This window comes from Oncorhynchus clarkii, chromosome 19 (genome assembly GCF_045791955.1).
Source record: "Oncorhynchus clarkii lewisi isolate Uvic-CL-2024 chromosome 19, UVic_Ocla_1.0, whole genome shotgun sequence".
NCBI classification, from domain to species: Eukaryota; Metazoa; Chordata; class Actinopteri; order Salmoniformes; family Salmonidae; genus Oncorhynchus; species Oncorhynchus clarkii.
Genome location: NC_092165.1, coordinates 55,797,173 through 55,869,261, shown reverse-complemented (window position 1 = coordinate 55,869,261; position 72,089 = coordinate 55,797,173). Strand labels below are relative to the sequence as shown.

General features: G+C 42.7%; 2 protein-coding genes and 3 long non-coding RNA genes across 9 annotated transcripts in view; 1 reads left to right on the top strand and 4 right to left on the bottom strand.

Annotated features, from left to right (window-relative positions):
- Nucleotides 1–16,719, bottom strand: part of LOC139375390 (arf-GAP with SH3 domain, ANK repeat and PH domain-containing protein 3-like) — a 76,735-nt gene extending 60,016 nt beyond the window's left edge. For 2 of the 5 annotated variants that reach the window (XR_011627789.1, XM_071117128.1), the window contains exons 1-3: nt 16,396–16,719; nt 7,952–8,024; nt 1,860–2,005 (exon numbers count right to left, since the gene is read on the bottom strand). Coding sequence is in view for 4 of the 5 variants with exons in the window: in XM_071117128.1 (XP_070973229.1) it covers nt 1,860–2,005; nt 7,952–8,024; nt 16,396–16,596 (420 nt within the window). In the remaining variant the exon portion in view is untranslated. The remainder of the gene's footprint in view (nt 1–1,859; nt 2,006–7,951; nt 8,025–16,395) is intronic. The other 3 variants (XM_071117127.1, XM_071117126.1, XM_071117129.1) reach the window with 2 other exon arrangements.
- An 11,944-nt stretch (nt 16,720–28,663) lies between these two features.
- On the bottom strand, nt 28,664–48,180 carry LOC139374357 (transcription factor E2F2-like). The gene is made up of 6 exons (XM_071115394.1): nt 47,914–48,180; nt 34,560–34,662; nt 33,140–33,359; nt 32,525–32,801; nt 31,621–31,840; nt 28,664–31,381 (listed from the first exon to the last, which is right to left on the bottom strand). Exons 1-6 carry the CDS (start codon nt 48,178–48,180, stop codon nt 31,104–31,106), a joined length of 1,365 nt encoding a protein of 454 aa, XP_070971495.1. The 3' UTR covers nt 28,664–31,103.
- Nucleotides 48,181–53,739: 5,559 nt separating this feature from the next.
- Nucleotides 53,740–55,667, bottom strand: LOC139374356 (uncharacterized). The gene is made up of 3 exons (XR_011627668.1): nt 55,593–55,667; nt 54,406–54,513; nt 53,740–53,821 (listed from the first exon to the last, which is right to left on the bottom strand). It is a non-coding gene; the product is annotated as an uncharacterized lncRNA (long non-coding RNA).
- On the top strand, nt 55,569–56,676 carry LOC139374355 (uncharacterized). The gene is made up of 3 exons (XR_011627667.1): nt 55,569–55,697; nt 56,071–56,361; nt 56,489–56,676. It is a non-coding gene; the product is annotated as an uncharacterized lncRNA (long non-coding RNA).
- Nucleotides 56,677–69,641: 12,965 nt separating this feature from the next.
- LOC139374354 (uncharacterized) overlaps nt 69,642–72,089 on the bottom strand; it is a 3,182-nt gene continuing 734 nt past the window's right edge. Inside the window, exons 2-5 of the long non-coding RNA XR_011627666.1 lie at nt 71,626–71,916; nt 71,247–71,498; nt 70,867–71,021; nt 69,642–70,767 (exon numbers count right to left, since the gene is read on the bottom strand). This is a non-coding gene — a long non-coding RNA (uncharacterized lncRNA). The remainder of the gene's footprint in view (nt 70,768–70,866; nt 71,022–71,246; nt 71,499–71,625; nt 71,917–72,089) is intronic.

The window sequence follows — 72,089 nt, the reverse complement described above, 5'->3', positions numbered from 1 at the left end:
CACTACAGTACATCAACACCATCACTACAGTACATCAACACCATCACTACAGTACATCAACACCATCACTGCAGTACATCAACACCATCTCTGCAGTACATCAACACCATCATCAGTCACTGCAGTACATCAACACCATCACTGCAGTACATCAACACCATCTCTGCAGTACATCAACACCATCATCAGTCACTGCAGTACATCAACACCATCACTACAGTACATCAACACCATCATCACAGTCACTACAGTACATCAACACCATCACTGCAGTACATCAACACCATCACTACAGTACATCAATACCATCACTACAGTACATCAACACCATCACTACAGTACATCAACACCATCATCACAGTCACTACAGTACATCAACACCATCATCAGTCACTGCAGTACATCAACACCATCATCAGTCACTGCAGTACATCAACACCATCATCACAGTCACTACAGTACATCAACACCATCACTACAGTACATCAACACCATCATCACAGTCACTACAGTACATCAACACCATCTCTGCAGTACATCAACACCATCATCAGTCACTGCAGTACATCAACACCATCACTGCAGTACATCAACACCATCACTACAGTACATCAACACCATCATCATAGTCACTACAGTACATCAACACCATCACTACAGTACATCAACACCATCATCACAGTCACTACAGTACATCAACACCATCATCATAGTCACTACAGTACATCAACACCATCACTACAGTACATCAACACCATCATCACAGTCACTACAGTGCATCAACACCATCACTGCAGTACATCAACACCATCACTACAGTACATCAACACCATCATCAGTCACTGCAGTACATCAACACCATCACTACAGTACATCAACACCATCACTACAGTACATCAACACCATCATCACAGTCACTACAGTACATCAACACCATCACTGCAGTACATCAACACCATCATCAGTCACTGCAGTACATCAACACCATCATCACAGTCACTACAGTACATCAACACCATCACTACAGTACATCAACACCATCATCACAGTACATCAACACCATCACTACAGTACATCAACACCATCACTGCAGTACATCAACACCATCATCACAGTCACTACAGTACATCAACACCATCACTACAGTACATCAACACCATCACTACAGTACATCAACACCGTCACTGCAGTACATCAACACCATCACTGCAGTACATCCACACCATCATCACAGTCACTACAGTACATAAACACCATCACTGCAGTACATCAACACCATCACTACAGTACATCAACACCATCACAGTCACTACAGTACATCAACACCATCACTACAGTACATCAACACCATCATCACAGTCACTACAGTACATCAACACCATCACTACAGTACATCAACACCATCACTGCAGTACATCAACACCATCACTACAGTACATCAACACCGTCACTGCAGTACATCAACACCATCACTGCAGTACATCAACACCATCACTGCAGTACATCAACACCATCATCAGTCACTGCAGTACATCAACACCATCACTACAGTACATCAACACCATCACTGCAGTACATCAACACCATCATCATAGTCACTGCAGTACATCAACACCATCACTGCAGTACATCAACACCATCATCAGTCACTGCAGTACATCAACTCCATCATCACAGTCACTGCAGTACATCAACATCATCACCTATGACATTGATGAAGATGAAGCCCAGATGAGTGAAATGCTTGTCCTGTAAAATTGAATACATTTTGTGCGGACCTTCCCTCTTCTCTCTATTAGCCCTCCTCTCTCTTCTTCACCCGACTCCCAACCTCCTCCAAAGTCTCCCCCTCCTCTCACCAGGTTCTTGAAGAGAGAGGTGACCTCCCTGGTGAAGACGGCCATGTTGAGGAATCCTGTGGACACCTCGTTGTTGTCCTGGGTCAGGTGACTGTTCCCCAGGTTCTCCAGCACCTCGATGTACTGCTCCTTGTTCTCCACATGACCTAGAACCATAAAACACACTTCATTGTTGTTTCTCCCTCTCTCTCACCCCCTCACTCTCTCCCTCTTTCTTCCCCTATCCCCCTCACTCTCTCTCCCCTCTCTCTTCCCCTCGCTCCCTCACCCTCTCTCTTCCCCTCGCTCCCTCCCTCTCTCTCACCCCCTCACTCTCTCCCTCTTTCTTCCCCTATCCCCCTCACTCTCTCTCCCCCCTCTCTCTTCCCCTCGCTCCCTCACCCTCTCTCCCAATGTAGTGTCTAACCCAGCGGTGCCACTGCTCTCTGACTACAGCCTGTCAACATAATAAGAGAGAAAGTGACCACATATGCCCTTTCATCACGACTGAGCAGAGCTGTACTAGATGTAATAGTTGCTGGAACCCAGATGGATCAGATCCAGCATACTGTCGTTTGCACAATAGTGTGAAATGGGGAATGTAAACAAGTCTTTTTGAGTACCCATCTCCAGTTTTCTAGCATGGGTGCCAGTATGTGGATCCCAATCGGTTTGTGCTTTAGCCAGGTCCTTTGTCAAAGGTCTGGCACGGCAACGACAGTGGGAGCAGTAACTGCCTGGCGTCTAGGCTACAGTTTTTCCAGTAACTATTACAAAATGCACATCTATGCTATCCCGATGGCTTACCCCAAATAAGTCTGCTTTTGTTCAAAATGGTCTCTTTCAGTCTTTAATGTTGTGTGTGTATGCTTGTTTGTGTGTCAGGGCCAAGGTATGCGGCTGCATGCTAACTGCGAGTTTGTTGACAACAAAAATCTGACGAGCAGCACAACATTGACTAACATATTTGAGGAAGATCATTAATGGCCCCCTGGGGTTGGGGGAGAGAGAGAAGAGAGAGAGGAGAGAGAGAGAGAGATGGTGAGTCAACCAAGCAACGCCATACTGTATCATTCATGGCTGATTGAGGGGTTCTGAATCAGCCAGCCACTAGAAACAAACAGGAAAAGAGCCCCCCCCCCCCCTTAGCCTTACTGGAATGGAACAGCCCCATATGATTCCAGTTAAGAGGGAGAAAGAAAGTGGGGGTTTAGAGGGGAGATGGTGGATGTGTGGATAGAAGTGGAGTTGGGGTATCTCTGTACTGACTGACCAAACATCATTTCCTAACTCTGTCTCTCTCTGACTTACATCTGACCGTTAAACCTCCCAAATAGGAAACAGACTATTTCACAGTTCAGTAAGAAGAAAAACTTATTTTTTTACGTGTTCATCCATGTTTTCTGTATGTTGTTATCATTGTGAATCTGGTGAGTAGTTGCTTCGTCACACCAGTATGAAATAGTGAAAAGTAGTCGTCAGGGTCGGGTAGGTTACTTTATAAATGTAATCCGTTACAATTACAAGTTACCCGTCCAAAATTGTACATCAGTAACGTAACTTTTGGATTACCCAAACTCAGTAACGTAATCTGATTACATTCAGTTACTTTTAGATGACTTTCCCCTTAAGCCGTATTAGAAGAGAATTGCAGGATAAATCAATGTTAAAGTTTACATAGCTGGTCATATATGGATGTTCAATGTTACTTTATAGGTTGGTTATGTAGGTTTCTTCTGACCCATGGCTTTCTACTACATAAGGCCGTCGTAAGATTACATTATATCTTTACATTAAAAACCAAAGTCTATCAGAATTCCAGTCATTACAATAAATTACAACTATTTGTTTTAACGGGAATAGTCTGAAATGGGGTTTTTTCAGCTCAGTTTTACTCGAGGCATTGAACGCAGCGTAGACATAACCTATAGGTCTACTGTTTTTATTTGATAGAATACATTAAAATATATATATCTTTCGGGTTCACAGTGCTGACGGAACCGAGGTCCCCATATTAATCTGAGAGTGGTTCCATTTGTCCAGGCCCATCCCTCAGTTTGTTTTTTACCCAAAACAAGGTGCCGTTTTGTTATTGTTTCATCTGTGGATTTGCCCTTTAAACAGCTGCATATTATCATAAATTCAGGCTATTCCCGCTAAAACAAATAGTTGTAAAACAAACAACTTATCAAAATTCAACTATTTAATTGGCACATTTCAAACTGTCATTTTGTGAGGCGCAGTTGGGAACTAGTTATGTACTATAAGAGAGTGGTGGGGTCGATAAACCAGGAAGATTCTACATCGTTTAAATCTCCAGTTTGGGAACATTTTGGCTTCCCAGTAGATTTACAACGGTGATGGACAGAGAGTACAGTGCCTTGCGAAAGTATTCGGCCCCCTTGAACTTTGCGACCTTTTGCCACATTTCAGGCTTCAAACATAAAGATATAAAACTGTATTTTTTTGTGAAGAATCAACAACAAGTGGGACACAATCATGAAGTGGAACGACATTTATTGGATATTTCAAACTTTTTTAACAAATCAAAAACTGAAAAATTGGGCGTGCAAAATTATTCAGCCCCCTTAAGTTAATACTTTGTAGCGCCACCTTTTGCTGCGATTACAGCTGTAAGTCGCTTGGGGTATGTCTCTATCAGTTTTGCACATCGAGAGACTGACATTTTTTCCCATTCCTCCTTGAAAAACAGCTCGAGCTCAGTGAGGTTGGATGGAGAGCATTTGTGAACAGCAGTTTTCAGTTCTTTCCACAGATTCTCGATTGGATTCAGGTCTGGACTTTGACTTGGCCATTCTAACACCTGGATATGTTTATTTTTGAACCATTCCATTGTAGATTTTGCTTTATGTTTTGGATCATTGTCTTGTTGGAAGACAAATCTCCGTCCCAGTCTCAGGTCTTTTGCAGACTCCATCAGGTTTTCTTCCAGAATGGTCCTGTATTTGGCTCCATCCATCTTCCCATCAATTTTAACCATCTTCCCTGTCTCTGCTGAAGAAAAGCAGGCCCAAACCATGATGCTGCCACCACCATGTTTGACAGTGGGGATGGTGTGTTCAGCTGTGTTGCTTTTACGCCAAACATAACGTTTTGCATTGTTGCCAAAAAGTTCAATTTTGGTTTCATCTGACCAGAGCACCTTCTTCCACATGTTTGGTGTGTCTCCCAGGTGGCTTGTGGCAAACTTTAATCAACACTTTTTATGGATATCTTTAAGAAATGGCTTTCTTCTTGCCACTCTTCCATAAAGGCCAGATTTGTGCAATATACGACTGATTGTTGTCCTATGGACAGAGTCTCCCACCTCAGCTGTAGATCTCTGCAGTTCATCCAGGGTGATCATGGGCCTCTTGGCTGCATCTCTGATCAGTCTTCTCCTTGTATGAGCTGAAAGTTTAGAGGGACGGCCAGGTCTTGGTAGATTTGCAGTGGTCTGATACTCCTTCCATTTCAATATTATCGCTTGCACAGTGCTCCTTGGGATGTTTAAAGCTTGGGAAATCTTTTTGTATCCAAATCCGGCTTTAAACTTCTTCACAACAGTATCTCGGACCTGCCTAGTGTGTTCCTTGTTCTTCATGATGCTCTCTGCGCTTTTAACGGACCTCTGAGACTATCACAGTGCAGGTGCATTTATACGGAGATTGATTACACACAGGTGGATTGTATTTATCATCATTAGTCATTTAGGTCAACATTGGATCATTCAGAGATCCTCACTGAACTTCGGGAGAGAGTTTGCTGCACTGAAAGTAAAGGGGCTGAATAATTTTGCACGCCCAATTTTTCAGTTTTTGATTTGTTAAAAAAGTTTGAAATATCCAATAAATGTCATTCCACTTCATGATTGTGTCCCACTTGTTGTTGATTCTTCACAAACAAATACAGTTTTATATCTTTATGTTTGAAGCCTGAAATGTGGCAAAAGGTCGCAAAGTTCAAGGGGGCCGAATACTTTCGCAAGGCACTGTATATGTCTCCACTGCTCAACCAGAATAGCCTATGCAGCTGCCAACACCTCAGACACGTTGACACATTTACGTCGAAATCAGCCCAGTATTCCCCAGGTTTCAGCACCTCGTGAAAGAGTTCCAGCCACGTTACCAACTTTGATCACAAGCGCCCATTTCAGCAAACAGGTAGTACGCGCCCTATATAAGCAAGCTAAATCAGCTGAAGTTGTCAGTGAATTGACCAGCGCTGTGTAGCGCTTACTACAGATGGATGGACCTCCAGGGTTACAGACAGCCCATCACATTACCCCGGAGCAGGAAATGAAAAGTACCGTGCTATAGACCCTTTAAGAGAGTCACACAAGTGCGCATATTATCTCTGTACGAAAACATTATAGCATAGACCTATACAATGTCTGAGCCATGTTTATATATTGACTTCACATGTATATTGCACTTTATTTTAGTGTTGTTCAAAAATCTAATCCAATTTATTGGTCACATACACATATTTAGCAGATGTTATTGCGGGTGTAGCGAAATGCTTGTGTTCCTAGCTCCAACAGTACAGTAGTATCAAACAATTCACAACAATACACACCAATCTAAAAGTAAAAGGATGGCTCCCAAGTGGCGCAGGGGTCTAGGGCACTGCATCTCAATGCTAGAGGTGTCACTACAGACACTGGTTCGATTATAGGCTGTATTACAACAGGCCGTGATTGGGAGTCTCATAGGGCTGCGCACAATTGGCCCAGTGTCGTCCGGGTTAGAGTTTGGCCGGGGTAGGCCGTCATTGGAAATAAACATTTGTTCTTAACTGGCTTGCCTAGTTAAATAAAGTTTCAAATAAAATTGAAATAAATATATAAATATTAGGACGATCAATGTCAGAGTGGCATTCACTAAAGTACAGTAGAATAGAATACAGTATAAACATATGAAATGAGTCAAGCAGTATGTAAACATTATTAAAGTGACTATTGTTCCATTATTAAAGTGACCAGTGATTCCATGTCTATGTATATAGGGCAGCAGCCTCTAAGGTGCAGGGTTGAGTAACCGGGTGGTAGCCGGCTAGTGATGGCTATTTAACAGTCTGATGGCCTTGAGATAGAAGCTGTTTTTCAGTCTCTCGGACCCAGCTCTGATGCGGGGTGAACAGGCTGTGTCCTTGATGACCTTTTTGGCCTTCCTGTGACATCGGGTGCTGTAGGTGTCCTGGAGGGCAGCCAATGTGTCCCTGGTGATGCGCATGGCAGACCGTACCACCCTTTGGAGAGCCCTGTGGTTTTGGGTGGTGCAGTTGCCGTACCAGGCAGTGATACAGCCCGACAGGATGCTCTCAATTGTGCATCTGTAAAATTTTCTGAGGATATTAGGGACCAAGCCAAATTTCTTCAGCCTCCTGAGGTTGAAGATGTGCTGTTGCGTTGTTGTTGAGTAATCGTGTTTTCATTTAAGAAAATTTAGAATACCAACACTTTGGATTTTCTTAAATACACTAAAATTAACTACAGTAACTGTTGGCAATACATTTTCCTACCGAAACGTGAACCCAAAACCGCAATACATACCGGAACGTGGGTTTGATGAACTGTTACACCCCTAAAGACAGACAGGGTGGCTTAGCCAACGCATCACATAGAACCCATACAACGACACCATCCACAAAACACATGTTATCCCTCATCCCACACCCTAATCACGTGACTAACAAAGAAGCCTAACAAACAACGCCCACAACAAGCCACTTTTGAAAATGCTGCTGATCAACACTTCTTTAATTTTTTAAATAATTTAACCTTTATTTAACTAAGCAAGTCAGTTAAGAACAAATTCGTATTTACAATGACGGCCTACCCCGGCCAAACCCTAATCTGGACAACGCTGGGCCAATTGTGCGCCGCCGTATGGGACTCCTAAACACAGCCTGGAATCGAACCAGGGTCTGTAGTGACGCCTCTAGCACTGAGATGCAGTGCCTTTGACCGTTGCGCCACTCGAAATCCCCACCTAAAGCCTATCAGTATAATGCTTTATAACTTGAACACATGTATGAGCCTTCATAATGCATTATAATAAGGCTTATAATGCCATGTATGTGTGCATGTGCGTGTGCGTGCGGGCGCTTACTTAGTCCAGAGCTGTGGATGGCCTTGATCATCTTCTTCATCCTCTGTAAGGTGCTCTGGTCCATCTCTAAGGACTGCAACACATAAAGAGAGGAGAAGAGATTTAAGGAAACATACATACTTGACATGTATTGAGCAGTATAAGGTTTCAGGAAGGCAGATCTTTCCCTGAGGTAAATCCTAACTTCAGATCGGTCTGTCCATGCAACTCTGATGTTGATGTAAATCATGTACTGATGATGTCAATGGGAGACTTGAACAACAACAAATACATGGAATATTACACCACAGATTCCAAGTTAGGATTTCACCCAGTAGTAATGAGAAACAGCAATGGTGAAAAACATGTAACCTGTCCAAGCTGTCTCTAGGGAAAACACACTTTCCTTGACTTTCTAGCAGCGGTCATGACGACTGTTTAGTTCCCACGCCATGACTAATGTTAAGTGAACGGGTGAATCGGCACTTAGTCCGTCTAACACCGTCACATTTGCAATCATTGGGCTGATGTCACTCATGCTCTAACCACCGACCTCGCCTGACGTTTTCTTTTCAGGTTCGCCGACTCTTTCAGGTTCATTTGACATGTTGAAACTTCCCTCTGCTCTGCTCTGTTTGCATCTGAACCAGCAGACCTCGTGGCTCTCTCTTCTACCGGATCGTTAATGGCACCCACCTGGTGTGCCAGCTCTAAATCAGTCCCTGATTACAGGGGAAAATGAGAAGAGAAAAAGGATCCTTAAGAGAAAAAAGGATCCTTATTGAGAAGAGAAAAAAGGATCCTTATTGAGAAGAGAAAAAGGATCCTTATTGAGAAGACAAAAAAGGATCCTTATTGAGAAGACAAAAAAGAATCCTTATTGAGAAGACAAAAAAGGATCCTTATTGAGAAGAGAAAAAGGATCCTTATTGAGAAGACAAAAAAGGATCCTTATTGAGAAGAGAAAAAGGATCCTTATTGAGAAGACAAAAAGGATCCTTATTGAGAAGAGAAAAAGGATCCTTATTGAGAAGAGAAAAAGGATCCTTATTGAGAAGAGAAAAAGGATCCTTATTGAGAAGAGAAAAAGGATCCTTATTGAGAAGACAAAAAAGGATCCTTATTGAGAAGACAAAAAAGGATCCTTATTGAGAAGACAAAAAGGATCCTTAAGAGAAAAAAGGATCCTTATTTTATAAGTATTATTAAAGTTACAGTAACTCAACCAGTAGTGGTTAGTGTTCATGTGACATAACAGCCCTTGGCATTGTGGGGGACTACCACATGTCTTATTTGTCAAATTCAAAAGAGCATGGGACGTTAAACTGTATAGAAATGTATGGAAAGACTCACTTCTGCTTTATTTTTCCACTTTCACAGTCAACTGCTGAGCAAGGCCACGTACAGTAAGAGTCAGGGCAAGACAGTGGTCAAAGTGAAAATATGTCTTGAAACTGTTACACTTCAATGTCATAAATGTGTTTACTTAAGTCTATGAGACAGTCAGGGTGAAGGTGATGTGTCCAATATGATGTTCCCTATGAACAAATGATGTAATGTCGCCATTTAACAAAGAGATACTCTTTTTTTAAACCTCTCCTCGTACACAGAATCCAAGTACAGGCCACACCACCATGGTGCAGTAGACGGTAGAACAGTTACAACACACCCTGTTACGGTAAATCAAAAATATATGTTAAACCCCCCCAGCATGCATTTAGCATAAAACCTAAGGTCCCGAGGACCAGACCTTGTGGTTCATCCCTGCTGTGTCCTGTCTGTAGCATCTGCTGATACTCTGTCTAACACACACAGAGCTGCTGTAATAATAGAGAGGGGTCCAAGGTTTGAAACAGACAGTAGAATAAAGGGAAGATTGTCTGTGGAGAATACACCCAGTCTGTCTCAATGGTAACACATGTATTTATGGGTGTAACTGTTTTACTCTTCTCTCAAGGGTATAGGGAATTTTGGTATGTGTGTGTTCCTGGTTGCATGTATGTGTGTGTGTGTGTGTGTGTGTGTGTGTGTATCAAAACCCCAGTGTGTGTCACTGTCAACCCATGGTCAGGCAGCGCAACAGGAATTCCTGGCTTCAGGGATATCTGATCCCATGAACCTGCTGTTGGCAAGAGGACAGATTTGTTGAATAACCACAAGAACGACGAGCCCTTAGAATCTGGCTTTCCCTTGCTCTCCATTCAAATAACCTTATCAGCACTCAACTACTATCAAGAGTAACAAGTGGCAGTAGGAGGCCACAACCAGCCAACACAACCACTATAGCCATAACACACAGCCTCCCCCTAAAACATCACGACCTAGTAATGGGATCACTCTGCCCTCTGATAACTCTGATACCCAGCCACCATTTGTAAATGGCCCTGATCACGTTGCATTAAAATGGATTCTCTCCATAGCTGCCCTGCATATTTGGGTTCAAATCCTAATATTAATTGGCTTTAGACTGCATAGAGTGGCAGGCACTTTTGGGACTTTCGTATTGGTTCCATTGCACCAGGCAATCTCAATCAAGCCCAGCTAAAGTATTTTAAATGATTTCAAATAGTATTTAAACCCAGGTCTGGGAATCAGATTCCAAAATGGCCTCTCCCCAGCGGAGCTATCCCAGCTATGTTTCCAGACTGTCGTAACTATAAATAGTTATATTAGTCATATAGAGAAATGGTTGGACTGGCACGTCAGGGTATCTCTGTTGGACTGGCACGTCAGGGTATCTCTGTTGGACTGGCACGTCAGGGTATCTCTGTTGGACTGGCACGTCAGGGTATCTCTGTTGGACTGGCACGTCAGGGTATCTCTGTTGGACTGGCACGTCAGGGTATCTCTGTTGGACTGGCACGTCAGGGTATCTCTGTTGGACTGGCACGTCAGGGTATCTCTGTTGGACTGGCACGTCAGGGTATCTCTGTTGGACTGGCACGTCAGGGTATCTCTGTTGGACTGGCACGTCAGGGTATCTCTGTTGGACTGGCACGTCAGGGTATCTCTGTTGGACTGGCACGTCAGGGTATCTCTGTTGGACTGGCACGTCAGGGTATCTCTGTTGGACTGGCACGTCAGGGTATCTCTGTTGGACTGGCACGTCAGGGTATCTCTGTTGGACTGGCACGTCAGGGTATCTCTGTTGGACTGGCACGTCAGGGTATCTCTGTTGGACTGGCACGTCAGGGTATCTCTGTTGGACTGGCACGTCAGGGTATCTCTGTTGGACTGGCACGTCAGGGTATCTCTGTTGGACTGGCACGTCAGGGTATCTCTGTTGGACTGGCACGTCAGGGTATCTCTGTTGGACTGGCACGTCAGGGTATCTCTGTTGGACTGGCACGTCAGGGTATCTCTGTTGGACTGGCACGTCAGGGTATCTCTGTTGGACTGGCACGTCAGGGTATCTCTGTTGGACTGGCACGTCAGGGTATCTCTGTTGGACTGGCACGTCAGGGTATCTCTGTTGGACTGGCACGTCAGGGTATCTCTGTTGGACTGGCACGTCAGGGTATCTCTGTTGGACTGGCACGTCAGGGTATCTCTGTTGGACTGGCACGTCAGGGTATCTCTGTTGGACTGGCACGTCAGGGTATCTCTGTTGGACTGGCACGTCAGGGTATCTCTGTTGGACTGGCACGTCAGGGTATCTCTGTTGGACTGGCACGTCAGGGTATCTCTGTTGGACTGGCACGTCAGGGTATCTCTGTTGGACTGGCACGTCAGGGTATCTCTGTTGGACTGGCACGTCAGGGTATCTCTGTTGGACTGGCACGTCAGGGTATCTCTGTTGGACTGGCACGTCAGGGTATCTCTGTTGGACTGGCACGTCAGGGTATCTCTGTTGGACTGGCACGTCAGGGTATCTCTGTTGGACTGGCATGTCAGGGTATCTCTGTTGGACTGGCACATCCAACCCCAGGGTATCTCTGTTGGACTGGCATGTCAGGGTATCTCTGTTGGACTGGCACATCCAACCCCAGGGTATCTCTGTTGGACTGGCATGTCAGGGTATCTCTGTTGGACTGGCATGTCAGGGTATCTCTGTTGGACTGGCATGTCAGGGTATCTCTGTTGGACTGGCATGTCAGGGTATCTCTGTTGGACTGGCACATCCAACCCCAGGGTATCTCTGTTGGACTGGCATGTCAGGGTATCTCTGTTGGACTGGCACGTCAGGGTATCTCTGTTGGACTGGCATGTCAGGGTATCTCTGTTGGACTGGCATGTCAGGGTATCTCTGTTGGACTGGCACATCCAACCCCAGGGTATCTCTGTTGGACTGGCACATCCAACCCCAGGGTATCTCTGTTGGACTGGCACATCCAACCCCAGGGTATCTCTGTTGGACTGGCACGTCCAACCCCAGGGTATCTCTGTTGGACTGGCACGTCCAACCCCAGGGTATCTCTGTTGGACTGGCACGTCCAACCCCAGGGTATCTCTGTTGGACTGGCACGTCCAACCCCAGGGTATCTCTGTTGGACTGGCACGTCCAACCCCAGGGTATCTCTGTTGGACTGGCACGTCCAACCCCAGGGTATCTCTGTTGCTTACATTTTCTTTTGGGATGGTTATCAGGAGAAATGACCTACACAGTGTGCGTGTGTGCCCATCCAACAGCCCTTCACCTAAACATACTGACAGAGATACACAAACAGACTCTAGCATCCAGTGATACGGTTCAGTTAGGAGAGCTGGCCAGGAACCCAGTGATGTATCATATCATCTTAAAGGAGCAATCTGTAGTTGTTACATCCATTGTTGGATTTATAAATGAGTAATATACCCATAGATTCTTGAATTGAACTTAATGCCTCATGTACACCATCAGAACCCAAAATATAAGATTGTTTTACTACAATGTTTGTAAACGATATAAACCTCAAAACATGGTTAAAACCATAATGTTGATATCATGGATGGTCAGTCCTGGTATCCATAGCTCTGACTATGAATTTGAGAGTGGTTACATTTCTCCAGGCCCTTCCCTAAGTTTTTATTTTTTAAATTGAAAAAGAGACAGGGTAACCTCATTGTTATAGTTTAAACTGCATATTGGTCATTTAAAATGTGTCATATCATTATTACACACCTGAAGTTTGTATAGGCTATATATATATAGTTGGGTAATGTGTTGTTTTTTTACCATATCTTCTTTCTTTGGACTTTCACTGGGGCATTTCAGACCACTGAGGTTTACTTGGATCATAGAGACATATATTCATGAATAAAGCTTAGTGTGTGTGTGTGATGTCACAGTCAGAAGCCAGCTTCTCTCTCTGATTCGTCTGCAATGTTGAGAAGCCTTGAAACCACAGTCTGAGGATAAATGGATTCAAACAAACATTAACACATACATAATCCTCAACAGGCCTTGAGGCTGGAGTTTCGCCCACCAACCCAACCCAACCCCAACACGCACTAATCCTTCCTAGCCGTCCACACTCCAAACGAGTGCCGTCTGGCTGGCCTGCTGTGTTTGTTTCCGGTGGTCCTGCTACAAGCTCAGCCAGGTCATCCCAGCCCAGAACCCCATAGAGCCCCAGTCACAGCCCTCAGGAACTGAGCTAATTAAAGAGGCTCTGCCATAATCCCTTCAGGAAGCTCTGCCAGAGATGTGCTGTGCATCCATGGGTTTCTAGTGGGGCTGATTGGCTCTTTTAGCCCTGCTGTGAGGAAACCAGACATGGGATTATGCTGAGTCAACATTTGAGGAAGGCTGTGGTAAGGTTGATTTGGGGTTGGGATTCAGTCTATGGAAAACATAATTCTCCTAGCCTTGCTGTGACAAAATCAAGGCATGGGAGTCAACGTTTGGAGAAGGTTACGAGAAAGTTGTGGTAATGTTGGGCTTTTGGATTCATTCAGTCTAGCAGGTCTGCCATGCCAAGTCTGAAGAGCATTAGTCAAATGTGTTCCAGCCAGGATTGCATTGTGCTTCTATTGCCAGGAGTTTTATCCAGGCTCAGCATTTTTTGTTGTGTAAAAAAAGGTAGGAAATACTTAAGTGTGTTGGTAGAACAAATGAAGGCCTCTGATTATGTAACTGATGAGGAACAGTCATTTCATGTCATTTCATGTGAATGGCTAAAAGCAGAAACAGACGTTTTATTTAATCCTCCCAGCCTTCAGTTCAGCCTCTCCAATTAGAGGCCATCGACTCTTCTCGCTGACAAGTTCCCGATAACAACAACAACAACGATGATAACAACAAATCAAGAGCTGCGTGATGCTCTGCGCTACAGCTTTCTCCAATAGCGAGTCAACACTGATGTTTACCTGTGTCAGTTTTTTACAGTTCCATGCATTGCTAGCTGATCTTCACCATCATAAATCACTCCCTTCTCTTATAAGAGCTAAGATCTCTCTAACAACTACCTTGAGGAGAATCTACTTACTCCTAATCTCACGTTGACATCGAAGTTCAGTAAAATGCGTTCATCTAGACCCGCCAATAGAGATCAAAGCTGTGGCCATTCGTAGCTCAAGATTTTGACGAAGGCTCGGATGATTATTGCCCATCTGGACATCTGTTCCACAATGGTCTCTCAAACAGTTCACGACAGAGACCATGAGAGACTATTCCTCAGTCGTCAATGTCTCAGTGGGTATGGTATTGTTTTTTTTATTAGGATCCCCACTCGCTGTTGCGAAAGCAGCAGCTACTCTTCCTGGGGTCCACACAAAACATGAAACATTACATAATACAGAACATCAATAGACAAGAACAGAACTACATCAATTTAAAAATGGCACACTTAGCCTACCTATCAATACATACACACAAACTATCTAGATCAAATAGGGGTGAGGTGTTGCTTTATCTGCTTTTTGAAACTAGGTTTGCAGTTCACTTCCGCTATATGAGATGGGAGTTCCATGCAATAACGGCTCTATTTAATATTGTACAATTTCTTGAATTTGTTCTGGATTTGGGGACTGTGAAAAGACCCCTGGTGGCATGTCTGGCGGGGTAAGTGTGTGTGTCAGAGCTGTGTGTAAGTTGACGATGCAAACCATTTAGAATTATCAACACATGAATGTTTCTTATGAAAATAAGTGGTGCAGTCAGTCTCTCCTCAACTCTTAGCCAAGAGAGACTGGCATGCAATGTATTTATATCAGCCCTCTGGTTACAATGAAGAGCAAAACGTGCCGTACTGGGTCAGCTGCAGCTTAACTAGGTCTATCTTAGCAGCACTTGACCTATGATGACCTCTGACCGGACAATGATCAAGATAAGATAAAACTAGAGCCTCCAGGACTTGCGTTGTGGAGTGTGGTGTCAAAAAAAGCAGAGCATCTCTTTATTACGGACAGACCTCTTCCCATCTTTACATCCATTGAATCCATACATTTTGAACATGACAGTTTACAATCTAAGGTAACACCAAGTCATTTTGTCTCCTCAACTTGTTCAACAGCCACACCATTCATGACCAGATTTAGCTGAGGTCTAGAGCTTAGGGAATGATTTGTACCAAATACAATGCTCTTAGTTTTAGAACTGTTCAGGACCAGTTCATTACTGGCCACCCATTCCAAAACGGACTGCATGCTCCTTGTTAAGGGTTTCAGTCACTTCATTAGCTGTGGTTGCTGATACGTATATGGTTGAATCATCAGCATACATGGACATACAGGCTTTGTTTAATGCCAGTGGCAGGTCATTGGTAAAAATAGAAAGAGTAGAGGACCTAGAGAACTGCCTTGCTGCACACCACACATTGACATAAGAGAAGTTTCCATTAAAAAATACCCCTTGAGTTAAATTAGATAGATAGCTCTGAAACCACGATATGGCAGAGGTTGAAAAGCCATAACACATAAGTGTTCTCAACATCAGGTTATGGTCAATAATATCAAAGGCTGCACTGAAATATAACAGTACAGCTCCCACAGTCTTCTTACTGTCAATTTCTTTGAACCAATCACCAGTCATGTGTGTCAGTGCAGTTCATGTTGAGTGAACCCATGGGCACTTTCTCTGTTATGGGAGGAATGGTATTCAGGTGAAACTAGGCTATAGCCTGTCACTGCAAGACAAAGGTCATAACTGTACTGTAGCTAAGGTTTATCCTGGAAAGTATTCAGTGTCACAGTCATTTAGCTTAACCCTCATACAGGAAAATGGCATATTTGGACATGCTTATTTGTAAATCTTATTTAAACACCTCACCTATCTATCAACTGCCCCAACCCTGTGCATTGCACTATCCACTGTCCCACGACGACATAAAACACTTGTGAAATATCATGGAAATATTTATAAATAGCCTACGTTTATAAATTACATCAAAATGAACTTGGCCAACTTGTTTTAGGGGTTTTACCTATCGGTTCACCTCCCACAAATGTCAATAACAAGTTAGGCTACCTAACGCAGACTGGTATACAGTATTAGTACGCACTGCGCGTTCCCCACTCTCTGGTTGCGCTGCACTAGCCTGACTTACCTCTTCGACTGCCGAAACGGTGTTCCGACATTCACTCATTTTGGACTGAAAACTCGAGGTAGCCGGTGAAGCCAAGTCCTCGTTTGTCAGAGCAACAAACTCTGAAATGTTGATACGCTCCGGCATATTTCTCTCAAGGTAAAGGGGTCCAACTGAAGATTTACAAAAGTTAGTAAAAGTGTCAAAAACGCATGTTTCCATGGAAAATGCACATGTTCTCCGTTGTGGAAAAGGCTATAGCAAAAGGTAAAATGTCTCACTGCGGTGCGGTACATGAGTGAGCACCACTGCGAGCGCTACAGATCCAATGCTGGCTCTGTGCGTGCGGTTAGGGAGGGAGTAATTCCATCATCACGTGGAATGTTTCTGCTTTCTGGCATACTGAATTGGGCGCGTGAAGAATGGACCCGCAGTCTTTTGCCGTCTCATTTCCCCTCCATGCAAACCCTAGCCTGTAGTGAAAACAGTGGACTACTACACAGATGAATAGGGTGTCACACACCATAGAATCCCTTTAGAATGCAATGAAAAGGTTCAGGGCGCTATGAGGAAATGGAGCAAGGTCCACCATGTGAAAGCACTGCAATATTCTACATTTTAATCAAGGCTAAACAAAAACATTCAACTTTCAATGCCTTCCATTGGCTTATTTCACCAGTTTAGCCAAAGTATATAGCTGTCATTCTATGGCAAACCTCACCTCTACACTTGAAAAACCTTTATCTCGGCCTCTAATTCCCTGCTGGGTATAGATAGTATGACTGTTGGGCCCCAGTGCAGGTAACAGACTTGTAGCAAACCTCTATATTACCTACCCTTGACATTACGGTTTCACCTTACAGGTGTACCCGACTACTCATTCCTGCTACTATACAATCTGCCAACACATGAAAGGAAGGATATCAAAGTACTTTGCCTGAGGGAAGTTAAGTTTTAGACTTGAAAAGCTTTGGGTGCAATGCAGTCCAGGGTTGACTGTGTTTTCCAAGCCCACTGCAACCATATTGAGTATGGGGGGGGGGGGGGGGCTACTTGATATGACCACAAAACCACATATTTACCTGCTGAAAGGAAATAACCAATTAACCCTTCACTAAGCCCCGTCACAGAACATGGTGCAACCTATCGCAGTGTTCCAATGCATAACAACTGTTGTCAAGTCTGACACACTGAGGTGTTGTAATAAGAACTGGAGACTGCATCCAAGATGTCCGCCAGTTGTTCTCAAGGTAACCTCCTCACGTTCACATACTCCGATATATCTGGGTTGCCGTCCAGTTTATGTTGATCAACATCATATGCGCACTAGCACTCAGAGCGCACCGGGTGTAGCGACAACGCCATCACATCATCCAAAAATATGGGAGACATTAGATAAATATAAAATATTCATAGCTTTGGTTGTGAGTAATGGAAAACAAATCGGCTTCAGAAACAATTATTTGAATAATAAATGTTTTGTGCACGAAGGTGATGACTAAAGTGTCTTATTAGGAATTTTTGAATCTGACTTCTCTGGGTGGCCGTATATGGGAATTGTCTTTCTGGGCCGAGCATCAGTTAAACTGCCGTACCGAAGCAAAATTGGAGGAGCAGTTGAAACCTGGCCTCATTCGTCCGACACCTTGGACAAGTTCACGTATTAAACGCATGGAAGGCATTGAGCTTTCATCCAAAAACACCTTTTTCAATGCCTAAATAATTGTACAGTGCACCAGGGGCACTTGTTACTATAATTCCTCAGATGCAAAGCCTGTTGATGGCGTATTTTTTTAGAATCTAAAATTATACTTTTGTTATCATAGGTTTCTAGCTCAGCTGGTTAGCTGGATCTCAGTCTTATTGACCACCCAACGGTGCTAACGCTAGTTAGCCAGATAATATAAATGTTCGTTTTTTTTCTTCAAAATGTTAGCAAGCTAAGTTAGCCATGTTATGAATACAACTACCATCTGCTGTCGACATAAGGATACGATTTGAGAGCACTAGTCAGCTCCAAAAAATGGTTAGTAACTATGGCTGCATGACAGAACATTCAGAGCCATCGTGGCTAGTCACACTACAGCCTTCATTTTACCAGGAACCCGTGAAGCAATTGTAATGACAGTCCACCACAACATACCGGAGGTTCTCCTGATTAGCAAAGGGGTAGTCTGTGTTCAATTTCATTGTGTATTAAAAAACACAGTTTGAGGTCATTTTGAGGGGATTTTGCCAGTGGTGTATATATAAGGAAATGGGTTTTGCATGATTTTTTTTTCTTCAGAAGTTGCAACAGTAACCAAGGGGGGCGGGACTTAGCGAAGGGTCAACCTGGGAAACTTTTACATGCGTCATTGTGACAGTAAACTCAAACAAACTCAAGGTTATTTCCTGAACAGTCCTGAAGGAATAGCACAGTCAATACCAGACTTTTTGCAGTAGTAGTGCTGTGTTATTGTAATAGCAGCCTTGATTTCTAACTCCAACCCTTACTTTATTTTTGTAAAAACAAATATTTAACATTTATTTAACTAGGCAAGTCAGTGAAGAACAAATTTTTATTTACAATGACGGCCTACCCCGGCCAAACCGTAACCCGTACGACACTGGGCCAATTGTGCGCCGCCCAATGGGACTCCCAATCACGGCCGGTTGTGATACAGCCCAGAAACGAACCAGGGTCTGCAGTGACGCCTCTAGCATGAGCTGCAGTGCCTTCGACTGCTGCGCCACTCGGGAGCCTATCACGCGATAACTCTTTCATGTAGGGTGAATTCAGAAAAAGTGTGACATCACATAAACTGGGACAGCTTAATCCTGACCTTGTTTATTTCTTGGTCTGACAATTGAAAATCAAAACTATTGTTGCTAATCCCTTGCAGAGAAACCACATGATCAAAATCACGTCACTTCATTGGTGTGATGTCATAGAAGGGGTTTCTAACAGGAAGCTCGCCGTACAATCAGTGACATAGATTTTTTTTCTGTTTTGATATAAAGGTTATAAAACGGTCATACATATTGATGAACTGTGCAAAATGTTGATGTTAATGTGCATAATATGTACTAGTACATTTTGTAATTCAGTCATTTTTTCTTGTTGTCCCGCATTACCACCCATAGCTAGTTAAAGTAAGACAGCATGGAGTAGCTAAAGTGGGACAGTCTTATAGTCTTTTCCAATGTAGGAAAGAGATCCAGTTTACATTAGGGACCCTGTAATTAGATTAGACAGGGCTCTGGTTCTTGTAGTACTGATATCTTGCACAAAGCAGAACTATAGTAGGGGGAATTCAGAAAAAGTGAGAGACTTTTTACATTCCCATCTTCTGTAACCTCTTTCAGTATCGATCCAACATATTAGCCCAACACATTCCCATCTTCTGTAACCTCTTTCAGTATCGATCCAACATATTAGCCCAACACATGATTATCTTCTGTAACCTCTTTCAGTATCGATCCAACATATTAGCCCAACACATGATTATCTTCTGTAACCTCTTTCAGTATCGATCCAACATATTAGCCCAACACATTCCCATCTTCTGTAACCTCTTTCAGTATCGATCCAACATATTAGCCCAACACATGATTATCTTCTGTAACCTCTTTCAGTATCGATCCAACATATTAGCCCAACACATTCCCATCTTCTGTAACCTCTTTCAGTATCGATCCAACATATTAGCCCAACACATTCCCATCTTCTGTAACCTCTTTCAGTATCGATCCAACATATTAGCCCAACACATGATTATCTTCTGTAACCTCTTTCAGTATCGATCCAACATATTAGCCCAACACATGATTATCTTCTGTAACCTCTTTCAGTATCGATCCAACATATTAGCCCAACACATTCCCATCTTCTGTAACCTCTTTCAGTATCGATCCAACATATTAGCCCAACACATGATTATCTTCTGTAACCTCTTTCAGTATCGATCCAACATATTAGCCCAACACATTACCATCTTCTGTAACCTCTTTCAGTATCGATCCAACATATTAGCCCAACACATTCCCATCTTCTGTAACCTCTTTCAGTATCGATCCAACATATTAGCCCAACACATTACCATCTTCTGTAACCTCTTTCAGTATCGATCCAACATATTAGCCCAACACATGATCATTTTCTGAAATTCTCTAAATGTTTTCTAAATGCAAAAAAATATAATTGAATTGTCATTGGGGTACAATCAGGACTGTACCAGTTTATCTAACCTGCTGTCCCTGTTGAACAAATGCAAACTGAAAATATGGTTTTGGCTCTGCGTACATACATCGGTTTGTCATGCCTCCTGTGAATAGGATATCAACATATTTCCATTTTGTGTGATTAGAAAACATTTTGACGATTTTAGAATTGTTTCATGTGTTGGAGATGTGTTGGATAGATGTGTTGGAAAGATGTGTTGGAAAGATGTGTTGGAGATGTGTTGGATAGATGTGTTGGAGATGTGTTGGAGATGTGTTGGATAGATGTGTTGGATAGATGTGTTGGATAGATGTGTTGGAAAGATGTGTTGGATAGATGTGTTGGATAGATGTGTTGGATAGATGTGTTGGATAGATGTGTTGGAGATGTGTTGGAGATGTGTTGGAGATGTGTTGGAGATGTGTTGGAGATGTGTTGGATAGATGTGTTGGATAGATGTGTTGGATAGATGTGTTGGATAGATGTGTTGGATAGATGTGTTGGATAGATGTGTTGGAAAGATGTGTTGGATAGATGTGTTGGAGAGATGTGTTGGAAAGATGTGTTGGATAGATGTGTTGGAGATGTGTTGGAGATGTGTTGGAAAGATGTGTTGGATAGATGTGTTGGATAGATGTGTTGGATAGATGTGTTGGATAGATGTGTTGGAGATGTGTTGGAAAGATGTGTTGGAGATGTGTTGGAGATGTGTTGGAGATGTGTTGGAAAGATGTGTTGGATAGATGTGTTGGATAGATGTGTTGGAAAGATGTGTTGGAGATGTGTTGGAGATGTGTTGGATAGATGTGGAAAGAGGCTACTCACAAATGCAGACAGACACACACACACACAGACACACACACAGACAGACAGACACACACACACACACACACACACACACACATACTCCACCTAGGTCACTACTACAGTGGAAGAGCATGGGAGTGGTTAAAAAACATGCCTAGTTAAATAAATAAAACATGTAAAAAATGTTTTATTGTCCCTTTGCGAGGTGACACTGAAAAATGTGCTCTCAATCGAGACTGCAGTGAAGAAAAGGATCTTGCCGACCAAGGCATTGAAGTACTACTCTTTTTTTTCACAATGCATGTCATGGCAAGAGCTCATTGCTTGTATGTTGAAAAGTTCAGACAGTCTTTTTATCATCAAACAAAGTGCGTCTCTTTGGGGAAAATGCTGGCTTGAAGTTATAAATTCTTGGGTGTACAGTAGAGTATGATCGGATTCCACGAGCTGTTAGAGACATGCTCCATGTACTGTTGAGCTTAACAAATTGCTTCAGTGACCCAATTTGCTACAATGTCCTTTTCCCTCATGGTTTTCTGTGGCCTGTGTTGGCTGTGTATGTTAGGGTTGATGGAATACAGACATTGCAGAGACTCGCTGCCTGACTATAAACATACACTCCTTCTGTTACCATGCAGGGAGAGGGGATGAAGCACCCTGCTTCAGTTACCATGCAGGGAGAGAAGATTAAGCATCCTGCTTCAGTTACCATGCAGGGAGAGGGGATGAAGCACCCTGCTTCAGTTACCATGCAGGGAGAGAAGATGAAGCATCATGCTTCAGTTACCATGCAGGGAGAGGGGATGAAGCACCCTGCTTCAGTTACCATGCAGGGAGAGGGGATGAAGAATCCTGCTTCAGTTACCATGCAGGGAGAGGGGATGAAGCATCTTGCTTCAGTTACCATGCAGGGAGAGAAGGTGAAGAATCCTGCTTCAGTTACCATGCAGGGAGAGGGGATGAAGCACCCTGCTTCAGTTACCATGCAGGGAGAGGGGATGAAGCATCCTGCTTCAGTTACCATGCAGGGAGAGAAGGTGAAGCATCCTGCTTCAGTTACCATACAGGGAGAGGGGATGAAGCACCATGCTTCAGTTACCATGCAGGGAGAGGGGATGAAGCACCCTACTTCAGTTACCATGCAGAGAGAGGGGATGAAGCATCCTGCTTCAGTTATCATGCAGGGAGAGGGGATGAACCATCCTGCTTCAGTTACCATGCAGGGAGAGGGGATGAAGCACCCTACTTCAGTTACCATGCAGAGAGAGGGGATGAAGCATCCTGCTTCAGTTACCATGCAGGGAGAGGGGATGAACCATCCTGCTTCAGTTACCATGCAGGGAGAGGAGATGAAGCACCCTGCTTCAGTTACCAAGCAGGGAGAGGGGATGAAGCATCCTGCTTCAGTTACCATGCAGGGAGAGGGGATGAAGCATCCTGCTTCAGTTACCATGCAGGGAGAGGGGATGAAGCAGGGCCTTTCTGTGGCTGCTGCGTTCTCTGGGTTCCTATTGTGAGACTGAGACGGAGCAAACCGGTCTGTTCAGCCACACACACTGACACACACACGTGTATACGTACACACACACACAGACACACACACACAGACACACACACAGACACACACACAGACACACACACACACACACGCAGACACACAAAGATTAAGAACAGTGCTCATAAGACGATGGTTTGAAACAGGCAGAATTATTCCAATCTTAACTAGAGAAGAATTACGTTATTGATATCAAAACCTTGATGTAACTTTTATTCATTTGATATTAGGAATATAAGAGAGAACAGAGAGAGAGGGGGGAGGATAGGGTGAGAGAGAGAGAGAGAGAGGGGGGGGGATAGGGAGAGAGAGAGAGAGAAAGGGAAAGAGGGGGGAGGATAGGGTGAGAGAGAGAGAGAGAGAGGGGGAGGATAGGGTGAGAGAGAGAGGGGGGGGGGGGATAGGGTGAGAGGGGGGATAGGGTGAGAGGGGGGGATAGGGTGAGAGAGAGGGGGGAGGATAGGGTGTGAGAGAGGGGGGAGGATAGGGTGTGAGAGAGAGAGAGGGGGGGGGGGGATAGGGTGAGAGAGAGAGGGGGGGGATAGGGTGAGAGAGAGAGGGGGGGGGATAGGGTGAGAGAGAGAGGGGGGAGGATAGGGTGAGAGAGAGAGAGACAATTGTGTGTGTGTCAGAGAGAGAGAGAAAGGAGGGAGAAAGAGGAGGGAGAAAAGAGGAGGGAGAAAGTAGGCCTTTTAGAAAACTTTTACAGAAGTTCATTGTCTTTTTGTGTTTATATCCACACTTGCAGTGACTCACTCACTCCCTCCCTCTCTCTATCTACCCTTTCCTTTTCTACCTCCCTCCCTCTCTTCCTTATTATCCTCCACACACTCTTTCAATCTCCTGCACCATTACACTCTGCCTCTCACAATCTCTCTCTTCTCTTTCTGTCCTTTTTTCTCTCTCAAAAGCACACTTTCTCTTTCTCCATTTCTCCTCTCCTCCCTCTGTCCAATCAACATCCTTCCTTCTGCAGAGTGGCAGAGAGTCTCGTGTTTCAGCTCTTGTATGAGGCTGGAGCCTGGAGGTCTTAGCCATGGCTTCCAGGAAAGGTTACCTCCAGGACAGACTTCCCCCAATTCCCAGCAGAGGTAGAGCAGCGCGCCCATCCCCCCCTGCACATGAGACGGCCTATCAATTTACATGGGGAGTCAGGTTTACTGTAAAACCCCTCTTCTTCTTTATTTTCCTTGAGAGGGAGGGAGGGAGGGAGGGAGGGAGGGAGGGAGGGAGGGAGGGAGGGAGGGAGGGAGGGAGGGAGGGGAGAGTGAGTTCATATGGACTATTTCTTGAAAGGAAAAACATTTTTTTAAAGCCCCTAGGTGAAGTCATAATGTTATTGAAGACAGCTTCTACCACTGTTTTGGCTAAAACACGTTAAGCATGTATGAGTATGACTCATTGTGCAGTATTGCTCTCAGATGGCAGTGTCAGTCAGTCTTGATTCTTTTGGTCCCTCCACTCCCCTATACTGTAGGGTTACATCCCAAATGGAACCCTATTGCCTATATAGTGCAATACTTTTGGAACACAAGAATAGATCTTAGTGACAAACAGGATGTTTTATGACTCATCTGTCGCCAATGTCGTCATGGCAACACCTACATGTTATGAATGGTGCTTGGGAGTTCAACTTGTTTATTATGAATGAAGGTGGTAATAAAGTCAAATAAATAGAAATGTGTGTCTGTAAAATGTTCCGTTAAATTGTCTTTGCCATCGGCGCATTCAATGTCAGTCTACACCTGTAGGGAATGAAGACCGGACCTGAGTCCCTCTCTCCATCCTGACACCCACCTGACACGTTCAACTGTGGCTGCCAATGGGTTTTAAAACGCTCTCCTCTGTGTGTTTCTTTGTTAGAGCATTACTGTTTCATAACAAAATAGTCATAAAGTCAAAAGAAAATAGTCTATCCATAATATTATAACTTTTACTATGTGGATAACAAGTTGTTCATGTTTACAAATGAATTTACATCTAGATGTTCCATAGAAACGGTCAGAAGTCAGTTCCTTTTGGGTTGCGGCTAAAGTCTGGCATGTAACAAGAAGCACGGTTTTGTTTACTTGGTGAGTACATGAAAATTCAACGCTTTCATTATGGTCATAATTCTAAAAAGTTTGGATAAGTGTGGAGACCACAGTCTTTCAGAGCGTGTAACAAAATGAAAGACCCATTTCTTAGTTTACGGCTATAAATATCAGACTCCGCCTTTAAGATGTGACCTGTCACAGGCCTGGTTGAGTCTCTGGGGTTTTATAAAGCACTTTGTGACAACTGTTGATGTGAAAAGAGCTTTAAGCAACACATTTGATTGATTGTTATGTTGACAGCTTATGAAGCAGGATGCTAGAGGTTGCCAGGGGGCGTTAGGGAGCATAGAGGTGAGCTGAATTTCAGACTATGCCGGCTGGGTGAGGTGTCTGAAACTGTTCATGACTGCTTCTCATAAACACGTAAAGAGTTGCGTTCAGCATTCACCAGCAACACAACTTAATGGACATGTAGGCTGGGGGCGAATAACAGTTTGGATAGGATTCAACTATTAATGATATGCTTGTGGGAAACTGTGTGATATTCCATTATTCCAGGTTAAACTAGGTTACTCGGATACTTGCTATTTTCAAAATAGAGCCAAATCCAAAATGAAATCTACACACACTTGATGGGCCCTTTCAATAGTTGTGTGGCCTCATACTCCAGCCTTCTAGCCTGTCCTGTAAGTCTCTCATACTCCAGCCTTCTAGCCTGTCCTGTAAGTCTCTCATACTCCAGCCTTCTAGCCTGTCCTGTAAGTCTCTCATACTCCAGCCTTCTAGCCTGTCCTGTAAGTCTCTCATACTCCAGCCTTCTAGCCTGTCCTGTAAGTCTCTCATACTCCAGCCTTCTAGCCTGTCCTGTAAATCTCTCATACTCCAGCCTTCTAGCCTGTCCTGTAAGTCTCTCATACTCCAGCCTTCTAGCCTGTCCTGTAAGTGTCTCATACTCCAGCCTTCTAGCCTGTCCTGTAAGTCTCTCATACTCCAGCCTTCTAGCCTGTCCTGTAAGTCTCTCATACTCCAGCCTTCTAGCCTGTCCTGTAAGTGTCTCATACTCCAGCCTTCTAGCCTGTCCTGTAAGTCTCTCATACTCCAGCCTTCTAGCCTGTCCTGTAAGTCTCTCATACTCCAGCCTTCTAGCCTGTCCTGTAAGTCTCTCATACTCCAGCCTTCTAGCCTGTCCTATAAGTCTCTCATGCAAAAGCCAAAAAGACACGTGACTGGTGAATGAAACCACCAGAATGCATTCCCTTTTCCAGAATTTATTTCCATGGTTTTCTTCATATTTATTTCTCCTTCATCCTCTCCACTGCTTTGCTTTATCTTGGCCAGGTCGCAGTTGTAAATGAGAACTTGTTCTCAACTGGCCTTCCTGGTTAAATAAAGGTGAAATAAAATGTACAAATAAATAAATAAATTGCACACTAATGAGAGGAACACACCAGGACTTGCAGATTGACTAGATGTCAGACATTTAAAGATAGGCAGGTGGCCCAGGCTACATTGTTCTTCGCTTACATTAGAAACACATGTTTTTCATCGTCTTTGGAAAGAGAATGATAGCAGTTAGGCCTCTGCCCAACACAGAAACACAGGGATCAACACCAATCAAATACACATTTCGTTTTAGCGCTTTCTTAGCAGTAAAATAAAGGTTACGTGGCCCGAGGTTGCTTGGCTACCGTGGCGGGGAAATTCAACTGTGTCCAGTTCCATCCTGACCCCTAACCCCTGACCCCTTGACATTAGCTTAATCTGCTATCTATTGTCTGCAGGTTCCCCCTGGCAACACACTAATGAGAGGAACACACCAGGACTTGCAGATTGACTGAATGTCCGCCATTTAAAGATAGGCAGGTGGCCCAGGCTACATTGTTCTTCACTTACATTAGAAACACATGATAAACAAAGTATTAAAGGCCCAGTGCAGTCAGAAATGTGATTTTCTTGTGTTTTATAAACACAGAGTGTACAAAACATTAGGAACACCTGCTCTTTCCATGACATAGACTGACCAGGTGAGAAAAAAGTACCCTGTTACATTTTGAATGCTTAGCAGGACAGGATAAGTCAAATTCACGCACTTATCAACCAAACATCCTTGGTCATCACTACTGCCTCTGTTCTGGGGAAACCGATATGCTAAACCGATATGCTTTGATTGTAAATGATGCCTGAGTGTTGCAGTGTGCCCCTGGCTCTCCGTAAATAAATAAAAAACTAGAAAATGGTGCCTTTTGGTTTGCTTAATATAAGGAATTTTAAATGATATTTTCACTTTTGATATATTTTAAATCAAATACTTTTAGACTTTTACTCAAGTAGAATTGTATAATTTGTCATTTTCCATTAAGGTATCTTTACTTTTACTCAAGTATGACAGTTGGTTACTTTTTCCACTGCTGTATTTACACAATATGAGGTTGGAATAATACTGTGAAATAGTGAAAATTAAGACAATGCCTTTTTAGTGTACGTTTCAGCCCGTTGTGGTGGGATGGACTTTTGGCCTGCCTGGTGACACACCAGACAGTAAATGAGTTAATAGACCAATAAGAAAGAGAGTTCCAAACATCTCTGCCAATAACAGCTAGTTTACAGTTGTCCCCTCCCCACTCAGACCACTCCCAGACAGTCCTAGCTAAATTATTGTTTGAGAAATGGCTCTTTGCAAAGAAGCTATTTTTTGTTTCTTTTTGACCATTTGAATTGAAAACAATCACAGGTAAGGTACTTGATAGTTAAAACCAGAAATGATTTGAGATTGAGCTGAAATCTGCGTTGAACCTTTAAAGCTGAACCTTTATCAATCCTCGGATGTTTTTTCATCGTCTTTGGAAAGAGAATGATAGCAGTTAGGTCTCTGCCCAACACAGAAACACAGGGATCAACACCAATCAAATACACATTTCGTTTTAGCGCTTTCTTAGCAGTAAAAGAAAGGTTACTTGGTCACCATGGGGGGGGGGGAAATCCATTGTGTCCAGTTCCATCGTAACCCCTGACCCCTTGACCTTAGCTTCATCTGCTATCTATTGTTTGCAGGTTTCCCCTGGCAACTTTCAAAGTCCAAAGAATGACTGGCTTTTTAATGGGTTTTTTGTCCACCTGTCAGAGTAAGTTAATAGCTGTGTCAGTGTTGTTGTTACTGCTCATGTTGCCCTATTCAGTCAGCGTGTGGGAATGTCACAATTCATTGCATCAATGTGATGTTACCCTGAAAGTCCTCAGTCCTTGTGCCAAATTCGAACACAGAGAGATAGGCAAGTGCTTTCCAAGTAGTGGCATGTTTGCTCAAAATCAATTGGTGTCGGTGTTGTGGAGCTAAGACGCCCACACTGGAGATGCTGCTGGGTCATGGTACTACATTTCTATTCAAGTCTATGTTGATCGTTTGTGTTTGAATCTGTTACCATGACATATTAACCAGAATTCTCTGCTTTGAGGAATCATTTGAAGCAAGTGTAAACAGGATTAGTTATTAGTTCATTAAGATTCTCTGATCAAACTGGTTTAAGTATTGAACTAGGCAAACAACCCTACGGAAGGGAGTTTACTGCTTTAGAAGACAGAAAAGAACAATGAGATATCTTATCATTGACCTACATGTGATGTCTGTCAAGACTACTGGCGCTGCCTGCCATAGCAAATCGAGGAATGATGTCATAAGAAATGGACAGATTTGGCTTCAACACTTTATTTATTCAAACACAGCCCGATGTTACAAAATATTAAGTGCCGCGTGTCATTCAGAGACAGTCGCTCTTTAACAATGGTCAGTATTAAACTTTCCAAATTGCTTCAGGAAAAAGATTATAAATACAAAATCAATTCTGTACAGTTACAAAAAAATAATACTCAATTTAAACAAAAAAAAATAATTATTGTATTCAAATTTTCTAATAAAAAATATACACCTTTCTCACTCTTTTACACACACACACACACACACACACACACAAAATATTCAAGTTTGTTAGGACAGGACAATTGACTTAAACCCACATTGTGGGAAGAGGCAGAAAATACACCAAAATACAATTCACAAAAAAATAAAAAAGTCCTCAAATGTGTCCAAATCCTTTAAACTCCTAGACTGGTGTTCATCAGAGCAAACGTTTTAAAACCCTCTGCAATGGGAAACAACAATCAGTGTTAGTTCCTCCGCGTTTCAGTACGTTTTGTTCCGTTTGGTGCCTAATGAACACAACTCAGTCTAAAGAGACCCAACTTTGACCTTGGGGTACCATTCTGGCTCTTTTCTCCGAGGTTTAAACTACCACACACGTGGGGCTAAGCCTTCATTAACTAAAGAAAACAGAGAAAAGATATAACGTCCTCTTTGTTCCCTAGTGTGGGTTTGACAACACACAAACCACCATTGAATCAAAGACTTCATCTAGTTTCAGAAGAAGGGGGGATATGACGATTGCCCTCTATTTAATCTTAATGACTGACTAAATCAAAACACACATTAAAAACCAGATGTTGTCGTATATTATTACCCTTACTGGATCATTTCCTTGGAAATATATAGTCATTCAATACTACAAAGTCTCTTAACATTTACATAAAAAAATAAAAAAAACACTATCAAATGTATCTTGATAGAGAAGCTTCAGGATGTGAAACCTAGCTGCCGATTCGCAAGCAAAGCACGATACTGTAGTCAGTCACATATAGAATAGAGACATATAGAATAGGGGTTGGGTAGATAATATCCGTCACTAAAAAGACCCAGGAAGCATCCCAAATAGCACGTTATTCCCTATGGGCCTCTGGTCAAAAACATTTGGGACGCGACCCCTGTGTCTTTGGCTATGGGTCCAGAACAGTTTCTAACTAACCTCTACGATGTGATGTGGACACATCCTGCCACAGGACACAGAAGATTACACTACCTGACCGTCCAGAAAGCTTAAGGCTGGAGGCAATGACCAGGTCCCCAATATAAACAAATGCCTTGGGTATACCCAACAACTACATTACCCATACTCCTACACCTTGTTGAAACACCATATTATGTTAGCACCAGAGACTCCCATGTTTAGTACCTGGGTCGTGTTCAACAGGGCACAACGTTTTGAAACGTTTTGCAACGGACAAAGAAAATCTACGTTCTTATTGGACACGTTCAGGTAGTGCCGCCCTGTTTTTACTCCGAGTTCTATACATTTTCTTCCTTATGAACATGAACCTGGTTTAGCTTCACATACAATGATTCAACTCTGTAAAGCTGGCGAGTTTAAGCTGACAATACAATGTTGCCCCCTAGTGGCCAAAGAGTGGTACTATAAACATTTTGTCTGGAAAAGACAACATTCCTGAGAGTTATTATAACACCCCCTACCATAAATGCCCAAGTTGTTTTTTGCGGGGTTTTTTGCTCATCAGATATGCATACAAAATGTGTTGTGTCTATATTTTTACACAGCACACATTACAATTTAAATGTGATGGATACGAATTGTCCGCTATACAAATACACAACACAAAAACGTTGAGAGTTTTATAAACTGGACACACACAAACCAGTGTCAATCCAGGCCCTACTCTGAATTCCAAACCACAAAGGTATAAAAATATATGTACAATTGACACAAAGAGACCCATTTTTTTCTGACAAATCATTAACGTGGAATAGACATGGCTAAAGCAAAGAGTTGATGGCTTCATAGTGTAACATTTCCTCCCTACCCCATACCCCTACAGAGGACACTACTCCTTCATGAATAGGGCCTGGAGTTTTCCCTGACCACTTATATCCTATTACAACTGGGGCCTGGAGGTTTTCCTGGTCAGGTCAATTACTATTTGTTTTCATTCTATTTAGTGATTCTGTTTGTATGGTCACAACTAAGCTATAACTAGATAAATACGTTTCTCCAGGTCACGCGATGTGGGAAGAACTCCTCGCCCTATTCGTGCAGATAGTCTACCCTCTCCCATCCCTCCTCTCCTTCCCTCTCTTCCTGAATCCCAAATCAACTGCTAGACCCTAAACCATAAGCACCCTCGACAAGGTTGCCAGTGCCACTTTACACCTATCCAACCCTCTCAGATCTACTCAAGTGATTAGAATGTAGGGCTTGATTTAGGATTCAAAGTCTCTCTACGTCTCTCAGCTTCGCAGCAGGTCTCCCAGGTCGTAGGTGTCGAAGAAGTCGGACACGCCCTCGCCGTCCTCCAGCCCCCATAGGTAGTCGTCGTGGTCGAGGGCCGGTGAGAAGCTGACGAAGGGGGCGTTGGGGTCAGGGGTAAACCCGGGTCCCGAGAGCTGGTCCTCTGTCATCTGGAGCATGCTGGGGGGCAGGCCCAGGAGACCTTCTACGTCAAGGAGGGTAGTGCTGCTGCTGGTGGAGGAGTTGGGGACCACCGGTGTTGGTCTGGAGAGTTCAGCTAGGAGAGAGAGAACGAGAGAACAAGAGAGAGAAGAGAACGAGAGAGAAAGAGAGGAGAGACAGAGAGCGAGACAGAGAGAGAGAAAAGAGAGAGAGGAGAGACAGAGAGAGAGAGGAACAGAGAGAGAGACAGAGAGAGAGAAAATAGAGAGGAGAGACAGAGAGAGAGATTAGGTCAGTAAACCACATAATGTGGACAGTAGCTGTATCAATCACAAGCCCCCCAGTTCAGCTTACCCTCAATGGACTCCTGCTTGACCTCCTGTTTGATGGTGGTGTACTGTGGTGGTGCCATGGCTGGGGAGGTGGTGGCAGTGTGACCCAGGGGGTGATGAGAGTACTCTTTCCTGGGGGTGGTGGTGCTCTTGACGGGGCTGGCATCCTCCAGGCCCTCCTCGGGACAGAGGTACACCTCGATGGGGCCGTTCTTACTCTTCAGGTAGATCTGTTGGGAGCCCTGAGGGTGCGGGACAACGGGAAGCTCATGTTAATACAATGTTGTTACTCATTTAATCACGGTAGGAAAGCAACGTAATGTAATGTGTTGCCTGCAACTGCATTATATACAGTGAGGCCAATGCAACATATGTGAAAATACATTTAGTTAAAGTCATGACAAAAACATTACACAGAGGCTAGTACATTCACAGACTGAATCCACAAATACAGCTGTAACCGTGCAACAAATAGTGCAGTAATGTAGTAACTGCAAAAAATGGGTCCTTCCTCAAGACGTGGGCCGTAATGTAAGTATTTGTACGAGAGGAAACCACATGAAACGGTAAGAATGTTAGACACATCCTCCTACACTAGGGGTTCCCAACCCCCCCCCCCCCCCCCAAAGCTTTGATGATATGAATCAGCTGTGTAATGTCAGGGCAAAACGCTGACCTAAACCATACGGCCTTTATTTAGACCAAGTAAATCACTGAGAACAAATTATCTTCTTACAATAACGACCTGGAACTATATATCAATCCAGTATAATGTGTCGGGAACTACGTCAGTCTGATTTGTAATACTTTACTCCTTGTCTTTTTTTATTTCTTAAACGAAAGCAGAAATAGGCTAGCCGATCCGCTCCGGTGTTAACGACACGTTAACAGCCAGCTCCGTGTGTCTATGACCGTTGACCACTCACCCCTGAGGACTCTGGGACCTCCAGCTTGGTTTCTGACGGGGCCTTGACAGCGATGACCGTCTGGTCCTGCAGACGGGCTATCGACCTGATGTCCTGGTAGGTAACGTAGCCTAGCCGCTGGTTGTCTCTGTGTTCGGTCAGCTCCTTGATCTGGGCACTACTGGACGTGATCAGATCATCCAAGGCCTTTTCAGCCCTCTCCAGCTCACCCAGCTCCCGCCGCAGGGCACGTGACTTCTCCCCGCTGCTGGCCGAGCCCTCGAACACACCGCCCACCCTGGCAGGCAACGGACACATATTTTACATGATCAGCCACCTGGAGTTGCTAGATAATGTACGTGTTTGAGATGGCCTACATTGCAGTGGGATATGTTACTGATTCTGTGCTTTGCTCAAACTACTGATTGACTCAAACACGCTGAATAGGATCTGTACGTCACAGTACAGATTATGGTCAGGTATGGTTTGAACCTATTACCATATTGTTAACCCCCCCCAAAAAACGCCCAGGAGTAGGGGCGTGATTTTGGAATTAGACCCAGCGATGAGAAGCTACTTGTTCTAAGGATACTTTGCTAAGTGTACTTGTCCACTTCTCCTTAGTGTGCTACTCACAACCACTGGATGTTGTTCTTGGACTTCTTGCGGATCAGCTGCACGCCCTCCAGCACGTTGGTGATGTCATAGATGCGTCTCTTCTGCACCTCGAGGACCTCGGTGGCCCAGTTGAGGTCCAGCACGCCGTCAGGTGACTCGCTCAGCAGGCCAACAAACTTCTTGGTCAGCAAACCAAGCGAGGTGTCGTAGCGCGTCCGCTCACCAGGAGACTTGGGCGCTGAGGGTCATAGGTCATAGAAGTGAGACGTGTTGAAGAATGCAGGAGCAGGGCAATTATGATATGCCTATATATATTTTTTAATCTAGGTACAGTATAGGTCAAAAGTTTGGACACACCTACTCAATCAAATGTTGTTATTTATTTTTTACTATTTTCTACATCCATCCATCCATGATGGGCGGATGGATGAATGGATGGATGGATGGATGGATGGGTGGATTGATGAATGGATGGATGGGCAGATGGATGGATGAGTGGATTGATGGATGGATGGATGGGCAGATGGATGGGCAGATGGGTGGATTGATGGGCAGATGGGTGGATGGATGGATTGATGTTGTGTCGCTTTATGCAAACCATCCCTTATTTGAGAATGAAGAAACGTTAAAGTAGGAGGCAGTGCTTATGAAGAAACGTTAAAGTAGGAGGCAGTGCTTATGAAGAAACGTTAAAGTAGTAGGCAGTGCTTATGAAGAAACGTTAAAGTAGGAGAGAGTGCTTATGAAGAAACGTTAAAGTAGGAGGCAGTGCTTATGAAGAAATGTTAAAGTAGAAGGCAGTGCTTATGAAGAAACGTTAAAGTAGAAGGCAGGGCTTATGAAGAAACGTTAAAGTAGGAGGCAGTGCTTATGAAGAAACGTTAAAGTAGGAGGCAGTGCTTATGAAGAAATGTTAAAGTAGGAGGCAGTGCTTATGAAGAAATGTTAAAGTAGCAGGCAGTGCTTATGAAGAAACGTTAAAGTAGAAGGCAGTGCTTATGAAAAAACGTTAAAGTAGGAGGCAGTGCTTATGAAGAAACATTAAAGTAGGAGACAGTGCTTATGAAGAAACATTAAAGTAGGAGGCAGTGCTTATGAAGAAACATTAAAGTAGGAAGCAGGGCTTATGAAGAAACGTTAAAGTAGGAGGCAGTGCTTATGAAGAAACGTTAAAGTAGGAGGCAGGGCTTATGAAGAAGCATTAAAGTAGGAGGCAGTGCTTATGAAGAAACGTTAAAGTAGGAGGCAGTGCTTATGAAGAAACGTTAAAGTAGGAGGCAGGGCTTATGAAGAAGCATTAAAGTAGGAGGCAGTGCTTATGAAGAAACGTTAAAGTAGGAGGCAGTGCTTATGAAGAAACATTAAAGTAGGAGGCAGTGCTTATGAAGAAACGTTAAAGTAGGGGCCATTGCTTTTTCTCATTGATGCAGATACTTACTTTTGGGACTTGGATGACTGGCTGCGGCTGTGCTCCCCTTCCCTTTAGGGGTCCTGAAGTCAGGGAGGTAGAGCGGGTCCTCCAGGTCCAGCTTTCGCTTGGCCTATGGGGGGGAGATAAAGAAGAGGGACAAAGGGGTTAAAGACAGCTTGAGACAGAGTATGTGTCCCAATAATATCTCATTTCTCCTGCAGTGTACACTCGTTCACTACTTCCCACATATTTCAAATCCTTGTATGACGCAGGCATAGGCTAGAGAGTTTTCTTAAACCAATCATTTCCTTTCAAAGAAAAGTGAACAAGAGCAGGGACAAAGACCCTCACATTGTCAAAGACTTCCAAAAATCCTCACATTGTCAGACTTCTAAAGACCCTCACATTGTCAAAGACTTCTAAAGACCCTCACATTGTCAAAGACTTCTAAAGACCCTCACATTGTCAAAGACTTTTAAATGCCCTCACATTGTCAGACTTCTAAAGACCCTCACATTGTCAAAGACTTCTAAAGACCCTCACATTGTCAGACTTCTAAATGCCCTCACATTGTCAGACTTCTAAATACCCTCACATTGTCAGACTTCTAAATGCCCTCACATTGTCAGACTTCTAAATGCCCTCACATTGTCAGACTTCTAAATGCCCTCACATTGTCAGACTTCTAAATGCCCTCACATTGTCAGACTTCTAAATGCCCTCACATTGTCAGACTTCTAAATGCCCTCACATTGTCAGACTTCTAAATGCCCTCACATTGTCAGACTTCTAAAGACCCTCACATTGTCAGACTTCTAAATGCCCTCACATTGTCAGACTTCTAAATACCCTCACATTGTCAGACTTCTAAATGCCCTCACATTGTCAGACTTCTAAATGCCCTCACATTGTCAGACTTCTAAATGCCCTCACATTGTCAGACTTCTAAATGCCCTCACATTGTCAGACTTCTAAATACCCTCACATTGTCAGACTTCTAAATACCCTCACATTGTCAGACTTCTAAATGCCCTCACATTGTCAGACTTCTAAATGCCCTCACATTGTCAGACTTGTAAATGCCCTCACATTGTCAGACTTCTAAATGCCCTCACATTGTCAGACTTCTAAATGCGTCCACATGCTTCCCATCCAAAACAGTTCGGAACAGGTTGTACATATGTTATGACAACTTTTCATTTTTTGGCGGGCTGTTTGGGCAAACAAAACATGAAGTCGGCAGCCGAGGTCTACGCCCCCTCGTCGGAGATTGGTCAACAGTAGGGATTTTTCAATGATGTAAATGCCTGTTGTCATTCAACGACAGACGACTCGTCCTCATGCAAATTTTTTTCACTTGAGAAATACTGCACCAAACATCCTAGTCAGATGCAAAATTACCTCACTAAGATCTCCTCTGCAAAAATGTCAAAGTTAATGACATATTTCTTGAAGTAGCTTTTTTAAGGAAGTGTGTACTGGCTACGGCGTCTCAAAATGGACAAAAAGTACTATTGCTGCTTTTTCCTCCCTCATTTTTCGAGCGACGGTCTTTTAAGACAGTAAAGGAGCCTAGGTCTAGGAGCCAGCAGAACTAACGCATGCTGACGCATTCAGGGAGGTAGTGTGTGTGTGTGTGTGGGGAGCACTGCCCGCCAAACGCCAGGAAATCCCTGGACTCACTCAACTCACCAACCCCATCCCCCCACTTCCTCCTCCTTTCACCCATGACCGCATCACTCCTTCTTTAGCCCTCTTCTTTCTCCAGTAAACACACAGGCAGCCTGACCAATACACACACACACACACACACACACACACACCTACTAGGAGGTCCACTGCTACCACACACATTGTTATTTTTTATTTCACCTTTATTTAACCAGGTAGGCCAGTTGAGAACACCTTTATTTAACCAGGTAGGCCAGTTGAGAACACCTTTATTTAACCAGGTAGGCCAGTTGAGAACACATTTATTTAACCAGGTCGGCCAGTTGAGAACACCTTTATTTAACCAGGTCGGCCAGTTGAGAACAAGTTCAACGTGGCCAAGATAAAGCAAAGCAGTGCGACACAAAAAACAACAGAGTTACACATGGAATAAACAAACGTACAGTCAATAACACATAATGTGTATAAAGTCTATATACAGTGTGTGAAAACGGCGTGAGGAGGTATGGCAATAAATAGGCCATAGTAGCGAAGTAATTACAATTTAGCAAATTAACACTTATGATAAATAGCAGATGATGATGTGCAAGTAGAAATACTGGTGTGCAAAAGAGCAGAAAAGTAAATAAAAACAATATGGGGATGAGGTAGGTAGATTGGATGGGCTATTTACAGATGGGCTGTGTACAGCAGCAGCGATCGGTTAGCTGCTCAGATAGCTGATGTTTAAAGTTAGTGAGGGAAATATAAGTCTCCAACTTCAGTGATTTTTGCAATTCGTTCCAGTTATGGGTATGGACACACACACACTGCTATGGACACACACACACTGTTATGGACACACACTCGGGTATGGACACACACACACTGTTATGGACACACACTCGGGTATGGACACACACACACACTGCTATGGACACACATACACACTGTTATGGACACACACACACACACACACACACACTGCTATGGACACACACACACCCGGTTATGGACACACATACACACTCGGTTATGGACACACACACAGACTCGGGTATGGACACACACACACACTTGGTTATGGACACAAACACACACTCAGTTATGGACACACACACAGACTCGGGTATGGACACACACACAGACTCGGGTATGGACACACACACACACTTGGTTATGGACACAAACACACACTCAGTTATGGACACACACTCGGTTATGGACACAAACACACACTCAGTTATGGACACACACACACACACACACACATTTGGTTATGGACACACACTCGGGTTATGGACACACACACACCCGGTTATGGACACACATACACACTTGGTTATGGACACACACACAGACTCGGGTATGGACACACACACACACTTGGTTATGGACACACTCGGTTATGGACACACACATATCCAATTTGACAACACATTTATTAATCACAACCAGACCTGTGCATTGTCCCCAAACTGCATGAAGCCCCTCGACCAACACACACCACCTCTTAAAAAAAAAAAAAGAATACTCTACACACTCCTGACTAAACTAGCTAACGAGGCATAGGATTTCATCCAGATGGTCATGCTGTATGTAATTAGTAACTGCTGCTTTGAGGCACATACACACCTCCCCCAAACCCTCTTTATCCCTCTCCCATTTTCTCAATCTCTCCCCACTTCGTCTTCTACCCCTCTCACAGATAGAGCGTTGGACTAGTAACCGGAAGGTTGCAAGTTCAAACCCCCGAGCTGTTCTTGTCGTTCTGCCCCTGAACAGGCAGTTAACCCACTAGGCCGTCATTGAAAATAAGAATTTATTCTTAACTGACTTGCCTGGTTAAACACAACACCATATTGCATCAATAATGTGCTCCATCACCCCCAACACCCCCATATTACATCAATGATGTGCTCCATCACCCCCAACACCCCCATATTGCATCAGTGATGTGCTCCATCACCCCCAAATTGCATCAATGATGTGCTCCAACACCCCCATATTGCATCAATGATGTGCTCCAACACCCCCATAATGCAGCAATGGTTTGCTCCAACCTCCCCAACACACACTAAAATGAGTTCATTGGCAGTGGGGGACGCCTGCCCTGGGAGCACCACAGGTACTGGAGGGAGACAGAAAGAGACACACACGTCTTCAAGCCACAAATCACTATATGTGATGAGGACAGTGACACGTGTCATGACCTGGCGCTGCAATAAAGCCTGTGTACGACTACCCAGTGACGTCATTACAGTACAACTAGATACACAGAGGTGTAGCTACTCATTTGTAGTTTACTTGAGTTCTCATTTGTAGTTTTCTTAACTATTCATTTGTAGTTTTTTTAAGTACTCATTTGTGGTTTTCTTAAGTACTCATTTGTAGTTTTTTTAAGTACTCATTTGTAGTTTTAACTTTCAACTATGGTCTTTGTTGCACTGGTTCTCTTTTCTCACCATGTTGTAACCATGGCTACAAACTGACAAAGGAGATTCTGGAAAAGCAGCTACGGTGTTCCCATACTGCAGGCCATACATTGGAGGCTGTAGGTCCAGAGGTTTCCTGTCATTACACAGGGTCGGGAAAAACTCCTGGCCCTAAGTAAACCATACTGTACTGATTCTAGATCAGCACTCCTACTCCGAGATGCTTTGTGAATTTGGGCCCCGAGAGGAGGCTGGAGAATGTGAGCAGCTAGTGGATTTGGACAGAAACATGGCGCGGGGGAAGAAAGGTGTCATTGTCACTCTGTCCTCCACCACATGTCCCATCCGTCTGTTAGTGACATCTGTGGCAGCCGCACACAGCAGGCGGCAGGGAGGCCACAAGAGAACCTGCCTAATCCTTATAGCACACGTGCACACACACAAGTTCACTTTAGGAGCACTAACTCCGACCTACTACATAGTCTATTTACTGTCCTTGTCACCTTCACCATGACAACCAATAACTGTGTTTTAGTTACAGCAACTTGGTAGTGAAGCAAACATTTGTAGTCTACCAGTGCTACTTATGCTAACAATACATTTGTAGTCTACCAGTGCTACTTATGCTAACAATACATTTGTAGTCTACCAGTGCTACTTATGGTAACAATACATTTGTAATTATATAGGCTAATGTCTGTTTTGTGGACTGGTTTGTTCCCTTCCAAATTGTTCAACCTGCATTAAGGTATGACCTCATTTTGACCGATCTAGAGGAAGGAAATGGATAAAGAGGCCCTGCCCAGAGGGGGAATTGAGGAAAGATGGCAACTATCACGCTGTTAAAGGCCCAGTGCAGTCAAAAACTAGATTTCCCTGTGTTTTATACATATTTTCCCACTATGATGTTGGAATAATACTGTTAAATTGTGAAAATTATGATAATGCCCTTTTAGTGTAAGTTGGGAAAAAAACACCTACAATTTCAGCCTGTTTTGTTGGGATGGAGTTTTGGCCTGCTTTTTGGGTACATTAGTTAATAGACCAATAAGAAAGAGAGTTCCAAACATCTCTGCCAATAACAGCTAGTTTTCAGTTTTCCCCTCTCCGCTCAGACCACTCCCAGACAGTCCTATCAAAATTCTTGTTTGAGAAATGGCTCTTTGCTAAGAAGCCCTTTTTGTACATTTTTGACAATTTGTTATTGAAAACAATGACAGTAAGGTACTTAATATTCATATGAAGATAATAATGGCTGCATTGGACCTCACGGATTAAAATGTGATAACTTTCACATCTAGTCTAAATGTAGTTGTCAAATACAGAAACTACAAACGTGATTACATGACGTGTGGTGGTTAAAATGGCCGCCGTGTGTTGTTGACGGCTCTGTGGCCCTCCTCCTTTAACATTTTACCTCAGTTTTGCCCAGCAACTTTGCGAAGTCACAGCTGAGGCCTGTGAGTTTGTGTTTGTAGTGAGGTTTTGGATGGAGAGTCAGTGCTTTGCAAACAGTTTGACGAGTGAAAATACAAGGCCTATGTGTCAGCTAACATACCACAGGGGGAAGAAGAAAAAAAAAAAATCACTCAACCACCAAATACTAACAACACACAGTCAAGTACAGAGAGCTACAGAACAGAATGAGACACACACACTAACAGTAGCTAAAAGAATGTTGAGCTCAAACACAGTGAGTTAACAGCAAACTACGCAATTGTCAACACATTAGCAAGCAATTGCCGGGGAATTTAAATACACAGAGTCCCTCCTTAACAATCCCTTCTTTATCTACATGACACAGTAAGTTATAGTGTTTCAACCCACATACAGCGACTAGGCTACACCCTAAATATGCACAAGTTCAGCTCTCCTTCCACCCACCCATGACCCAACCCTCCCCTTCAACTCCCGCCATTTTACCAGATATGACTGGAAGTTTTTCAGAGACATTTCACAAAATATGGGTCACATGAAGCAAAGGCTTTCAACAGTCTTGCTAGCTAGGCTAGCTACAGTCGCTCTCTTCAAACACCAGGGTTGTATTCATTAGTCAACAAACAGAAGGAAACTGACTACTACTACTCACTACTACTACTACTACTACTACTACTACTACTACTATCACCATCACTACTACTACTACTACTATCACCATCACTACTACTACTACTATCACCATCACTACTACTACTACTACTACCATCACTACTACTACTATCACCATCACCACAACTACTACTATCACCATCACTACTACTACTACTATCACCATCACTACTACTACTACTACTATCACCATCACTACTACTACTACTATCACCATCACTACTACTACTACCATCACTACTACTACCACCATCACTACAACTACTACTACTATCACCATCACTACTACTACTATCACCATCACTACTACTACTATCACCATCACTACTACTACTATCACCATCATTACTACGACTACTACTACTATCACCATCACTACTACTACCACCATCACTACTACTACTATCACCATCACTACTACTACTATCACCATCACTACTACTACAACTATCACCATCACTACTACTACTATCACCATCACTACAACTACTGCTACTACCACCATCACTACTACTAGTATCACCATCACTACTACTACTATCACCATCACTACTACTATCACCATCACTAATACTACTATTGCCATCACTACTACTACTACTACTACTACTACTACTATCATCATCACTACTACTACTACTACTACAACTATCTACTACTATCCTCATCACTGCTACTACTACTATCACCATTAGTACTATCTACTACTATCACCATCACTACTACTACCACCATCACTACAACTACTACTACTATCACCATCACTACTACTACTATCACTATCACTACTACTACTACTATCACCATCACTACTACTACTATCACCATCACTACTACTACTATCACCATCACTACAACTACTGCTACTACCACCATCACTACTACTACTACTACTACTATCACCATCACTACTACTACTACTACTACTACTACTATCACCATCACTACTACTATCACCATCACTAATACTACTACTACCATCACTACTACTACTACTACTACTACTACTACAACTATCTACTACTATCCTCATCACTGCTACTACTACTATCACCGTTAGTACTATCTACTACTATCACCATCACTACTACTACTACTACCACCATCACTACTACTACTACTGCTACTATCACCATTAGTACTATCTACTACTACCACCATCACTACTACTACTACTACCACCATCACTACTACTACTAATACCACCATCACTACTACAACTACTACTATCTACTACTACTACCACCATCACTACTACTACTACTACCACCATCACTACTACAACTACTACTATCTACTACTACTATCACCATCACTACTTCTACTACAACCATCACTACTACTATCACCATCACTGCTGCTACTACTACTACCACCATCACTACTACTACTACTACTACTACCATCATTACTACTACTACTACTACTATCACTACTACTACTACAACTACTATCACCATCACTACTACTACTATCACCATCACTACTACTACTACTACTACTACCACCATCACTACTACTACTACTATCTACTACTATCACCATCACTACTACTACTACTATCGCCATTAGTACTACTACTACTGACACCATCACTACTACTACTACTATCACCATCACTAATACTACTATCACCATTTATACTACTACTATCACCATCACTACTACCACCATCACTACTACTACTACCACCATCACTACTACTACTACTACTATCACCATCACTACTACTACTACTACTACTACTGTCAACATCACCACTACTGCAAAACAATATTTTTGGTACGCGTTTCCCTAATGAATATGACCCAGTTCAATTACATAGAACCAGTCTTCCCAGGTAGGGACAAGTCTCAATATGTCTAACAGAAAAATAACAAAAGATCCATTCAAAACCTAGCATATTCCTATCTACACAACACTACAGCTATGGGACTGGGAGTCGGAGGCACAACAACAATGAAAAGGTTGAAATGCATTGCTGATGACATGTCAAGGTGCTGATGGGTAAAGGGAGATGAGGAGGGACCGGGGGGTCCAGTCGGGGTGGACTTTGAAATGCTAAACAAACCCTATTGAGGGTGAGCATGCGAGCTCGTGGATTCGGGGTGGGGCCTAGGGAAGGCCGAAAAGAGAAAGGGGGGAAGAGAGAGCCTTTGGCTGGAGTGTAAACAAGGTACAAAGTGCGCAATCTCACACCCCCGGGACACCCTGAGCCCTAGTCGGAATAGGGGCTCACCATGGCGGGGTCCCAGAGATTGTGAGGGCGTAGGCAATGATGACATGAGGTAGTGAGTGACGTGTGTGTGTGTGTGTGGGGGGGGTCAGGGGGTAGCTAGCATGTCACGGAAACCTACGTACCTAGGCCTGCATTGTGGAGAACACCATCACACATTACATATAACACACAGTTTAATTAATTATCATAATAACACATTTCAGAGACATAAGGGGTGAAAATATTATCTTCTAGAACCCCTAAAGGGGGTACAATGACTAGCCTAAGCCTCAATCCATCTCACATGGTTACTCAATGTGTATATAAACGCATATGTCTACTCAAACCTCCATCATGTGTTACATCCCCACCTATTGTGAATTTCAATCTGTGTCAAACTGTAACCCTTGACCTTTCTGTCCTGTTTTTATTTTTTCAACTGAGGAGTAAAACTTCTGTCAAACATTTCCAAGTTAGTAGTAGTATCTCCTTCACAGGAAACGCAGTGACAACGCCGCAGCTCGCTCCTCACAAATCACTCAAACATCATAGCAACCACCATAAATATTACACATCGGGGACATATCGTCTCAGGTTATCTATAATAGTACGCCACGTGACCACACCTGCGTCCCAAAAGTAGTGCACTTCAAACTTGGCAGATGCAAGTGCAAATGGTTGCATCCCAAATGGCACCCTATACCATGTCCCTCTATAACCCCTGTCCTTCTATACCACATCCTCCTGCCCTGCTACTCGTAAACACTTTAGGCAGCGCTGCTGTGAACGAGACATGTCCTTCTCCCTGTCCTCTCAACAATATGCCAAATATATTCTCCTTGGCTGGGAGTAGGAGTAGAATTAAACCTCAAATATGGGTCACACACAGACACGTCACACATAGTCATGCTGCATACTTCAAACTTGGCAGAGGCAAGTGCAAATGGTTTGTATCCCAAATGGCACTCTATATACCATGTAATCCTACTCCCAGCCAAGGAGAATATATTTGGCGTGTTGTTGAGAGGACAGGGAGAAGGAAATGACTCGTTCACAGCAGCGCTGCCCAAAGTGTTTACGAGTAGCAGGGCAGGAGGATGTTCTGCTCCGACACTTCATCTGACACTCAGTGAGCACCAGACATTGAAAATACGTATTTTCAACCAAAAATATATATTTTCAAAGGTTTTAGCTCATAGGCCTATGACTCTGCAGTTTCCAGGGCAAATATAACCTCTCTGAACACTGTGCTTTCCAGACAATATAAGGAACTGAATTGCCTGCCAAAGGCCTATTTGCCTGGACACATACACACCCTGAATGCTGTGTGTGTTAATCAGCAACATGTCATTATCTCTCTCAAGACTACTACTACTACTGCTACTACCCATTACTACTACTACTACTACTACCACCATTACTACTACTACTACTACTACCATCACCATTACTACTACTACTATCACCATTACTACTACTACTACTACTACTACCATTACTACTACTACCCATTACTACTACTACTATTCCTACCACCATTACTACTACTACTACTACCATCACCATTACTACTACTCCTACAACCATTACTACTACTACTACTACCATCACCATTACTACTACTACTATCACCATTACTACTACTACTACTACAATTACTACTACTACCCATTACTACTACTACTACTCCTACCACCATTACTACTACTACTACTACCATCACCATTACTACTACTACTACTACCACCATTACTACTACTACTACTACTACTACTACCACCATTACTACTACTACTAACATCACCATTACTACTACTACTACCACCATTACTACTAATACTACTACCACCATTACTACTACTACTACTACCATCACCATTACTACTACTACTATCACCATTACTACTACTACTGCTACTACCCAGTACTACTACTACTACTACTACCACCATTACTACTACTACTACTACTACTGCTAATACCCATTACTATTACTACTATGACTATTACAACTACTACTATGACTACTACTATCACCATTACTACTACCACCACCATCACTACTACTACTACTACTATCACCATTACTACTATCACTACTACAATCACCATTACTACTACCACCATCACTACTACTACTACTATCACCATTACTACTACTACTACTATCACCATCACTACTACTACTACTATCACCATTACTACTACCACTACTACAATCACCATTACTACTACTACAATCACCATTACTACTACTACTACAATCACCATTACTACTACCACCACCATCACTACTACTACTACTATCACCATCACTACTACTACCATTACTACTACTACTACTACCACCATCACTACTGCTACTACTATCACCATCACTACTACTACCATTACTACTACTACTAGTACCATTACTACTACTCCTACTATTACTATCACTACTACTACCACCATTACTACTACTACTATCACCATCACTACTACTACTATCACCATTACTACTACTATCACCATCACTACTACCACCAACATTACTACTACTACTATCACCATCACTACTACTACTATCACCATCACTACTATTACTATCACCATTACTACTACTACCACCATTACTACTACTACTACCATTACTACTACTACTACCACCACCATTACTACTATCACCATTACTACTACTACTACTATTACCATTACTACTACTACTACCATTACTACTACTACTACCACCATTAGTACTACTACTATCACCATTACTACTACTACTATCACCATTACTACTACTACTACCACCATTACTACTACTACTATCACCATCACTACTACTACTACCACCATTACTACTACTATCACCATCACTACTACCACCAACATTACTACTACTACTATCACCATCACTACTACTACTATCACCATCACTACTATTACTATCACCATTACTACTACTACCACCATTACTACTACTACTACCATTACTACTACTACTACCACCACCATTACTACTACTACTATCACCATTACTACTACTACTACTATCACCATTACTACTACTACTACTATTACCATTACTACTACTACTACCATTACTACTACTACTACCACCATTAGTACTACTACTATCACCATTACTACTACTACTATCACCATTACTACTACTACTATCACCATTACTACTACTACTATCACCATTAGTACTACTACTACTACTCCTACTACCACCATTACTACTACTACTACTATCACCATCACTACTACTACAATCACCATTACTACTACCACCATCACTACTACTACTATCACCATTACTACTACTACTATCACCATCACTACTACTACTATCACCATTACTACTACCACTACTACAATCACCATTACTACTATCACCATTACTACTACTAATACAATCACCATTACTACTACCACCACCATCACTACTACTACTACTACCACCATCACTACTACTACTACTATCACCATCACTACTACTACCATTACTACTACTACTATCACCATCACTACTACTACTATCGCCATCACTACAACTACTACTACTACCACCATCACTACTACTACCACCATTACTACTACTACTATCACCATCACTACTACTACTACTACTATCACCATCACTACTACTACCACCATTACTACTACTATCACCATCACTACTACCACCACCATTACTACTACTACTATCACCATCACTACTACTATCACCATCACTACTACTACTATCACCATTACTGCTGCTACTACTACCACCATTACTACTACTATCAATACTACCACTACTACAATCACTACTACTACTACCACCATTACTACAACTACTACTACTACCACCATTACTACAACTACTACTATCACCATTACTACTACTACTACTACTAGAATCACCATTACTACTACTAGAATCACCATTACTACTAATTACTATTACCATTACTACTACGTGTGTGTGCGCGTGGATGTGTTTCAGAAGTCCCCACAAGAATAGTAAACAAACAAAGATTTGACAAAATGGGGACATTTTGTTGTTCCCCACAAGGTCAAATGCTATTTCTAGGTTTGGGTTAGGAACTAGGGTTAGGTTTTTGTGTTAAGGTCAGGGTTAGGGTAAGAGTACGGGTTTGGTTTAGGGGTTAGGGAAAATAGGATTTTGGATGGGACTGAATTGTGTGTCCCAGCAAGGTTAGCTGTACAAGACTGTGTGAGTGTGTGTGTGACTTCAGGGCTTCCTCTCTTGAACATAAAAAATGATGTCAACTCCCAAGAAAAGTAAATGGTTGTCCAGCTGTGAGGTAAGGTAGGCAGGAACAATTCAGACAAGGTGACGTTATGGTTTGGTTAGTCAAGGTGAGGTTATGGCTTGGTTAGTGACAGCTGGGGGCTATGGCTAAACAAGGTGTTAAGCTAGATAGCATTTTGGGCAAATTACTGGTATTGCTTGGATGGGCATTAGTAAATATGTTCCCCGTCCAGGTGGAGTATTTTCTAAATTTATTTAACAATAAATTGACATTTAGAATGAGACATCTCCCTCTCCAAATAGGGGTGAAATTAGCAACAGGCATTGTTGAATTCAGTGATACCCTCAGCCCTGGCAAACCCCCCATTGATGCCCCCGCCCCAAACACTCAACACCCCCATCCCTCTGTGTTTAATACAGCTGGGCTGCGGGAGAAATGTCACCGACTCCAGCTCGTTTCTCAAACTGGGGAAAAAAATGACAACTCCTTTCAATGACACGAAGTGCACACTGCTTCGGTGACGTTGTCTGATCCTTGTCCAAAACGTTTTAAATGTCAAGCACTGCACAACTCCTATAAATATATGCATGCCATTGGAACTTGGAAATATTTTGCCCATATAATATGACACATTGTTAGTAACTTTAATTATCAAGTGGATGGCGAACTGTTATGTCGATTGGTGGTAGTTGCATCATCCTTTGTTTATGAAGTCTTACCGGGAGACGGCCGGAGGATGATCTGATGGGTTTAGCTTCGGGTCCATGGGGGGTAGCATACAGGCAGTTCGCCCTTTGTTCGGCCGCTGTCGTGTTGCATATTTGGGTAAAGTATCCAGCCGGTACCGAGTTCATCGGTGGACTGGGTAACCCGGTGCTGAAGAACTCGGTCTTCACTCCGGACAAAACTTTATTCTGCGAACACGACAGTCCCCCTACAGCACCTCGGCTAGACGCAGGAGAAACGCCTTTGGGCATCCGCATCATTTTAGTAAATTAAAAAATAACGACTGTTTAAAATAAATATGTTTAGCCAGCAAAGCACGACGATTCCAGTAATCTGTATTCAGGACAGTGAATGAGAGGAGTTGAGGTCTTTCCGATACGAACTGGAAACGTTATTTCTCAATTTGTAGCTAGCTTGATAAAAGTCCCAAAAAGTTCATAAAAAGGTTATTTACTTAATAATGTTCAAAATTCACAAGTGAAATATGCACCAGAGGTATCCTTTGCTTGAATATTTTCAATGAAACGAATATTGTATCTTTGCAACCGATATTATCCTTTGTCCAGTAGAGGAAACGTAAACTTTGCCTAATTATTTTGATAGTAAATAAATAAACAAGTAGTCCCGATATTTGCAAGTATAGTATGAGCAAACTTTTATGTTTACGTCTTGAGATGCTGATTCCTCCAGAAAATACAAAGTTTAGAAGGATTCTTCAGATTTTCAGGAGGGGAGATATTGCTACTATCGGGTTCACTGTCCAGCTAAAAAGCTTAATTTTATATAAAAGGGACTTGGAGCTCGAAAGAACTGCTTTTTTAGCGCCAAATTACGTCCCGCGAAATTTGGATCTCCCGCGGTTAGAGCTCGTCTTTGATTGGTCCAGAGCACATTGCGATTGTTACATTCCGTATATATTATGTACATCTAGCATAAAACAGTTGGCGCGGGGCGTGCCCAGCCTTAAAGGAACAGCGTGTCCCTTTGTGGTAATTTTGAAGGCAAAGTTACCAATTTCGAAACTTAAATTTGAACAATAACATGTTTTTATAACACTTACTGATAAGCAGCATGATATCATGAGCACAAAAACACATCTAGATATTATTTTATTTCCACTATAGGGTAGAGCACAATCCTTTAGGCCTAGTTAACCATTGTACTTAGACCCCCACTACTCTCATATCTCATTGTCAGAAACTAATTAGAATCAAACCAGCTTTTTAGACAGGGTATTTCAAATCCTCAATTCCCCCCCCCCCCCCTCATCCCTCATTGATTGACCTGCACAATCTTACAAATATGACACAAATGCCCCTGTACATTTCACATGAAGTCCTATTGGTAGGCTGGTTCTAGATCTGGTGGTGCTGTTTTACCAACTCCTGTATCTATTGTCATGACAACAGCAATAGTATATACAGCACTAGGATTTGGTCCGGTGCCTTCCATCTACTGTACAGTCAATATGGCCTCAATAAAACAATACAGTGAGCAAAATGAGCCCTGAGCTATGGCCTTGGAGATGTGGTGATGTGTATGTTTAGCTTATTACGTATACATTCGTCTTAGGTCTCTCTTTATGTAGTGTTGTGTTGTGTTGTCTCTCTTGTCGTGATGTGTCTTTTGTCCTATATTTTGATTTCATTTATTTCTAATCTCAGGCCCCCATACCCGAAGGAAGCCATTTTTCCTTTTGGTAGGCCGTCATTGTAAATAAGAATTAGTTCTTTTAACTGACTTGCCTAGTTAAATAAAGGTTAAAAAATAAACATTCAGCTTGCTGCAGTTGGCAGACACCCTGCAGTGGCTTTCCCATGCATGTGGCGAGACTAGAAGCCATAGGCTATATGATCAACTGGAGCAGAACCACCATTATTCAAGATAACAAGACAAAACAACACTTGTCCTTTTCCTACCAGCTACCGACTGCTGATAACATCTTTATTGAGGAAAAATGTACTTTACTACGACTATGATGCTGTTGTCTCATCTAGCTGTCTTACTGTAATATGAATACACTAACTGTAAGTCGTTCTGGATAAGAGTGTCTGCTAAATGACTATAATATAATGTAAATGTAACAATTATATTATACACATCTGTAGGTCTTGTTGTATGTGTTGTATTGAAATGTTACCCAGGGAGAGATGTTTTGGTGTGTGTGTGTGTGTGTGTGTGTGTGTGTGTGTGTGTGTGTGTGTGTGTGTGTGTGTGTGTGATTTAGTCAGCAAACATGGTTGTTTGCTCAGTGAAGGTCTGTTTTAATCTGTTTCTGTGGTTGCACCTATTTGCTTTTGCCCTATCAAATTCAACAACTGTCCTTGTAAACAAACAGGAATAAACAAGAGTAAGATATGAGAGATTCATAGATTTTCATAGAGTCCAGGACATTTTTTCTAAGATGGTATAAACTATACATACTGCATGTATTTGTTCCCTGGGAGATTTGTATTTCGTAAGACACATTTGTAACCCTTTAAACTTTGTTTAGTTGTTTAGTTTTGGTTGCTGCTTAGTTTGTGACACATTTGTTACCTGTTAACATACATGTGTTACCTGTTAACATACATGTGTTACCTGTTTCACATTTTTCAGTCACATTTGGTTGCTGCTTAGTTTTTTAAATCAAATGTATATAGGCTGTTTCTTCTCATTTAACAGATCACAAATGTGTGTTAACAGGTTACAAATGTATGTCAACAGATTACAAATGTGTGTTAACAGGTTACAAATGTACGTCAACAGATTAACGAGGAAGAAGGTACGGGCCTCCAAGAGGAGAAAGGAAACGAAGAGGCCAAAAAGGAGAAGAGCTGATTCTCTGGGTGAACGACAAGGTTAAAGACCGATACCAGAAGAAGACTGAGCGCATCTATTACAATGAGGAGCACAAAGGAGACAGGCTGGTGTACAAGGAGGCTTATGACATAACCCGAGTGGAGAACGAGAGACAGAAGCTGGAGAAACGCTAGACAGATTAGCAAATTTAGGCATGACATACCAGCAACAACCACCGACACCCCCAACCCTAGTATAACTGACCAAATTGTGAACGACTAGCATTGTAATTGTGAATTCTGTAAAGTGAGTAAGGAAGAGGTGAAAGAATGATTGTTGTCTATTTATTTGAAATAAGATAAATAGTTACTTTTGCCTTGTTCACGTCCATAACCTGTTTTTGCTAACATTGCACTACTTGTACTATGCCATTTCTAAACACTGTTTAGCATGGCAAATATCTGTTAAGGAGTGGAACGATACCAGGCTAATCCTGACTGTGATGCATACGGTAAAGTACTGTATTTTTTGTGCCTAAATGCTGTAATATCATAATGAATATGTTTTATAGCTAGAAAATAGTCCTGTACTAATACAATGGGGCATATAGCTGGATTTAAATTAGCCTACTGTAATCTGACATTACAGGAGCACACTCTGTTGCTTGTAATTCACTGTAAATGTACAATGAAATACTCCCTGAAATCTAAATGTAATAAAAATAGTACATTTTTGCATAAAATATGTTTTTCGAATTCATCACAAAGAACATTGGCGTGACCCTGGACAACCCCCTGTTGTTCTCTGCAAACATCAAAGCAGTGACTCGCTCCTGCAGGTTCATGCTCTACAATATCAGATTATATAGACCTGTCAGCAACGGGTGTGGCTGAAATAGCAGAATCCACTCATTTGAAGGGGCGTCCACATACTTTTGTGTATATAGTGTATATCGCCTAGCTGTGCAAGCCTGTCTCTTTCCCAAGCGTGTCAGTTTATCTTTGTCAATTGTCATAATGCATTCTATCTTGTGTCATTGTGTTCCTAAAGCCAGATATGTTAATGCCCTGAAAAATCTCTCACAGTAGCAGCAGCATGACCAGGTGGATTGGGGACAGCAAGGAGTCATCATGCCAGGTAGTCCTGAGGCATGGTCCTAGGGCTCAGGTCCTCCAAGAGAGAGAGAAAAAGAGAGAGAGAGAGAGAGAAAAAAAATAGAGAATTAGAGAGAGCATACTTAAATTCACACAGGACACCGGATAAAACAGGAGAAATACTCCAGATATAACAGACTGACCCTTGCCCCCCCGACACAAACTATTGCAGTGTAAATACTGGAGGCTGAGACAGGAGGGGTCGGGAGACACTGTGGCCCCATCCGACGATACCCCCGGACAGGTCCAAACAGGCAGGATATAACCTCACCCACTTTGCCAAAGCACAACCCCCACACCACGAATTCAAGGGGGGCGCCAACCCGGACAGGAAGATCAAGGCAGTGACTCAATTCACTCAAGTTGCGTACCCCTCCTAGGGAAGGCATGGAAGAGCACCAGTAAGCCAGTGACTCAGCCCCTGTAATAGGGTTTGAGGCAGAGAATTCCAGTGGAAAGAGGGGAACCGGCCAGGCAGAGACAGCAAGGGCGGTTCGTTATTCCAGTGCCTTTCCGTTCACCTTCACACTCCTGGGCCAGACTACACTCAATCATATGACCTACTGAAAGGGATGAGTCTTCAATAAAGACTTAAAGGTCGAGACCGAGTCTGCGTCTCTCACATGGATAGGCAGACCATTCCATGGAAATGGAGCTCTATAGGAGAAAGCCCAGCCTCCAGCTGTTTGCTTAGGTTAATATCTCACAAAGAATTTCTGCAAAAATACAAAACAGAACACAGTTCCATCTACGTAACATTGCAAAAATCAGAAACTTTTTGTCCAAAAATGATGCAGAAAAATTCATCCATGCTTTTGTCACTTCTAGGTTAGACTACTGCAATGCTCTACTTTCCGGCTACCCGGATAAAGCACTAAATAAACTTCAGTTAGTGCTAAACACGGCTGCTAGAATCTTGACTAGAACCAAAAAATGTGATCATATTACTCCAGTGCTAGCCTCCCTACACTGGCTTCCTGTCAAGGCAAGGGCTGATTTCAAGGTTTTACTGCTAACCTACAAAGCATTACATGGGCTTGCTCCTACCTATCTCTCTGATTTGGTCCTGCCGTACATACCTACACGTACGCTATGGTCACAAGACGCAGGCCTCCTAATTGTCCCTAGAATTTCTAAGCAAACAGCTGGAGGCAGGGCTTTCTCCTATAGAGCTCCATTTTTATGGAACGGTCTGCCTACCCATGTGAGAGACCAGTGGCGTGCCGTGGGCCTGGGCCTTCAGTGAGGTCCTACACAGTCCCACCCAAATTAATCCACCTGTTATTACCATCATTATGATGCCATGGCTCTAGACACTATACATTTAGACAGAAACACAGTATAACCAGGCGTTGCGTCACCTTGAAATTGACATTTTTATTCAGAAAATTGCAGGGGAAGAATACAATACAGTACAGTTCAACTAATAGGCAAGAACATAGTCAAGTGCAACAGAGGTATATTAATATTCTTCTTCTATCCATTTCTGGTCCACAAACTTTGAGCTTTAAGTCCAATTTTTTTTTTTTTTAAATAGAAGAATCTTTGGTTGTGCATAGTGTAGTCTATGGTGTTGCCAGGGAACAGCACCCTCTTAGAATAGCCTTTGGTTGTGCATAGTGTAGTGTATGGTGTTGCCAGGGAACAGCACCCTCTTAGAAGAGCCTTTGGTTGTGCATAGTGTAGTGTATGGTGTTGCCAGGGAACAGCACCCTCTTAGAAGAGCATTTGGTTGTGCATAGTGTAGTGTCTGGTGTTGCCAGGGAACAGCACCCTCTTAGAAGAGCCTTTGGTTGTGCATAGTGTAGTGCCTGGTGTTGCCAGGGAACAGCACCCTCTTATAAGAGCCTTTGGTTGTGCATAGTGTAGTGTCTGATGTTGCCCTGGCCCTGGTCACCCAACCCTGCAGAGCCCGACACGGGAACTGTAGGCAATCATTTTGAAAGAATCTCCAGTTACAAGGTATCTGTAGGAATATGGAAGATAATGTCATTATTAGACAACACCAGGTCATTGTGGATTACTAAAGTATAAAATCCCGATAACAAATCATGATAACATTGGATTAATGGATGCATGTGTACACGTATGTGTAGCATGTGACAACAGCAGGATCATATCAAGTAGAGCATCACAAATAAATACATAAATTAGAAATTTTACAACATGACGTCACATCACAATCAGAACGATTGGAAACAAATATTTTGTTTTATATATATATATATATATATATTATTTTTTCATTAACTTTTCATTTCATTCATTTTTTAAGGTACAGAACTGTAAAAGAATTGCCACAAAAAAATTGCCTCACTAACAAAACTGATTTCAGGTGTGTAGGGAGGTAATGGTTAATTGGGTGGAGGATGAAGGGCAAGGAAAGCTTGACTGTATGTGGCAAATAGAGGGTGCTGCTATTGTAACAGTTTTGCTTCCGTCCATCTCCTCGCCCCTACCTGCACCTGTTCACTTCACACACGGAGCATTAAAAAGATTGCGTTTTGACCACGTGCTTTAAGGCCAAAACGGCGTTCCATACAGAACTACCTCGTCCCCATACCACTCCTCCTCCTCCTGTATGTCCTGCTCGCCCATCAGGAGGGTCCACTGAAGCTCCCTTGTCTTCTCCTGGATCACCCAGGGTGCCGGTGAGGGCTGGCAGACCATCCAAAATAGAAAAAGCAAGGAAATGTATAAACAATGTGCTTATTGCTTAAAACACCGTTTTGCAAGGAAATGGAAATGTATAAGCACATAAGCACATTGTTTATACATTTCCTTGCTTTTTCTATTTTGGATGGTCTGCCAGCCCTCACCATATTTGAGCAATAACAGACAAACTGCATTTGCATTTTAATTGGGAATGGAATTATTTTAGTTGCCCATTTTAAATGGTTGGTGTTGAGCTACCCAGTTGAGTCTATTGGAGTTGTCTTTCAGTTAAACTGCAGTACAACCAGTCTCTCTCTAGTTAATGTTACTTGTTACTAGTTAATGTTACTTGTTACTGCCGCCTAGAAGTCTGGCAACGCCACAGGATGCCCCGTTCATGTCCCAGCGGGAACTAGGAAACCGAAATTTCCTGACTTGCAATCTGGACATAATTATGCCAGTTAGCAAGTCGGACATTGCCGGGCTTGGGACCGGCAAAAGTGACCCAAAACAGACACTGGCGGAGTTAGTTTTTTATTTGATTATTTACTTTATATTTTTAGTTTAGTTTTATACATTTACATCCCGCACTAAATGTAAACCAGGGCGGAAATCAGTTCCGGCGGATTCATTTTCAGTCTGGACGCGGAGGGGTGAACATCTCCTCTGACTGCTGCGAGAGGACTGGGCCGCATGTGAGTGCTTTGGGACGGCGTGGGGCCCACGGCAGCACCCGCTGCTCGTTGAGAAGAGTAAGAACGATACGTGCTTTCACGTCAGTCTCCAATAACACCAGAAAAAGTCGCTAGATTTGTCGCTAGTCGCTTTTTTGAAAAAGTCTCGCTAGAGGGGTCTGAATACTCGCTAAATATAGCGACAAAGTCGCTAAGTTGGCAACACTGCCCACATTAGCTAAACATGAATATACTATAACCACATTTCATATGCGTGTATTACTAGCACAGATGTAAACATAATCAGATAAGAGAGATCGGTTCCCAATTTAGCCTTAACATTAAGGTCTAACGTTAACTTACACAGCGACAACTGCCTTGTTCAGGGGCAGAACGACAGATGTTTACCTTGTCAGCCCGGGGATTTGATGTCGTTTACCGGCCCAACGCTGTAACCCACAAGGCTACTTGCCTCTCCGGAAACCACCTACTTTGGCCGAGAACCAATCAACAGTAAGTATAGTTCAGGCCTGATTCTGAAGAGGTGGTTTGAAGTCGCAGTGATATATATTAAGCAGCATTATTCAGGGACTGCGCTGTGAAAGAAGAAGATCAACTTTATCTCTCATTTTTAAAAGGAATATGAATATTCTGGGGTTTCTTCTCATTTTATGGCTATGCATCACCATAGGTAACCTGTTCATTATATTGTGTGGAGACATCTCTTTTGATATTGGAATTAAACTGTAGAATGTAAACTTTGTGCACATAAAATGGGTAATTGGAAAAGTTTTTTTTTATAGGCAGCAAATTATTTACTGATTTAATATGTACATTAATGACTGTCAGTGAAATGCTAAATGTGATCTTGGTCCTCTCTCATTAGGAATCAGGGCAGAACCTTCAGTGGACCAGTATGGGTTGAAGGGGGATTCAATATGTCTGGTTGTTCCAGAACCTCCTGAGATGATCAAAGGACTTCAATGGAGGAAGGACAGTGATGTAATATTTGGAGACAAAGAGATCTCTCCTAAATACAAGGAGAAGGTGGACTATAACAATGATAACCATTCTCTGTGTATTAAGAATCTAATGGAAACTGACAGTGGAATTTACATGGTAAACTACAGGAAACATTGGAAACAATCAACTACTACATATAGACTGTTAGTGGAGGGTGAGTTTTCTAAGGCTTCAGTTCTGGTCATTTGCTGTACATTTAATGTGTCTGATCAGGTTCAATAATGAATGTGGGACTAATAATTATCTGTCTCTTCTTTGGTTCTAAAAACTGTCTCTTATAGATCATGTTCCCAAACCAGTCATGGATGTCACATCTCTCAACACAAGTGTGGGACTCTGTGATGTCACAGTGAACTGTTCAGTTAAAGATGGCTGGATGTTGTCTGTCTGTGACAGCGGTCAGTGTACACTGTCACAACAGTCTCCGTCACTAACCGGTGGTAACATGACCATCTCCGTATTGACTGGAAGGATCCAATGCACTAGCAGCAACCACGTCAGCACACAGACCATCTCTCAACCCATGGAGGACTGTAAGTACCATTTAGCCTCCACCTTCACTGTGTACCTCTATCACTGTTTAATGACCTACTAATAATATCATATGAATTCAAGTTAGGTCAAAGTTTTGACATCATTATTGTCATTCTTCTCTAGTTAAGATTGGAATAATTCTGCCTGAAACTATCATTTTGTGACGACTGCTCTTAATCTGTGTGTGTGTGTGTGTGTGTGTGTGTGTGTGTGTGTGTGTGTGTGTGTGTGTGTGTGTGTGTGTGTGTGTGTGTGTGTGTGTGTGTGTGTGTGTGTGTGTGTGTGTGTGTGTGTGTGTGTGTGTGTGTGTGTGTGTGTGTGTGTGTGTGAACTCAGGTAGTGGTAATGTGAAAGCCTCAGTGTTACCAGTTGGCACCATTGTGGGCTGTGTTACTGGTATATTACTCCTGGTTGCTGTGTTACTTGGTGTTGCATACATCAAACATACCAGAAGACAGAAAATCTCTAAAGAACAAAGTCCACTAGAAGAGGTACCTGCTCTGTCATTCATTCATTCATTCATCTATGCATTATACTAGACAATAGTTTTAAACAACAATCATTTAAATGTTGTAATGTTTCATATCCAAACTGGTCATTGTTCCAAGAGTTTACAACTCAGTGAAGACCTCACCAGGGAGAGAAGAACCACAGCATCTCCTTACCAGAACCACAGCCCTCTCCTGACAAGAACCACATCACTCTACTGACCAGAACCACAGCCCTCTCCTGTCCAGAACCACGGCACTCTCCTGACTAGAACCACAGCCTTCTCCTGTGCAGAACCACACCACTCTCCTGTGCAGAACCACACCACTCTCCTGTGCAGAACCACACCACTCTCCTGACCAGAACCACAGCACTCTCCTGACCAGAACCACAGCACTCTCCTGACCAGAACCACAGCACTCTCCTGTCCAGAATCACAGCACTCTCCTGACCAGAACCACACCACTCTCCTGACCAGAACCACAGCACAGAACCACAGCACTATCCTGTCCAGAACCACACCACTCTCCTGTCCAGAATCACATCACTCTCCAGAGATACAGACAGTCTACTTCACTGAGAAGAACCAGCACCAGCAGAACACCTCCAAGTTGAAACATGAAGCACTTCTCCAGACATTAGACCAAAAGAACAGAGAATAACTGCCTCTGAACTGCATCATCTCATTGAGTCACTGAGTTACATCAGTTCTTGACCTTGTACAGAAACCACGGGACATTGCACCACCTACTGGACATCAATAATACCAGCAGAGTAAATCTCATGGCTTCATTCATCAACATGTTGGGAAGTTGTTTTAGACCAAGATATTTATATGTTCTAGTATGTGTTATTACTATACCACAAAGCCCACGTTTTTCCAGATGTGTCCAATCCTAAATGAACCCCTAGCTCAGGTTTACGCCACATTGATTGTAGGATCAGATAGGTGTACCAGTCAGCAGTAACATGGTATTAGTTCCACCTACCCATCAATGTTGTGTATATAAGAGGGCAGACTTGACCTCATTAGGCCACCGTATATGGATTCTTTAACACATTTTATCTGTCAAGCCATCAAAGTCATACGTCTTTTTTAAAGAATTTGTTCCTAACTGACCTGCCAAGTTAAATAAAGGTTCAACAAAACAAATAGATACCAGTCATCTTTTTAACTGGGACACAAGTATTTATAATCTCTGTACCAATAACCTGCTACTTTTTACTCTGCCTTGTCCTTCCTCTGAGTTTGGAAGACAACGGTAGCTACACTACATGACCAAAAGTATGTGGACACCTGCTGTTCAAACATCTCATTCCAAAATCATGTGCATTAACATGGAGTTGGTCCTCCCTTTGCTGCTTTAACAGCCTCCACTCTTCTGGGAAGGCTTTCCACTAGATGTTGGAACATTGCTGCAGGGACTTGCTTCCATTCAGCCACAAGAGCATTAGTGAGGTCAGGCACTGTTGAGCGATTAGGCCTGGCTCGCAGTCGATTAGGTCTGGCTCGCAGGTGTTCGATGGGATTGAGGTCAGGGTTCTCTGCAGGCCAGTCAAGTTCTTCCACACCTATCTCGACAAACCAGTTCTGTATGGGCCTCGCATTGTTTACGGGGGCATTTTTATGCTGAAACAGGAAAGGGCCTTCCCCAGACTGTTGCCATAAAGTTGGAAACACAGAATTGTCTAGAATGTAATTGTATGATGTAGCATTAAGATTTCCCTTCACTGGAACTAAGGGGCCTAGCCTGAACCATTCAAAACAGCCCCCGACAATTATTCCTCCTCCACCAAACTTTACAGTTGGCACTATGCATTGGGGCAGGTAGCGTTCACTTTGCAACCGCCAAACCTAGATTCGTCTGTCAGACTGCCAGATGAGGAAGCGTGAATCCTCACTCCAGGGAACGCTTTTCCAGAGTCCAATGGAGGCGAGCTTTACACCACCGACGCTTGGCATTGCTCATGGTGATTTTAGGCTTGTGTGCGGCTGCTCGGCCATGGAAACCTATTTCATGAAGGTCCCAACCAACAGTTCTTGTGCTTACGTTTCTTCCAGAGACAGTTTGGAACTTGGTAGGGAGTGTTGCAAATGTTACTGCTTCTGTGGACAGTTGTCTTTTATACAGGTAACAAGGTGAGATTTGGAGAGCTCCCTTTAAGAGTGTGCTCCTAATCTCAGCTCATTACCTGAATAAAAGACACCTGGGAGCCAGAAATCTTTCTGATTGAGAGGGGGTCAAATACTTATTTCCCTCATTAAAATGCAAATCAATTTATAACAATTTTGATATGCGTTTTTCTGGATTAATGTTGTTGTTATTCTGTTATTCTGTTGTTGTTATTTACTCCTGAGGTGCTGACCTGTTGCACCCTCTACAACCACTGTGATTATTATTATTTGACCCTGCTGGTCATCTATGAACATTTGAATATCTTGGCCATGTTCTGTTATAATCTCCACCCGGCACAGCCAGAAGGGGACTGGCCACCCCTCGTAGCCTGGTTCCTCTAGGTTTCTTCCTAGATTCTGGCTTTCCTAGGAAGTTTTTCCTAGCCATCATGCTTCTACACCTGCATTGCATGCTGTTTGGGGTTTTAGGCTGGGTTTCTGTACAGCCCTTTGTGACATCAGCTGGTGTAAGAAGGGCTTTATAAATATATTTGATTGATTGATTGATTGATTGATCTAGTGGTTAAATCAGACTTTTAAAGATTTACATTGATATTTTTTTTTCATATTCCTGGTCAACAGGTACATTGAAACAGCAAGGTGTGTTTACATCATTCACACTTCTTACAGGTTCCTTCAAGGCTGCACATTCAACAGATCAACAGGTCATCAGGTCAACAGGACATCAGGTCAACAGGTCATCAGGTCAACAGGACATCAGGTCATCAAAAGGAGAAAAATCAAGATGGCCAAGATACAAAAAAGCAAGTGCAGGTTGATACCTCATGAGGTATAACTGCCGTACCCCATCACACCCCAAAATATAAGCTGCTTTACTTCATTGTAGTAAACAATGTAATTGCAAAGAAAAACTGGTTAAAACTTCTTATGGCTTGAATCCCGTTAACGGGATCGATATGACAACAGCCAGTGAAAGTGCAGGGCGCCAAATTCAAAACAACAGAAACACCATAATTAAAATTCCTCAAACATACAAGTATGGTACACCATTTTAAAGATAGATTTGCTGTAAATCCAGCCACGGTGTCCGATTTCAAAAAGGCTTTATGATGAAAGCACACCAAACGATTATGTTAGGTCAGCACCTAGTCACAGAAAACACAGCCATTTTTTTCCAGCCAACGAGAGGAGTCAGAAAAAGCAGAAATAGAGAGAAAATGAATCACTAACCTTTGATGATCTTCATCAGATGACACTCATAGGACTTCATGTTACACTATACATGTATGTTTTGTTCGATAAAGTTCATATTTATAAAAAAAAAATCTCAGTATACATTGGCGCGTTATGTTCAGTAGTTCCAAAACATCCGGTGATTTTGCAGAGAGCCACATCAATTTACAGAAATACTCATTATAAATGTTGATGAAAATACAAGTGTTATGCATGAAACTTTAGATAAACTTCTCCTTAATGCAACCGCTGTGTCAAATTTCGAAAAAGCTTTACTGAAAAAGCACACAATGCAATAATCTGAGTACAGCGCTCAGATAACAAAACAAGCCATACAGATATCCGCCATGTTGTGGAGTCAACAGAAGTCAGAAATAACATTATAAATATTCACTTACCTTTGATGATCTTCATCATAATGCACTCCCAGTGTTTGATTTGTTCGATAAAGTCCATAATTTATGTCCAAATACCTCCTTTTTGTTCGCACGTTTATCCCAGTAATCCAAATTCATGAGGTGCGAGCAGACGAAAAGTCAAAAAGTTCTGTTACAGTTCTTAGAAACATGTCAAACGAAGTATGGAATCAATCTTTAGGATGTTTTTATCATAAATCTTCAATAATGTTCCAACCGGAGAATTCCTTTGTCTGTAGAAATGCAATGGAACGCAAGCTACCTCTCACGTGAACGTGCGTGGTAAGCTCATGCCACTCTGGCAGACCTCTGACTCATTCAGCTCCCATTCCCCCCTCCTTCACGGTAGAAGCATCAAACAAGGTTCTAAAGACTGTTGACATCTAGTGGAAGCCTTAGGAAGTGCAAGATGACCCCATAGACACTGTATATTCGATAGGCAATGAGTTGAAAAACTACAAACCTCAGATTTCCCACTTCCTGGTTGTTTTTTTTTCTCCGTTTTTTTGCCGCCATGTGTGTTCTGTTATACTCACAGACATCATTCAAACAGTTTTAGAAACTTCAGAGTGTTTTCTATCCAATCTACTAATAATATGCATATATTAGCTTCTGGGACTGAGTAGCAGGTAGTTTACTCTGGGCACCTTATTCATCCGAGCTACTCAATACTGCCCCCCAGCCGTAAGAAGTTTTTAACATGGTTAAAACTATAATTTTGATATCATGGATGGTCAGTCCTTGCATCCATAGCTCAGCCTATACATTTGAGAGTGGTTACATTTCTCCAGCCCTGTCCCTCAACTGTTTACCATACAATTAATGTGTCAAAGAATCCATCTACGGTGGCCTGACTAGGTCAAGTCTACCCTCTCATATACACAACATTGATGGGTAGGTGGAACTAATACCATGTTACTGCTGACTGGTACACCTATCTGATCCTACAATCAATGTGGTGTAAACCTGAGCCAGGGGTTCATTTAGGATTGGACAAATCTGGAAAAAGTGGGCTTTGTGGTATAGTAATAACACATACTAGAACACATAAAGATTTTGGTATAAAACAACTTCACAACATGTTGATGTGTGAAGCCATGTGGTTTACTCTGCTGCTATTGTTTATGTCCACTAGGTGGTGCAATGTCCCATGGTTTATGTACAAGGTGTACATAAACTGATGTAACTCAGTGACTGTATGATGTGACCTTCCACAGACCCCTCGATCAAATTTGATTAATCTGTTGATGTTAATAATATTATTATTTTTCGAACCGGCAACGGACCTCAGTTTGGGAGGCCCACCTTCCTGTTCTTCTTCTCTCATGTCTGGTGATGCACTTCCTGTTTCAACTTGGAGGTGTTCTGCTGGTGCTGGTTCTTCTCAGTGAAGTAGACAGTCTGTATCTCTGGAGAGTGATGTGGTTCTGGACAGGAGAGTGGTGTGGTTCTGGTCAGGAGAGGGCTGTGGTTCTGGAAAGGAGAGTGCTGTGGTTCTGGACAGGAGAGTGGTGTGTTTCTGGTCAGGAGAGTGCTGTGGTTCTGAACAGGAGAGGGCTGTGGTTCTGGACAGGAGAGGGCTGTGGTTCTGGACAGGAGAGGGCTGTGGTTCTGGACAGGAGAGGGCTGTGGTTCTGGTCAGGAGAGTGCTGTGGTTCTGGTCAGGAGAGTGCTGTGGTTCTTCTCTCCCTGGTGAAGTCTTCACTGCTCTTGGAACAATGACCTGTTTGGAGATGAAACATTACAACATTTAAATTATTACAATGATTGTTATTTAAAACTAGCCAAACGTAGCTGCTGCTCATGTTGGTATCTGTACTGATGGCGCAAAAGCCATGACAGGGAGACATAGTAGAACGATAACGCACGTGTAAGCAGTTTCTCCTGACACCACTTGGGTACACTGCAGCATCCACCGAGAGGCTCTTGGGTACACTGCAGCATCCACAGAGAGGCTCTTGGGTACACTGCAGCATCCACCGAGAGGCTCTTGGGTACACTGCAGCATCCACTGAGAGGCTCTTGGGTACACTGCAGCATCCACCGAGAGGCTCTTGGGTACACTGCAGCATCCACAGAGAGGCTCTTGGGTACACTGCAGCATCCACCGAGAAGCTCTTGGGTACACTGCAGCATCCACCGAGAGGCTCTTGGGTACACTGCAGCATCCACCGAGAGGCTCTTGGGTACACTGCAGCATCCACCGAGAGGCTCTTGGGTACACTGCAGCATCCACAGAGAGGCTCTTGGGTACACTGCAGCATCCACTGAGAGGCTCTTGGGTACACTGCAGCATCCACAGAGAGGCTCTTGGGTACACTGCAGCATCCACAGAGAGGCTCTTGGGTACACTGCAGCATCCACCGAGAGGCTCTTGCTGCCAAGGGAATGCTTGACAGCTTGAAATACTTTTCAGACACGACAGTGAAAATGGTTAACTTTGTTAAAGCAAGGCCCCTGAACGCTCATGTATTTTTTGCACTATGCAATGATATGGGCAGCGACCATGTAACACTTTTACAACATACAGAAGTGCGCTGGTTATCAAGGGGCAAAGTATTGACACGTTTTTAAAAAATTGAGAGACGAGCTTAAAGTTTTCTTTACTGACCATAATTTTAACTTGTCTGACCGCTTGCATGATGACGAGTTTCTCACACGACTGGCGTTTCTGTGTGATGTTTTGTCTCGACTGAATGATCTGAATCTAGGATTACAGGGACTCTCCCCAACTATATTCAATGTGCGTGACAAAATTGAGGCTATGATTAAGAAGTTGGAGCTCTTCTCTGTCTGCATTAACACAGACAAAACACAGATCTTTCCATCATTGTATGATTGTTTTGTGTGCAAATGAACTCAAGTTTACGGACAATGTCAAATGTCATATAGCGAAGCACCTGAGTGAGCTGGGTGAGCAATTACGCAGGTACTTCCCAAAATGGACAACACAAACAACTGGATTCATTATCCCTTTCATGCCCTGCCTCCAGTCCACTTACCGATATCTGAACAAGAGAGCCTCATCAAAATTGCAACAAGAGGTTCTGTGAACATTGAATTTATCAGAAGCCACTGCCAGATTTCTGGATTGGGCTGCGTTCAGAGTTTCTTGCCCTCGCAAATAGTGATGTTAAGATACTGATGCCCTTTGCAACCACATACCTATGTGAGAGTGGATTCTCAGCCCTCACTAGCATGAAAACTAAATACAGACACAGACTGTGTGGAAAATTATTTAAGACTGAGACTCTCTCCAATACAACCCAACAGTGCAGAGTTTTGTGCATCCTTTCAAGCACACCCTTCTCATTAACCTGTGGTGAGTTATTCACAATTTTCCATTAACAAATAAGGTTTTTATATGTAAGATGGTTAAATAAAGACCCAAATTATTGATTATTATTATGTTATTATTTGTGCCCTGGTCCTATAAGAGCTCTTTGTCACTTCCCACGAGCCGGGTTGTGGCAAAAACTCACACTCATTCTTATGTTTAAGACATGTACCGTATAGTGTGTGTGTGGCAGGCTTACAATGACGACAAAAAACAACATTTGAGAGTGCGCTGACCCTGGTGCTAGAGGGGGTAGGCAGCTGGAGGTTGAATGTTTGAAGGGGTACGGGACTATAAAAAGTTTGGTAACAACTGGTCTAGTATAATGCATAGATTAATGAATGACAGAGCAGGTATCTTTTCGAGTGAATGTTGTTCTTTAGGGATTTTATGTCTTCTGGTATGTTGATGTATCCAACACCAAGTAACTAAGACTAATCGAACAATAACAATACCCACAATGGTGCCAACTGGAAACACAATGGTGCCAACTGGAAACACAATGGTGCCAACTGGAAACACAATGGTGCCAACTGGAAACACAATGGTGCCAACTGGAAACACAATGGTGCCAACTGGAAACACAATGGTGCTAACAGGAAACACAATGGTGCTAACAGGAAACACAATGGTGCTAACAGGAAACACAATGGTGCCAACTGGAAACAACTTTTTTTGTTTATGATGTATATTTTTTATTTTTTGGGGTGGGTGCACTGCATATATTAATATTATCTAAGATTAACAAATGACTAACTCATGAACTTTGTTTCTGAGGCTACATATATTTCTATGAGATAACATGAACCCTTTCCTGGGTAGCCTATCTAAAACTGAACTCACAATCATAATAGGTTGTATTTCTAATAATTATATTACTGATACTAAAAAAAGGAATGAATGGGTTTTCAGCAGATGATGTTCAACAGAAGCCTTGTCTGGTTCAGCTCGGCCGCAGCAGGACACTCTATTATTCTGCATAGCTGTCTTGCTGGGCTGTTGGGCTCTTCTGATCAAATCAAATGTTATTGGTCAAACACACATGGTTAGTGTAGCGAAATGCTTGTGATTCTAGTTCCGACCATGCAGGAACATCTAACAAGTAATCTAACAACTTCACAACAACAAAGGAATGAATAAGAATATGTACATATAAATATATGGATGAGCGACGGCCGAACGGCATAGGCAAGATGCAGTAGATGGTTTAGAGTACAGTATATACATATGAGATGAGTAATGTAGGGTATGTAAACATTATATAAAGTGGCATTGTTTAAAGTGACTAGTGATACATTTATTACATCCAATGTTTTATTATTAATGTGGCTAGAGATTTGAGTCAGTGTTTTGGCAGCAGCCACTCAATGTTAGTGATGGCTGTTTAACAGTCTGATGGCCTTGAGATAGAAGGGTGTTGTCCTGTTAGCATTGGGGGTAGTGGGGTGGTGCTGTCCCCTCTGGAAGGGGCACGATGGTTTTGCACATAAAATATTTCCATTTTTTTTGGGGGGGGTGGGGTGGGGGGTGTCCCTAAATGTCTTTGCTCTGCAAAAGATGAGAGAGAACTTTACCGATGTTAGCTAGATTGAAGCATTAATTCTAACGATCTACTGCAATATTCTGTTGAACAAGGGTTTATTTAGTCTTCAAGGTCAAACATGTAATGACACAAGAGAAGCTACATGTATCTGGAAAGGGAGTTGACTAACAAATAACCTACCAAAATGTCAGAAATTATAAGCAGAAGCATATCTAAATCAGGCAAAAAGTATCCTGCACCACATGCGGGTTAGGGTTGGGTGCCAGCCTCTGATTTTCACTTTATCACATATAGTGAGTGGGTGGTAGCAATTGCGGGTGGGTGCGGGTGATGTTGGTCCGTCTAATGTTACTAGCCCCAATTCTGACTTCTGATTTCTGTTTCACTAATGTCTGCTCTTGTAAAAGCCTGGGTTTGCTGACATGACGCTTGGCATTCAGGCCAAAGAGTTCAATCTTGGTTTCATCAGACCAGATAATCTTGTTTCTTATGGTCTGGGAGTCCTTTAGGTACCTTTTGGCTAACTCCAAGCAGGCTGTCATGTGCCATTTACTGAGAAGTGGCTTCCATCTGGCCACCTTAGCATAAAGGCCTGATTGGTCGAGTGCTGCAGAGATGGTTGTCCTTCTGGAAGGTTCTCCCATCTCCACAGATTATCTCTGGAGCTCTGGTAAAGTGACCATCAGGTTCTTGGTCACATCCCTGATCAAGGCCCTTCTCCCCCGATTGCTCAGTTTGGCCGGGCGGCCATCTCTAGGAAGAGTGTTTGTTGTTCCAAACTTCTTCCATTTAAGAATCATGGAGGCCACTGTGTTCTTGGGGACTATCAATGCTGCAGACATGTTTTGGTACCTTTCCCCAGATCTGTGCCATGACACGATCCTGTCTGTGCGCTCTACAGGCAATTCCTTTGACCTCATGGCTTGGTTTTTGCTCTGACATGCACTGTCAACTGTGGGACCTTATATAGACAGGTGTGTGCCTTTCCAAATCATGTCCAATCAATTGAATTTACCACAGGTGGACACCAATCAAGTTGTAGAAACATCTCAAGGATGATCAATGGAAACAGGATTCACCTGAGCTCAATTTCGAGTCTCATAGAAAAAGGTCTGAATACTTAAGGTATTTCTGTTTTTAATACATTTGCATACATTTCTAAAAACCTGTTCTCACTTTGTCATTATGAGGTATTGTTTGTCGATTGTTGACGAAAAATAATTTAATCCATTTTAGAATAAGGCTGTAACGTAACAAAATGTAGAAAAAGTCAAAAAAAATAAGTCAATCAACACATATAAGTCAATCAACACAGCGAAGTCAATCAACACAGCGAAGTTTTCCCCTCATCAAAGAGCTCAACATACTTACATTACACACACATGTGCACTGCTGTGGAATGATTGGTGGGCCTGATAATGTTTAAACCACAGAGGAGCCTGGATAGATCAGAGATAATACACTCTGGACGCATGACTTCCCTGCTGGGTAAACATGTTATCTAGCAGAGCCATCAGAGCCTACATTCAAATAAAACACAAGTTGCATTAAACTGAGACACAGCGATATGACGTTGCCACGACCAGCAGAATGAACCACAGAATTTGTAGATAAGCGCAGAGCAAGACATTGTACTCGCAGAGTATATGTTCATGTGTAGGGTGTGCTTCACATCAAAACATGCAGAGTTTAGCCTCATGCTTCAATGCTCTTAGTTGTTGTCGAAGTCGACCCGACACGGCTCTCCCTTTAAGCAGATACACTGCAGATACACTTGATATTACAGTATGTCATATAAGATGCTGGTCAATTGGGTGTTGCTGTCCTGGTTTCTGCACATTTCTGTAAAGTGTTTGTACCTCAGAAGGGCCCAGTGGATCATCAACGATGACCTGCTAAAGATGAGACATTACAACATTCAAATCATCATTTAATAAAGCTAACAATCCTAACTAATACATTCATTTCACAGGAAGTACCTGAGTTGAGTCATCTTCTTTTGAGGATATCCATCTCTTGATCTTGTTAATGGCCATTATGGTGACAGCCAATCCAACACAGACAATCACTGATCGAACAATATTGGCCGCAACGGTCCTGACTGATAATGCTGAAGCTTTGGCGTCCTTCTCACCAATACCTGGGACACACAATCTGGGTTACCCTCTCAGAGCCAAAAAGACAATATTCCCTCACCAGTTACATTAGACTGCAATACATTTGGTCTAATGTGATGGTCATTGTTTCCAACAGTCAACATTACTCTGTGGCAGGTACCTTGTCTGTATCGAACGGTTCAATCAAAAGATTATAATAAATTGTTCCAATTATTATAGTTATATATACAATAATATAGTATAATGTAGTATAATAGTAATTATAGTATAATAGTAATTATTATAGTACATCTGTTTGCAGTTGTAATTCCAAAAAGAGTCCATGTAAAATATATATCCACAGGGAAAAGCACAGGAAGGATATCGAAGCTTTATGCTTAGGATGTTCATTTATTTCGAGTCAGTTTATCAACACCCAACGTCTTGACTAGGATGTTGTTGTTGTTGAAAGTACTAATTGACTTAGTCATCAAAACAATACCTAGTCAAAACATCAGGTGTGTTTATGTGTTTTCTCTAAATAAATAAAATACTAAGTAAAGAACTTTGATATCCTGCGTTTGATTTTCCATGTAGATATATTTTTACAATGTGTGATATCGCATCATTTAGTATTAAACAATGACAGAGGTATTACAGAATGACTGTACAATATCAACATGAGGTTCAGCTTCTAACCTCATGGGTAGATCCTTAAATGAACGCTAGAATGGTACTTACAGTCCTCCATGGGTTGATAGATGGTCTGTGTGCTGACGTGGTTGCTGCTGGTGCATTGGATCCTTCCAGTCAATACGGAGATGGTCATGTTACCACCGGTTAGCGACGGAGACTGTTGTGACAGTGTACACTGACCGCTGTCACAGACAGACAACATCCAGCCATCTTTAACTGAACAGTTCACTGTGACATCACAGAGTCCCACACTTGTGTTGAGAGATGTGACATCCATGACTGGTTTGGGAACATGATCTATACGAACCAATGGAGTTGGGAAAGAGATACCTACATTCATGAGTGGTCTAGAGACTACAGTTGTATTTTTTAGTTTTTTAATTTCACCGTTATTTAACCAGGTAGGCAAGTTGAGAACAAGTTTTCATTTACAATTGCGACCTGGCCAAGATAAAGCAAAGCTGTTTCCTGTTTCAGCATGAAAATGCCCCCGTAAACAAAGCGAGGTCCATACAGAAATGGTTTGTCGAGATAGGTGTGGAAGAACTTGACTGGCCTGCAGAGAACCCTGACCTCAATCCCATCGAACACCTGCGAGCCAGACCTAATCGACTGCGAGCCAGGCCTAATCGCTCAACAGTGCCTGACCTCACTATGCTCTTGTGGCTGAATGGAAGCAAGTCCCTGCAGCAATGTTCCAACATCTAGTGGAAAGCCTTCCCAGAAGAATGGAGGCTGTTAAAGCAGCAAAGGGAGGACCAACTCCATGTTAATGCACATGATTTTGGAATGAGATGTTTGAACAGCAGGTGTCCACATACTTTTGGTCATGTAGTGTAGCTACCGTTGTCTTCCAAACTCAGAGGAAGGACAAGGCAGAGTAAAAAGTAGCAGGTTATTGGTACAGAGATTATAAATACTTGTGTCCCAGTTAAAAAGATGACTGGTATCTATTTGTTTTGTTGAACCTTTATTTAACTTGGCAGGTCAGTTAGGAACAAATTCTTTAAAAAAGACATATGACTTTGATGGCTTGACAGATAAAATGTGTTAAAGAATCCATATACGGTGGCCTAATGAGGTCAAGTCTGCCCTCTCATATACACAACATTGATGGGTAGGTGGAACTAATACCATGTTACTGCTGACTGGTACACCTATCTGATCCTACAATCAATGTGGTGTAAACCTGAGCCAGGGGTTCATTTAGGATTGGACACATCTGGAAAAAACGTGTGCTTTGTGGTATAGTAATAACACATACTAGAACATATAAATATCTTGGTCTAAAACAACTTCACAACATGTTGATGAATGAAGCCATGAGGTTTACTCTGCTGGTATTATTGATGTCCACTAGGTGGTGCAATGTCCCGTGGTTTCTGTACAAGGTCAAGAACTGATGTAACTCAGTGACTCATTGACATGATGCAGTTCAGAGGCAGTTATTCTCTGTTCTTTTGGTCTAATGTCTGGAGAAGCGCTTCCTGTTTCAACTTGGAGGTGTTCTGCTGGTGCTGGTTCTTCTCAGTGAAGTAGACTGTCTATCTCTGGAGAGTGATGTGATTCTGGACAGGATAGTGCTGTGGTTCTGGACAGGAGAGTGGTGTGGTTCTGGACAGGAGAGGGCTGTGGTTCTGGACAGGAGAGTGCTGTGGTTCTGGTCAGGAGAGTGCTGCGGTTCTGGTCAGGAGAGTGCTGCGGTTCTGGTCAGGAGAGTGCTGCGGTTCTGGTCAGGAGAGTGATGTGGTTCTGGTCAGGAGAGTGCTGTGGTTCTGGTCAGGAGAGTGCTGTGGTTCTGGTCAGGAGAGTGCTGTGGTTCTGGTCAGGAGAGTGCTGCGGTTCTGGTCAGGAGAGTGCTGTGGTTCTGGTCAGGAGAGTGCTGCGGTTCTGGTCAGGAGAGTGCTGTGGTTCTGGTCAGGAGAGTGCTGCGGTTCTGGTCAGGAGAGTGCTGTGGTTCTGGTCAGGAGAGTGGTGTGGTTCTGGACAGGAGAAGGCTGTGGTTCTGGTAAGGAGATGCTGTGGTTCTTCTCTCCCTGGTGAGGTCTTCACTGAGTTGTAAACTCTTGGAACAATGACCTGTTTGGATATGAAACATTACAACATTTAAATGGTTGTTATTTAAAACTATTGTCTAGTATAATGCATAGATGAATGAATGAATGACAGAGCAGGTACCTCTTCTAGTGGACTTTGTTCTTTAGGGATTTTCTGTCTTCTGGTATGTTTGATGTATCCAACACCAAGTAACACAGCAACTAGGAGTAATATACCAGTAACACAGCCCACAATGGTGCCAACTGGTAACACTGAGGCTTTCACATTACCACTACCTGAGTTCACACACACACACACACACACACACACACACACACACAGATTAAAAACAGTGTTCATACAATGATAGTTTCAGGCAGAATTATTCCAATCTTAACTAGAGAAGAATCACAATAATGATGTCAAAACTTTGACCTAACTTGAATTCATATGATATTATTAGTAGGTTATTAAAAAGTGATAGAGGTACACAGTGAAGGTGGAGGCTAAATGGTACTTACAGTCCTCAATGGGTTGAGAGATGGTCTGTGTGCTGACGTGGTTGCTGCTGGTGCATTGGATCCTTCCAGTCAATACGGAGATGGTCATGTTACCACCGGTTAGTGACGGAGACTGTTGTGACAGTGTACACTGACCGCTGTCACAGACAGACAACATCCAGCCATCTTTAACTGAACAGTTCACTGTGACATCACAGAGTCCCACACTTGTGTTGAGAGATGTGACATCCATGACTGGTTTGGAAACATGATCTATAAGAGACAGTTTTTAGAACCAAAGAAGAGACAGATAATTATTAGTCCCACATTCATTATTGAACCTGATCAGACACATTAAATGTACAGCAAATGACCAGAACTGAAGCCTTAGAAAACTCACCCTCCACTAACAGTCTATATGTAGTAGTTGATTGTTTCCAATGTTTCCTGTAGTTTACCATGTAAATTCCACTGTCAGTTTCCATTAGATTCTTAATACACAGAGAATGGTTATCATTGTTATAGTCCACCTTATCCTTGTATTTAGGAGAGATCTCTTTGTCTCCAAATATTACATCACTGTCCTTCCTCCATTGAAGTCCTTTGATCATCTCAGGAGGTTCTGGAACAACCAGACATATTGAACCCCCCTTCAACCCATACTGGTCCACTGAAGGTTCTGCCCTGATTCCTAATGAGAGAGGACCAAGATCACATTTAGCATTTCACTGACTGTCATTAATGTACATATTAAATCAGTAAATAATTTGCTGCCTATAAAAAAACTTTTCCAATTAACCATTTTATGTGCACAAAGTTTACATTCTACAGTTTAATTCCAATATCAAAAGAGATGTCTCCACA

Excerpts from the sequence above, each read along its gene's own strand:
- LOC139374357 (XM_071115394.1), bottom strand. The coding sequence starts at position 48,180 with ATGATGCGGATGCCCAAAGGCGTTTCTCCTGCGTCTAGCCGAGGTGCT. Across the intron at positions 33,360-34,559 it reads CAGTCATCCAAGTCCCAAAA|CGCCCAAGTCTCCTGGTGAG; the intron begins GTAAGTATCTGC and ends TATGACCCTCAG. Across the intron at positions 31,841-32,524 it reads AGGTCCCAGAGTCCTCAGGG|GGCTCCCAACAGATCTACCT; the intron begins GTGAGTGGTCAA and ends CCGCACCCTCAG.